The 72089-nt window shown below is 39.1% G+C and overlaps 1 pseudogene; it reads left to right on the top strand.

The window, feature by feature from the left end:
- Positions 1-7994: 7994 nt before the first annotated feature.
- LOC126018573 (heterogeneous nuclear ribonucleoprotein L-like) lies at positions 7995-28290 on the top strand (annotated as a pseudogene).
- The last annotated feature ends 43799 nt before the right edge of the window (positions 28291-72089 follow it).

Below are 72089 nucleotides of genomic sequence, written 5' to 3' on the forward strand. Positions count from 1 at the left end.
ATTTCATCATTGAGGGAATGTCTGTTCAACACTTTTCCCTATATTTTGATGGGATTAGATGATTTTTTTGTTAAAATTTGAGTATCTTGTATATTCTAGATATTAATCCCTTATCAAATGGGTGTTGGGTGAATACTTTCTCCCATTCCAGGTGTAACCTTTGTATCCTAGACACTGTTTTCTTTGAAGTACAGAAGCTTCTTTGTTTAATGTAGTCTCATGTATTTATCTTTCCTATCACTTATTTTCTCCTTGAAGATGTCTTTAGTTTCAAAGTCATGGATATTTTTGCTTACTTTTCCCTCTACCATATGGATTCAGGTTTGATATCAAGGTCTTTCCTTCATTTTATTTGACCTTTGTGCATGGAAAATATAGCTTTTAAGGCAGGGAAAATGTTGAAAGTAGAGCCTCTTTAACTTATTTGCTTAGCCTTAGGCATCTATGACAGTCTCAGATTATACATCCCAAGTTACACTCAAGAGAGAAGTGTCATAGCTGAGTGGGTTTTGACTAGAGCAGGTTCTGTATCTGGGCTACAAAAGGATGCTAATGCACCAATAAGATTCTTCACGGAAGTGTCAAGGATGTCTAGAGCTATTTAAGGTGGGGAACCATGAAATGACAAAAGTTACAAAAGAACCAGAGAAAGAGCCCAGGAGTTAAGGCACTTGTTTGGATGGAGAAAACCTGGTTCTAATCCCCTGCACCATATATGGCTGTCTGAGTTTCACTTCATTAGGCATTGCCAGGTGTGACTCCCAAACCCAAACGAAAGGAATCAGACAATAAAAGGTCCAAGAATTGTAACAAATAGAGCTCTGCAAAAGAAGGCTCCTCCACCACTACTGATAGATACATCTCTGCAACCTTCAAAATCGTTGTATACAAAGACCTTCCTGATTGTACTCCTTTCTGATAAATATTGCAAAAGCTCACAGCCCTCCCAGTTTCCTTTCCAATTTGCATCAGTCAAATTCGAGAGTAATTTATACATGGAAAAGGATATATTGGCCGAATAGCAAAGTTGTCTAAGAACCAAATCATCACCGGGTCTGGGTCACTATGGAAATCAGAATGGTATAAATTTTCATACCTTGACTGGTTCTTAATTCCAGAACAGAGATGAAAGCAAACCATCTTACTGACTTATCCCGGGACCAAAACAAACAAAATATCTAAGTCAACTAAGCCTCTAATAGAAAAAAACCAACATCAATAACAGAATGTGAGAAATTTTTGAGAAGTCAAATTCATAACTTGGATATAAGGAGTCTAATAAACTATATCTTGTATACATTATCATTAAAAATAAAAATCCATCACATGTAAAATAATTCAAAAATAAATGTTATGCAATAAAATAAAAAATGCAGAAACACAGAAATCTTGATCCAAGATATTGAGGCTATTAAAAAATTCCAAGTTTGAGAATAGTTGAATATTTCCCTTTCATATATGAATGTTTGGGCTTGATCTCCAACAACATGAGTGAAAAATTCCACCATAAATGTTAATATGACAAGCAATTAATTAAATACGAATCTCTCAAAAAAGTTAAGAAAGAGACCCAACCCTACTAAGTAAGAAAATTGGTGAACTGAAGATAAAATCCCCAAATGACTCAACTATGAGGGAATAAAATACAATTCAGGAAAAATAAAGAAATACTTCAAGAATTGTCAGATCTTGCAAGAATGGAATACATAAGCATAACTGGTAAAACTGAAAAAAAAAATAGTGGATTATAGTGGTTTGTTTAAAAATGAATGACTGAGAACTTTTCAAACCTAAGGAAACCACAACCCTAGATGTCTAAAACAAAGAGAATGCTTAAATTTTAAATGTAACAAGATACAACAATGATAACGTATCAAATCATTGATCAGTGAAGGAGATTGAAAATTAATACAGTAAGCAAAGTGCTTGTAAACTGCTGACCTGGCTTTGATCCTTGTAGCCACATATGGTCTCTCGATTCCTCCAGGAGTAATCCTGGAGTGCGAAACCAGGCATAAGCCCTGAGCACTCGATGCGACCCCCAAAGAAAACAAGAACAACAATATAACAGTCAATGACAAAATAAAATATTAAAGGCTAATGAAATGAAAAATTGCAAAATACAAAACGATTTCAATCAGGCTAGCATCAGATTTCTTAGCAGAAAAAAATAGACTGAGAATAGATGACATATTTAAAATTACATAAGATAAAACATTCTGGCTAGAAATCTACTTTGTACAAATAGTGATTAGAAATAAAATGCAAAAAGTATTTTTTTTACTTTTAGATAACAAATGAATGTAACTTACCACTGCATGGTTTGTATAAGTGTTTCAAACATTTATCTATTTAAAAAAATACCAATCTTCAGCATGGTGATAATAGTAACACAGAAACACAAACAAGAATTAAAATAAAGTAAGTGAATATAAATAAGTTTCAAGAGCAAGATTAAAATAGAATTTGTTTAAAGATGATAAGTTGAAGCATAGAAATAAGTATAGGAATGAAGAGAGTTTGAAATGGATAGATTACACGTATAGAAATGAAATATTTAATGGTATCTCTATGAACAAAAGCTCTAAACCGAATGCTTTACTAGAAAATCCTATAAAACTAAAAATATATAATACCCAACTTTATCCAGATCTTTATAAGAATGGAAAAAGGAAAACAGGAGGAATCCCAAGACATTCTACAATTCTTTATGATCCCGATACCATAGAGGGAGAACAGGCAGGCAGGAAAATATCCCTGCTGAACATAGATGTGAAAATTGACAACAAAATCTTGGTAGGTCAAACCCAGCAATATACCAAAAGAATCATGTAACATCATTTATTTCAAAAACATTCTAGCAATGCACGAAGAGTTCTGAATACACATACCAAGCCATATCATAAACTTTTTTAATTAAAGGAAAGTTATATGATCATATCTAGATACAATTTTGTCATTTGACATATTTCAATGCCAAGTTGTGGTTAATATAGAATATTCAATAAAATAGGGGATGCCTGGTTATGTAATATGCCCACCACCAGCTCAGGTCTCAAGATCACCCACCCAGGCTCTAAAATGGATTCTCCCTGTCACAAGAACATTCCTCATTGATTGGTAATTAGGCTGCTCTTTAAACTTCTTTAAATATAAAGTGAGCTAATGTGCTTTCCAGGTTTACACAACTATCCTTTTACTATGCATTTCCACAAGTCTTTTTAACCTTTCCTCTATTATCTGGCAAAGACTGGTAGTTCTATTTAAGGGGAGGGGCGTTTGAATGGACGGGCTGGGGGAGTTAGGCCACACTGGATGGCACTCAGGGATTACTCCTGAGTACTTCTTTCTGAGATCAGAAATCGCTCCTGGCAGGGTCAGGGAACCATATGGGATATCAGAGATCCAACCTGCTTCTGTCCTGGATTAGCCACGTGCAAGGCAAATGCCCTCCTGTTGTGCTTCCATTCTGACCCCAGACTGATAGTTCTAATTCCTTAGCATAGGTCAAACTTGTTCTAGGCTTCCAGTAAAGGTCCACCTTTTCCCTGAGTTTCTTGTAAAGAAGTTATTGCCTATATCTCAAATAACTGTTCTCATAGAAAAAGAAACTCCTCCATAGCCAACTTTTAACCATATTCTTCATAATTCATATCCTCAGAATTTGATTTGATAAATACTTATCTGGGCCCATCTAATATTTGCTCTCTTGTGGCACAGAACTTTTCTCTCCTGGAGAAGACAAAGGTCTGAACTGCCACTAGCAGACACTCCTGGCAGGCAGGAGAATTGCTTTTGTCCTGAAAGTTCAATTTAAAATGGCATATCACAGTATCCACTCCTTTTTTAAAACTAAGTAGAAAACTAAAGCAAAGGAGGAGTCCACACAAAATTCAAAATAAGCATTACTTCTATATGGAAGGAATAGAAATTTTATTAGAAAGGGCACAAGGGGGTCGGCAAGGTGGTGCTAGAGGTAAGTTGTCTGCCTTGCAAGCCCTAGCCAAGGAAAGACCAGGCTTCGAACCCCCTGAGTCCCATATGGTCCCCTCAAAGCCAGGGGCAATTTCTGAGCTCTTATCCAGGAGTAACCCCTGAGTATCAAAGGGTGTGGCCAGAAAAACCAAAATCAGTAAATAAAAAGGCACAAGGAATAATTCTTAGTTATCAATAAGATTTTATTTGCTTCATTTTGATTTAAGTGGAAGACCATGTTTTATTATCTTCTATTATGTAATATATTAATAATATTATAGTATATTTTATTTTACAATCATATTATGCTTTATTGTGCTATATTGTGTATTATTATATTGTATTTGCTATATTTATTATCATATATATTATGTAACCAAGAAAAATAATAAAATAATTCAAAAAATAAATTCAATAAAAATAACCACTTTGCCAAAGAAATGTTTTTCTGTTTTGGACTTTGTTTTTTTTGCTTATCTTTGGCTTTACTTTTTCGTATTATCCAGCTGTATTCAGAGCTAACTCCTGGTTCTGAGCTCAAGGATCATTTGTAGTAGTGTTGAGGAGCCAAGTAAGCTGCAGGGAATCAAATCTGGGTCAGCAGCTCCCAGGCCCCCAAGCAGTGCATAATGCTACAACTGGCAGACTAGTCTGTTTGGATATCTGAATATATTAATTTTGAACAACTCTATAAGTGTTTATTGAACATGAGGAGATGGGAATTTCACATACATATGTTGACAGGATAGCCCTATAGCTTTTTCATTTCTTCTTTGAATCAATGAGATAAGATTCACCATTTAGGGACAGTCCAACTGCTTATAGTTCCAGTTGTTAGCTCTCATCTCTTATAAGGGCAACTGTACTAACTTCCTTATAGGGCTTCCTGCTCTATAAAAGAAAAATTACATTGGAAAACGGTTGAAAATTAAAATAAGAGTATATTAAAATACATAAATTTAACAGAATAATTTTAAAATTAAGAGTACTTTAGTTAAATATAAAATTAAAAAATAAATGTATATTTGAAATAAGAGTATACCAAGACGTATGCGCCAAAGAAAGAAGTGATGATTTCAAGGCCAACTTCATAGAAACAAAATGAAAAGGTTTTTGGGCGCCCACACCCGGTGATTCTCAGGAATTACTCCTGATTATGTGCTCAGACATCGTTCCTGGGAGGCTTGGGGGGCCAGCTGGGACTCCTGGGATCTAACTGTGGTCAGTCCTGGGTCAGTAACGTGCAGACAAAGGCCCTATAGCTGCGCTATTGCTCTGGCTCCTCAAAAAAACATTTTAACTTTTAGACTGAGCTAGTGAGGGGCCAGAGTTATGAAACAGCTATAGGGCATTTGCCTTGCCCAGGCCTGATCCAATTCAGACCTAGGTTAGATTGCAGGTATCCCATATAGTTCTCCTGAGCCAGGAGTGAGTTTTTAAATAATTTACTTAAAGAAAATGCATTACATAACTGATAATACATTTTTAGGAAGACCAAAAGCAACATGTTTTTCTAAAAAAATAGAAATTTAAAGAAAAAATAAAGAGATGGAAGAGAAAGTTAAGAATATTTTTGAAAACTATTTACTCACAATGAATTCATTGAAGCAACAGCAGAAAGTTTCGTGAGCTCTAGTTTTTTTTTTTTTAAGGATAAGAATTAAAAAAGAAACACAGCAATTACAGTGTGAGAGAGACAATTGTTGTTTGCATAGGCCCAGCAAAATATGGGTAAAATGAAAAAAATAGCCTTGTCCTAAGTACAAAGAGAACTTATCCCTGATGTTATGTTTATAATTATGTTTATAATCCTAAACCATGTCAAATTAGAGATGGAGGGGAAAGCGCAAACAACAGACCATATCAAGAAAGAATCCTGAAGAGTGACTTGTAGAGGTAAATGTTTACAATTATCTCAAAGGAATAGAGCTGCATCTCATAGGATTTCATTAGAGCACTGAAATTAGTTATATTAACTCCAAAGTTAACTCTATCCCCTGATCTACTATGAACCAATTTTATTTTCCAAGGCAGCACTCTAGATCTCCTAGCTTCACTCTGAAATTAAATTCTTTAGAAGGACAAGTCTACCATTATTTCAGGTTGCTAATACCTGAGCATAAACTTGTTTTTATTATTATTATCTTCATCATCATTATCATCATCATTACATCAACTTTGTCTTTCAAATTTAGGCTTTGGAATAGCAAGGTCTTGAACTTGGATTTAATATCAATGGGATTTCATTATTCTAGAAATATATATGTGTAAGATAGAGATATTCAGACATCAATTTTAGAGCACAGATTTATGGTTTGGGAGGCATTAATATCTAATTGTCTTTTATGATTTTCAAAGTGTACTAATATACTTCCAAGTGTTTCAGATGACTGTTACATTGATTTCACAAATGTTCTAAGTCTCATTTTGAATGTGAGGCTTTAGAGATGAAAGCTAGTACGTTAATCTACTGTATATGGCAGTTCTTTTAAATTCATTTCACATTTTCTCACTTAAAGGAACTTTTTGAAATGATAAAAAGCCAAGGACTTCAAGGTGTTTCTGGGGATATGTTATTATTTTTTCAGGAGAAATGATTTTAATTACAAAGTCATAATTTTGTCATTATATATGAAGATAATTAGTATATAAAATCCTTATATAAAAGATCAATTCTAATACTTATACATTTTTCTGGATATGCAAAATGAGTTAAAATCTAGGCAACATATTTGTTTTCGTTTATATAGTCTCTCTCACAATTTTAGGTGTTGACTAAAAAGTTTAAAGTAATGACTTTTATGTATATATGCCTGCTATAGGAATATAACCATATGAATATATTTCTAAAGAAGACAGGACTGGCTCTAAAGACACTTTGAATGACATTGTATAAGAGGTGAAATAGGTTGGAGATCTGTACTTTCTTTAGAAAATTAAAGATTACAATAGCAAAGTAAATAGACATATTTTACGTATTTAAGATCCCCAAAGATTGGTGCTCATGGCATGTACATTGAGGTTGGCAGAATTGGGAGTGGTCACAAGGGTACCGCAGCATGTCTCATCTACTTTCCCTTAGAAATTACATTTCTGGGCCCAGAGAGATAGCACAGCAGTGTTTGCCTTGCAAGCAGCCGATCCAGAACCAAAGGTGGTTGGTTCAAATCCCGGTGCCCCATATGGTCCCCCGTGCCTGCCAGGAGCTATTTCTGAGCAGACAGCCAGGAGTAACCCCTGAGCATCGCCGGGTGTGGCCCAAAAACCAAAAAAAAAAAAAAATTAAAATAAAAAGAAAGAAAATACATTTCTATATTCTTTGTACTTAAAAAATGTTACAAATGCTCACTGACTTAATTTAATGAATTCAATATTAGAAACGGAATATATTGAGGAAATGTAAAGGAAATCTGCTTGCCTTTTCCAATATGATTAATATTTTATTTTTAGGAAAAGCAAATTATATGGGGCCAGAGTGGTGGCACAGCTGTAGGGCATTAGCCTTGCACCCAGATGACCTAGAAGAGACCAAGATCCAATGTCCTGGTGTTCCATATGTTCCCCCAAGCCAGGAGCAAAGCCAGTAGTGACCTCTCAGTGTCACATGGGTATGGCTCAAAACTAAACTAAAAGGAAAGGAAATAAAAAAAATTCCTCAAACCAAGGTCAACAGTGCCTGTTTAAGAGAACTATCTTATTTTATTCTCTTGAAATCACTGTCTTTTTCTGAATATTAATGAGGGAAAGAGTGACAAGAATAACTTATACATACATGTCTGGAGAAAGGGTCAGCTCTTGGCAGTAGGATGTTAAGTTACATCCCTTAATAAATTTAGCTTCCTTACTGTGCTCTAGTTCTCACTCTTTCCCATTTGTCCACACACTCCCTTTTAAATAAAAAGTTCGTTTTGAGAGAGAGAGAGAGAGAGAGAGAGAGAGAGGGAGAGAGAGAGGGAGAGAGAGAGAGAGAGAGAGAGAGAGAGAGAGAGAGAGAGAGAGAGAGAGAGATATCTAACATCATGGACTTTTCAAAAAGCTTAGAGGGGCCCCAGGGGCAGGCCAAGGTAAGAGACTGACAATCTTCAGATAACTAAGAGACTCAAAGGCTAGGTAGACATACAAAATGAATAACAATGGACCCAGAATCATGCCAAAGGTTCAATGGCTTGTGATTTGCAAATTGATAAGACAAAAAGTTTAATAATGTTGCATGATAATGGCTGCTCCCTCTCAACTGGGTAGATGGTAAAGATCTAATATTGCTGTAGGAGCAAGCAGTTCAGCTTGCTGGAGAGAGGTGTGTGCACATTCACTCATAACAAGTGACTCTGAGGATATAGAGATACTGAAAAATGAGAATGCAGTTACAATTTTAATTCGATATAAAGGTTTTAATAATTTTGCTGAAATGAAGACTTCAAAGTACATAGTTGGCAGCATTCAGGCCCATAAATCCTGCCTGACAGTTCAAATTTTCAGATCAAACTTTGCCCCTGGCTGCATGCGAAGGGTAAAGTAAAATGTCAATTTCTTTCCTCAGTGATCTCAAGTATCTTATTTAGGCAGGTGTGCTGAATTCTCTTATTTTGTAGATGTTGACTGAAAAAAAATTATTTATTAAATACATGCTTAAAAATTAGCAGCATAAACAAAATTAGTAATAAAGAGAATAAATCAGCGTGAAAAATGTACATAAATATACAAGATAAAATTTTAAAGAAGAATATGGGTAATGTTATATATTAAAGGAGATTAAATGTTAGCATATGAGTAGGCTGTCATTACTGATTATTTTCAAAAATGTTTATACTTGTTTTACATAAGAGATAGTTTGTACGATGGACCATTTTTCCTCCATACTATAATTGTTTCTTCCTGCTGAATATACGTATCGATTTGTGATTAGTATTTGTGATCCTGAATTACTTACATTAGATGTCTGAAGTGCATTCATTCTATGTCAGTCTACTGAAGAGAAATAATAGGAAATTATGTGGTCAATTAAATTAAAGGCATCATGCAGTTTCTGCTATCTCCATTTTAACTTTCCATTTCTCCCTATAGCTTGAGCAAACAGACTGACAAAACACTCCTTTAATATGTAACACCTTAAAAATCTCTTTAAAACTAGATAAATTTTAAGAAAGCAGACAGATTATATTGATCAAAGTAAATTACATGTCATTTACTATTCAATGGATTAGTAATTTTTAGAGGCCTCATAGATCATGTATCTATGTAAATTTTCTAAAACTATGTGTCACTTAGTGTTATATTGCATGGATATACTTAGTTTTAGTTTTTTATTAAAACTACATACTCTGAATTTTATTCAGAATATTTCATGTTTTTAGCAACAAGGTGTGGTGGTTGTAATGAAGAAGACTGATAAAATCTGCCAAAGCTTTCAGAAGCAGAAGTTTTATGAGCTTCCGTCTTTAAATTACGCCTTCTATAAAAAGGATGAGTATAAAAATTCAATATTCCAATTTAATCCAAATCAGGTTTACAGTGAGGAAAAATAAGATGGTGCTCAAGTGAAAAGGATGATCAAGGAAACCAAAGATAAATAAATAAGAAATCAATTTCACATTCAATCAATAGAGTATATTGTTATTCTTACCTGCTAGCTTCCTTACTAGTGTTTTCTTTTATCCCATGTAAATGAGATTCAAATTAACAACCAAAATATAAATGTGGCTATCAAGGTGCAAGAAAAGGGGATGTACCTAGCTAGGTACCTGGGAACTCTGGTGGAGAGAAGGAAACATTGATGCAGTTTCCTTCATCAACTGGCTCTCTCTACATTTCAATGGGTTTTGGAGTCCTGGGCACTGAGAAGTAAGTTCAAGCAAGGAAAGGAAAAGAGAGGGGATTACCAAAAAAGTGAGTAGAGTCAGTCATGGCCTACTGTAGTGTTTAGTATGCAAGGGTCTCAATCTGCTCCTTCCAACCATTAGTTCCATTGGGAGTTCCAACTTTCGCCCAACTCCCAACTGTCCCTCAAGTGTAATGCCCCACCCCCTCAGTCTGCAGTTACCTGATAACTGTGTGATTGTGGCAGTTGAGAGGTCAAGGGGTCCAGAGGAGGGGGGACTAATAATGATGAGGAAGAGGCCGGGTTTTAAGGTTGAACCCTGGAAAAAGGAAGAAGATCCGAGGGTGAACAATGTGTCATTTGGTAAGAGGAGAGACAGTTGTGTGGTGATGGAGGGATGGATTGCTCAGAGGACAAGAAGTTATGTGATGACCAGCCCCAACTACAGAATTAATAGAAAGGAAATGAATAGCTATTTGAGAAAAGTAAGTAGAATGGGACACAGAAAGGGGGGGGGAGATTAGCATGGTTTAGGATGATTAAGGGTTGGAGAAATAAGGGCAACATGAGAAAAACAAAAGGGAAAAGAATTTTTGCAGGAATTATCCCAAGCATTAGAGTAGACTTTCCTGACCAATGAGAGTGAGCTACTGAGGAAGCAGGTTCACTTTTCCAGGGACTATGAAACCCTTTATGGCTTCTCCTTGCATTCATTCCCTAGGACAAACCTGTGAGCAGCCAAAAAAGGAGTTTCTGCTCCAGAATGATCACAGAAATGAGAGAGAAGAAATATGGGGAGTCGGGGAGAATGGCAGTGGTGATCTTTACATAGTGGGTCTGAGAAATAGATTGCTTTGAAATATTCCTGTATGAGAGGAACACGAGTTGGGATGAGGAAAAAATTATGATATAATCCTGAGTGGATTACAGATGGAATTGTAAAACTTTGATGATGTTTATCTGTCCTTTGGAAACATGCAACTGACACAAAAATTAGTGTGCATGGAGAAAACTGAGTTTGCTTTATTGAGTGGCCATCTCTACTTCTCCAATAAGTACAAAGAAAATGACTAGCAATGTGAGGGAAGAAAGTAGAGAAGGAAACAGAATGGGATATTTGCCATGGTTTAGGAGGGTTAGATGTAGGAGAAAGAAGGTCAATTTGAGGGAAATGGACTCGGAATAGTATTTCCTGACATTATCCAAAAAGTAAGAGTGTAGGCTCTTGTGACCAATGAGTGAGAGAGTTTCAAAGGAAGCACGTTTACTTTTCCAGTGACAGCCTGCAGCTTATCATGACTATGGCTTCCCAGGAGAAGCCAGTCACCAGCCAAACAAGGAGTTGCAGGACCAGAATGGTCATAAAACATAATAGAGGAGAAATGTAGGGAAGAGTAAAATCACCATGATTTCTTTTCTTTCTCCCTTTTCACTGTGGGGTCAAAAGCTTTTTCCATTTCAACTGGTTTTTTAATTGAGAAGGTACAATTGGAAGAATTTGGTCATACCTGCAGTAACTTGGAGGGCTATATACATGCTGGCTGGTTTCAAACTGAATTCATACTCATATATTTCAAGTGCTTTACATTTATTTTTTCCTAACTCCTCCAAAATTGTCATAATTGTATTCTATTTCTTTTTCAAAGTCGACAAAGGGAAAACTCTCCATACTATTTACTATTTATGGAGATTAGCCTCAGTAATTCTCAGTAAATATATAAAGATTTATCTCCATACTATTCCCCTTAAGGTTGAACGGCCATCATTGTAACCCTAGGGCATAAACACACTTATTCAAAAAGATATTTTACACTATTTTTAATGCAGCACTTAGAACAATAGCTAAGATATGGAATCAGCATAGGAGTCTAAAGATAGATAAGTGGATCACAAAGATATAGTATATCTACCTAATGGAATAATACATAGCTATAGGAATTAATGAAGTCATGTAATAAGTGCGACATGAATGAAAGTGGAATAAACATTAAATTAAAACAGCCAGAAGAAGGAAGACAAACCACAGGATGATTTCCTTTATATGTCTTAGATAGAAACATTCAATGGGGCTACAACACTCTCACAATCTCCAATACAAGTAACTTTTTTCAAGTGTGTTTGATAGTAAAGATCAGAAATTAGAAAAGTCAACTCCAAGCTCTCAAATGGGAAATGGACTACTTTTTGTTTTGATTGCCAAGAAAAGGCCATGGAAATTTCAACATAGTATTGATTATTGGCTAAAATCATACTCTTCAGTCTATACTCTTGCTTTAAATTTGATTCTGTGTAATCATTAGAACTTTATTATGAATTATAATTGCATGCCACCAGATGATACATCCATGAACTATTTTTTATAATTTCATTAGAAAAACTCATACCCATTAGTAATGAATACTGTAGTATCCTCAGGTTTCTACTTTCCCCATAATAGTTTCTAATTTTGCAGAAACTGCTTAAAACTGCTCTTTAGCTTCAGTATACTTCATGAGTTAGCTTGTTTGCTTGTGGGAATATGGCCTTCAGATAAGAGTTGGAAACAAATGGAGATTCAGCAGTTAGGACCAGATTGCTGGGATGTAATGAGGTGGGTGTAATGATGGGAGGTAGGTTAAGGGGACACTTTGGTCAATATTTTTTACCATGAAAGCAGATTGTCTGAACTGTAACATTGAGGTACAATGGAATGGAAGATATATTCTTTGATATGTAGCAGGTGTGAATAGGAAAGTATCTATGGTAGTCTAGGATGGCATAGCCTAGTAACTATGGGAGCCTACGGCTCTGCTCATTGATAATTCTCATTTGGGATTGCAGCAGATCCACTGGACACCACAAAAAAAAAAAAAAAAAAAAGGATCCTAAAAGGTGTATGCTTGTTAAGAGGTCAAAGATGATTGTGAAGTTGGTGAAGTGTAGCATGCAGCATGTGTGCCTATCCTGAAGGCATTTGTATGATTGCAGGTTTTTCTTCAACTTTGTACTATCATTCCTGTTTTCTAGCCCTATCTGTTTTTTTTTTTTGCGTTCTAAATGAGAGCAGCACCACCACTATGAGAATGTTGAAGTCCTGTGAATTTGTTTTGTTGTTAGTGTGATGTCTGTTGTCCTTTTCAGTTTCTAGGATCAGGAAACTTCTAATACTCTTCCTCTGATGCCCCCTTCCATGGGATCCGGGAGTATGAACCACCTCTGAAGCAGGCAAAGTCAGGAGAGCTGGCTCAGGCAATTCAGAGAGTAGGGGCAGAGCTGTCTGAAGGTGAGAGTGTACTTGAACTGAAGAGCCCCCCTTCTACACTCCCTAAGTTTGGTTTGGGCAGTATAATGCAGGCAGCAGAGGGCCAACAACAAAAGAAATCAGCCGGACTCTGAGTATCTGTGAGTCCTGAAAATGGGTATGGACCCTTTCCATCTGTGGGGATCAGATTAGACCAACTTGCTGACCAGAAAAGCAGGTGCTTTGAGTGGTATACATTGGGAATAGAGGAAATTTCTAAGTTCAGATCTGTAATGGTTAAAATCTCCAAAGAGCTAAAAGAGATAAGAACAGGGAACTCCTTTTGTGCCACTAGCCTCTCACGAATTTCTGAGCAAGATCATAATTCTGTTAAGAGCCATCTGTAGCAACAAACTATTAGTATAGAAAAACTTTGGCCATGTTAAATTCCAGCAGACTACAAAAATATAAAAATTATGGCATTTGTATATCTGATGGAGAAGGAGGAAAATTTCTGATTGTAAAGATATCTAATAGAAAATTGTGTGTAAAATGTTGTGGTTAGCCTTTTTTTCAATAATATTGTTAGTTTTATGAGTGCTTAATGTTGTTAATATAATTAAATCTCATAATTGGTTTGTCACCAGGTATAAACTCACTGTTGTTCTTAAGATCTAAAATGTGAAAATGCATAAAATACTTATTTTTTGTTTCTTTTTGGGCTACACCCAGTGACTTCCAAAGGTTACTCCTACTATACTCTCAGAAATCATACCTGGCTTTAGGGTCCATATGGGATTCCGGAGGATCGAACTGCAAAAATTCTTTTTCCTTTTGTTTTCCTCATCTTGGCCTTATTTCTCCAACCCTTAATCATCCTAAACCATGCTAAACTCCCCCCCCCCCCTTTCTGTGTCCCATTCTACTTACTTTCCTCAAATAGCTATTTATTTCCTTTCTATTAATTCTGTAGTTGGGGCTGGTCATCACATAACTTCTTGTTCTGAGCAATCCATCCCTCCATCATCACACAACTGTCTCTCCTCTTACCAAATGACACATTGTTCACCCTCGGATCTCCTTCCTTTTTCCAGGGTTCAACCTTAAAACCCGGCCTCTTCCTCATCATTATTAGTTCCCCCTCCTCTGGACCCCTTGACCTCTCAACTGCCACAATCCCACAGCTATCAGGTAACTGCAGACTGCGGGGGTGGGGCATTACACTTGAGCGACAGTTGGGAGTTGGGCGAAAGTTGGAACTCCCAATGGAACTAATGGTTGGAAGGAGCAGATTGAGACCCTTGCATACTAAACACTACAGTAGGCCATGACTGACTCTACTCACTTTTTTGGTAATCCCCTCTCTTTTCCTTTCCTTGCTTGAACTTACTTCTCAGTGCCCAGGACTCCAAAACCCATTGAAATGTAGAGAGAGCCAGTTGATGAAGGAAACTGCATCAATGTTTCCTTCTCTCCACCAGAGTTCCCAGGTACCTAGCTAGGTACATCCCCTTTCTTGCACCATGATAGCCACATTTATATTTTGGTTGTTAATTTGAATCTCATTTACATGGGAAAAAAAGAAAACACTAGTAAGGAAGCTAGCAGTATCATACTGCGATGCTGAGATGCTTTTTCTGAGAAGAAATCTGAATAAAAGGTAAGGATAACAATATACTCTATTCATTGAATGTAAAATTGATTTCTTATTTATTTATCTTTGGTTTTCTTGATAATACTTTTCACTTTAGCACCATCTCCTTATTTTTCCTCACTGTAAACCTGATTTGGACTAAATTGGAATATTGAATTTTTATACTCATCATTTTTTTTAGAAGGCGTAATTCAATGATGGAAGCTCATCAAACTTCTGCTTCTGAAAGCTTTGGCAGATTTTATCAGTCTTCTTTATACAATCACCACACCTTGACGCTAAAAAACATGAAATATTCTGAATAAAATTCAGAGTATTTAGTTTTAATGAAAAACAAAAAGAAAATATACCCATGCAATAAGAATAGCAGTAGTAAGAAAAAACATTGCAAAAAATTTCATCAAACATTTGCATACCCCTAACAGAACTGCTCGGGGTATGCAAATGTTTAATGCCATGTTTTTCTAACTAATGCTATTTTTATTGCGATTATTTGGTAAGCGAATAACCGAGAACACTGCGATATTTGAAGGCTGGCCATGGGCCACAAAATGTTGTACAAAGGGCCACAAACGGCCCGTAGGTCACGAGTTTGGGACGACTGAGTTACAGCAATCAATATCTAGAAGCAGAAGTAATAAAATGATTCTTCCTTTGTTTTTTGATTTTCCACAGCTAAAAAGAATAATTCATGGAACAGGCATAAACTTTCCTTTTCATAAACTTTCTATGATGTTGTGTCAGATTAATAATTAAAAGGTTAAGATACCTTTATCACGTGACTACAACTGGATTCCAGGAACTCCGTATGATTTCTGCCTGTCTCTCTGTCTCTCTTTCTCCCTCCCTCTCTCACCTTTTTCTTTTAGACACTTTGATTTTTAATATTTTTAATGAAGCAGTTCTATGAATATTACGTTTTATATAAAATATTTATTTAAGCACCATGCTTACAAGCATGATTGTAGTTGGGTTTCAGTCATAAGCAGAACACCCTCTTCATTAGGGAAAAGGGCAACATTCCCACCACCAATGCCCCCACCCCCTCCTACCCAACCCCTGCCTGCATTCAAGAAAGGCATTCTACTTCACTGACTCATTAAGATGGTCATGATAAGTTGTTAGTGTAGTTATTTCCCTAACTACACTCACCACTCTATGTGGTTCGCTTCAGATTGTGAATGGGTTTTTCGGCCCTCATCTCTATTGTCTCTACGGATTATTATAATAATGTCCTTAATTTTCTGAAAACGTATAGATGAGTGAAACTATTCTGTGTCTATCTCTCTCCCTATGACTTATTTTACTCAGCATAATAGATTCCATGTACATCCATGTATAGGAAAATTTCATGACTTCATCCCTCCTGAAGGCTACATAATATTCCATTGTGTATATGTATCACAGTTTCTTTAGCCACTCATTTGTTGAAGGGTATCTTGGTTGTTTCCAGAGTCTGACTATAATAAATAGTGCTGCAATGAATATAGGCATGAGGGAAGACATTTTTGAATTGCATTTTTGTGTTCCTAGAGTATATTCCTAGGAGTGGAATAGCTGGATCATATGGGAGCTCAATTTTCAGAGTTGTTTTTTTGTTTTATTTTAGGAATATTCATATTGTTTTCCACAAAGTCTGGACTAGATAGCATTCCCACCAGCAGTGAATATGAGTTCCTCTCTCTCACACCTTCCCCCACCCCCCCTATTGAATCTTCTTGTTCTTTGTGATGTGTGCCAGTCTCTGATGCTTGAGAGGGTACCCAATTTTTATTTTAATTGGTATTTTCCTAATGATTAGCGATATGGAGCATTTTACTTTCATGTGCCTTGTGGCCATTTGTATTTCTTTTTTGAGAAATTGTTCATTTCTTCTCCCCATTTTTTGATGGGTTAGATGTTTATATCTTGGTAATTTGTGTCAGTATCTTGTATATTTTTATAGTAGACCCTTGTCTGATGAGTATAGGGTGAACAGTTTCTCCCATTCTGTGGCTGGCTTTTGTATACTAGGGGCTATTTTCTTTGATGTACAGAAGTTTCTCAGCTTAATATAGTCCCATGTGTTTATCTCTACTTCCACTTGTTTGGAGAGTGCTGTTTCCTCCGTGAAGATGTCCTTAGTATAAATGTCATGGAGTGTCTTACCTACATGTTTTTCTATATACCTTATGATTCAGGCCTGTTGTCAAGGTACTTAATCAATTAGGATTTGACCTTTGTGTATGGTGCTAGAAGGAGATCTGAGTTCACTTTTTTTTGCAAGTGTCTGACCAGTTGTGTCAACACCACTTGTTGAGGAGGCTTTCCTTGCTCCATTCTGCATGTCTTGCCCCTTTATCACATATATTATTGATTGTATGTCTGGGAAGCTTTCTCTGAACACTCAAGTCTATTTCACAGCTCTGAGGGTGTGTCTTTATTCCAGTACCATGCTGTGTTAATGAACATAGTGTTTAATACAGTTTAAAGTTGGGGAAAGTGATCCATCTTAACTTTCCTTGGATTTGTTATTATATATATGATATAAATCATAATTGTTAGAGTACTATTATACTAATAACATACACAAAATTGTGCCTAACTCATGAATTCTATGCTTTTCATCCTTATTTCTTCAGCCACTGTAAAACCATAGTAAGCTGGAGAAACGGCGTAGGGGGCTGGAGCAGAGGCAGCAGCAGGACAAGCAGCGGAGGCGGTCCGGTGGTGAAGATGGTGGTGGCAGGCGGTGGAGGCGGTGGCGGCCGCAGTGAGGGCAGCTGAGCCCCTATGCGGCTCAAGACTGACAAAGCTGGCGAACAGCACAGAGTCGGAGGCAACGGCTGAGGAGCCAGGGGCGGTGGAGGCAGGGAGAACTATGATGACCCGCACAAAACCCCCGCTTTCCCAGTCGTCCACTGGGGCCTGGTTGATGGTGTGGTAGAAGCTGATCTTGTAGAGGCCTTGCAGGAACTTGGACCCATCAGCTATGTGGTGGTGATGCCTAAAATAAGACAAGCATTGGTGGAGTTTGAAGATTGTTGGGGGCTTGCAACGCTGTGAACTGCAGGGTGTGCTAAAATTCACACACTTGCACCTTCTTGATAAAAGACCAGTTGAACGGGAAAATGCTTTAAAACATAACAGTGAGGCAACCAAAATTAGTTTCTCGTAACACATACTAAGTCATGGTATCAGTTGCATGCCCCCAATGGGCAGATGAATGGACAGACCACCATAAAAGGTTGAAAATTACATGGAATATCAATGATTCATCCACTCCATATTATATCATTAATTTTCTTGGAATTATCTTCTAGAGATGAGCAGAGAGGTCCATGCTTAATGTATCTAACTAGAAACATCTCTCAAACAGGAATCTATTTAGGATAATCTATTTCCCAGGCCCAATAGGAAAAGAAAGCTTGTTGCCATTACCGCTCCCCAAATTCCACCTTATTTCTTTGCATGACCATTCTGATCAGAAACTCCTAAAATAACTGGCTAGACAGGCTTGTCCTGTGAGTGCAAGGGGACGTCATAAGGGACATCATCGTCACAATATGATGTATGATGTCACTGGGTAGTAAACGCACTTCAGCCGAACCTCAGGCTCATTTTGCTAGAGATGCCGCAACCATTCCGATTACACTTCCCTCAAATCCCCACGACTACCCTTGCCCCTACCCCTCCTGATATATCCCGTACCCTTAATTTTATTACCCACTTCCCTCAAATTGCCAACCACTTCCTCACCACCACTTCCCTAATTGGCCCTCCCCAAACAACTCCTTTTGATCCCTCTCCCCTATCCTGCCGCCACCCTACCCCGTCTCCATTCTTCCCCCAGGTACCCTCCCATCTTCCCCGACCACGCCCATCCTGTCCCCCCCCCCACGGCCCAAAAAGGAACCTGAGATGCCCAGTCTGATGCCTGTGTGCAAAAAGATAACCCTGCAGGCAAGGCCCCCGAGGCAGGGCAGATTCCTGCCGCAGCCTCCTCCTGGTCCTCGTCCTCCTCCTTGACGCCAACCCAGGCAGACTCTTCGGAGAAAATAGGTATTGAGGTAAACGATTGTGTGTAATAAAGTGGTATAGAAACTGTATGAGATTCATTTCAAATTAAATTATAAAATTAATCTATGTAGGAGATCGTCGAAGTCAGTTCTGTCAGGGTGGATTTTTGCCTTCAACCTAGGGCTTTCTCGGCCCTATGGCCTCAGACGGGGTTTAGCTAGAGGGCTCTGGATGGGCAGTTTCCACAACAGCATAGACAATAATGGATGTTGGCCTTCTCGGATCTCTGGACTCCGGCAGGGGCTCAAGTTGGAGGTCCGGTGATGGGCAATGGACTCGAATGGTAGAGAACTTGAGTCCAAGATGCATGTACTCTCTGCCCCACCCCACCCCGAGAATCACCCACAAACTTCGGCTATGCATCCGTCTTTGGTCAATGTCAGCAGATAAAGCCAACCTGGACCCATTAAGGCCCTAAGGCCTGGCGACAGGTGCGATCCTATATATCCATTCACTTTTTACAATATATATTAGGAGAGCTATGGGATCAGGGTTGTGGGGAAGAGGATAGAAGGGATTTTGTAAGGTGGTGACTGGGGTGTGGTAAAGAGGCTTAATATAAAATAGGACTACTAAACACAGTATTGGTCGACGTTATGAACAAAACATTAGAAAGAGAGGAACCACCACCTAACCAGTGACCCCCACTCATAGACAGACTTTGGAGTTCTTTTGAAATGTTTTAGCATTAGGCCTGACACGATTGAGATGGGTCCTAGCACGTCAAATTAAAATGGGGCTGCACGTTCCATGTAATGTTATCTAGGCTCTTTATCAATGGTGGGGATAAAGTTTGCTATATATAAATTTCGGGATTAAATTCTGTGCGGAGCATGTTTGGGATAAACAGATTTCACATTTATAGTACTAGATAAAACTAGCGTACTAGAAAAACTGAGCCTTGGCCCTGTTTGAGAGTTACTCAGTACACGTTTCTCTTCCCTCTGTAAATTAGTGTCCACAGGTGTCTCAGGCACCAGCAGAGGCACACAAGGTTACAAGTAAGAAGCTTCATATAAATGGAGTTAGGTCTTATCACATTATTCAAGTACTGGGGGGGCACTGATTGTATCTTGCAAGATGTAACTAGAACTTGACACAAGAGAGAGACACCCAGAAATATTCCAGAGAACGGGGGACTTTCAGTGAGAGTGAATGCTACAGGTCTTTTACTGGCATTACCAGGGTATTACTTGGAATAACTTTTTAAATTTATTTAAAAATGTATTGTCTTCTTTTAAGCAAATTATTGTGGTTACAAATTATTGTTTTCTGTGGGACAATTATTTTGTGAAAATGGGTTTTATGATTGAGTGTCTATCTAGGTATATAGATCAGGTATCTCCCAAGTACACACTTTCTTAACAACAATGTCCCCAATTGCACTCATCAACCTATTTAACCTATTGAAAGGTTGTACTTTTTGGGCTGACCCTAATGGGATAGGTCATAGTGCTTATAATCAATATCAATAATCAATAATCACATCCACAGGTTAAATTATTCCAATTTCTAGGCTCCTCATCAATGACGGAGATAAACTTTGCTAAATAAAGCTTTGGGGGTTAGATTGTGCATGGAGCTTTTAGGATAAACATAATTTTCTTTTTATTATATTAAAGAGCTGTTAGCTTTTATTATTAATCAAAACCCAGCTACAATCATGTATGTAATTATGGTGCTTAAATGAAGAAAAAAATTTAAAAAAAAATTGAAATAGAAACGGAGTGCCGCCCTCTGCGGGAAGTATATGGTACTGCAACGTCACCTAACTACCTTCCCTGTTGGGAGACAGAGATTGATGCGATCTCCTGGTGAAGGCAGAGGGAAAGAATCAAGCACAGCCATGAACAAGATGCTTTCAGGAGTGGTTCTTGGGCACAGAACCAGGTATAGCCCCTAAGTACCACTTTGTGTGCCCCGAATAGAACGACTAAAGTTTTCCTAAAAAGAGAACCATAATTCCTACCCTCAGAATATTCTTTTCTTTCCTTATTTTTAAAATAATATCTTCATTTAAGCATATGGTTATAAACAATGCATAGTTGGGTTTCATTTATAAAATGTATACCACACTTCACCAGTGAAACTTTCCGCCACCAGTGTTCCCCCATTTTCCTCCTCTCCCACCCCCTTTTTGTCTTTGAGACAGACATTCTATTTCTAGCTCATTTATAACACTTATATCTCACAATTAATAACCTTAGTGTAGATATTTCTCTAATTGTGCTCACCACTCTTTGTGCTAAGCCTTACTTCATGGGCTTGTCTTTACAACCCTCATCTCTATTATGTCTGGGTATTAATATCATACTGTCTTTCATTTTTCTTAAATCACACAGATGGGTAAGACTAATCTCTCTCTCTCTCTCCCTCTGACTCATTTCACTCAACACAATAGTTTCCATGTTAATCCATCTATAGGCACATGTCATGACTTCATTTTTACTAACAGCTGAGTAGTATTCCATTTTATATGTGTACCACAGTTTCCTTAGCCACTCAACTGTTGTGGGGTATCTGGATTATTTTAGATTTTGTTATTTTAAACAAAGCTGCAATGAACAGAGATGTGTAGAGGGCATTTTTGTATTATGTTTTTGTGTTCCTAGGGTATATCCCCAATAGTGGTATTGCTGGATCATATGGGAGCTCATTTACCAGATTTTACAGGAATATCCATTTTGTTTCGCAGGAAGGCTTGACTAGATGGCATTTCAAAATCAGCAGTGAATGAGAGTTATTTTCTCCCTGCATTCATGCCAGCACTAACCATTCTTGTTCTTTTTGATGTTTGTCAGTCTCTATGGCATGGGATAACATCTCATTGTTGTTTTGATTTGCATCTCCCTGATGATTAATAATGTGGTACATTTTTATGTGCATTTTGTTCCTCTGCATTTCATCTCTGAGGAAATATTTGTTCATTTCTTCTTCCCATTTTATGATGTGGTTAGATTTTTTTCTTGTGACATTCTGTTAGTCCCTTGTATCTTGTAGATCGTCTTTATCTGACAGGTATTGGGTGAATAGTTTCTCCCATTTCGTGGGTGGAATTTGAGTCCTAGTCAGTTTCCTTTGAGATCAAATATTTCTTAATTTAATGTAGTCCCATTTGTTTATCTCTGCTTCCACTTGTATGGAGTATGGTGTTTCCTCCTTGAAGATGCCTTTAGTCTCATATCATAGAGTGTTTTGCTTATGTTTTATTCTATATACCTTATAATTTGGGTTCTGATATCAAGGTCTATAACCTATGTTTAGTTGACTTTTGTGCATGGTGTTAGATGGGTATTTGATGTTTTTCAACATGTGGCTGACCAGATGTCCCAACACCATTTGTTGAAGAGGCTTTCCTTGATCCATTTTGCAATTTTTGCCTTTTATCAAAGATTAATTGATTGAATGTCTGCATAACATTACTTGGAAACTCGTCTATTTGAATGATCTGAGAGTCTGTCTCTATTACAATAACATGCTATTTTAATGACTATTGCTTTGTAATACAATTTTTTGGTCTTTGAACCACACCCACTAATGCTCAGTGGTTACACCTGGCTAAGCACTCAGAAATCGATCCTGGCTGGGGGGACCATATGGAATGCCAGGTGGATCCATGGTCCGTCCTAGGCTAGTGCAGACAAGGCAGATGACTTACTGCTTGCAACATCACTCTAATAGAATTTAAAGTTGGGGGAAGAGGTTTTCAACTTGAAGACATGCTCCTCCATATCAACATACTGTTATATTACTTTCTATTTGGTTTTTGTATTTCTGGGTCATGCATGGTGGTACCCAGGAGCTACTACTGGGTGTTTAAGACATCACTCCTGGCACTGGTGGGGATTTCAGTGAGGGTCTTGGCCAGCACAGCTCTGCAAATGCATTCACCTTGTACTATCTCGTCAGAATCTCCATATCAATTTAGAGTTGAGTGAGTCATAACGGTAGAGAATAAATAACTACTGGTTTCCCCCAAAGTCGTCAAGTCTGGGGGACTGGGACATAGTCTCAAAGGGGGAATTGACTAGAATGGAAAGATAAAAGGGGATACCAGAAAGCCTAGGAAAAGAAAAGCACAGCATGGGAGGCCTTCATATTCAAGGCTTGGTTGTATGAGCAGCTTGGTATTTCAAAGGCCCATAAACTAGATAATCTACAGGACTCTTATTCTGGAATTTGAACTGCTTTAATCAAATCTTGGCCTCTGTTCTCCCATACTGTAGAGGTATTTGCAATGTGGGCATAAGTCCGGTTCCCCACAATGTTCGTAGGCTTCTGTTCCTCTAAGGTGGTTCCTGATGCTCACATTCTCTATCACTAATCCTGGCTGCCAGCACCCCTGGATACTCCTTGCCCTGTCCTGCCCTGGCCAAACACGGACAGAAAACCTGCCTGGCCAGCTTCCCTAGAGTCCACCAAAACTTAAAAAAAATGGGAATAAGAGGGTGACACAGAGGTCACTGGTGCTTTCTGAAAGTAAAGAGATTAAAAGAAGAGCTGCTCTATTCATTCTTCTCAAAAATGGCCCTGTGGAGTCAAGGGAGCTGTGCCAGAAGTAGGGATCTTCACATTATTATGTAATATTTGCAGTTAACAAAGGATCTTCAGAAAAAGGGTGGAATCTGGGTCACCCTCCCTCATAGTGCAGCGACTGGAAGAGCTAGATTTCTCCTGGGATGTGTCCAAAGACTCACTGTCATGTGCTGGGACTTTCAGCCCTAGTTGAGTGAAAAGGTTAAGTTTCAGGATTAAGCTTCAGAGGAAAGTAAAGGACAAATCAAAAGTAGGAGGAGGAAGAGGAGGGAGGAAGAGAGAAGGATGAAGATGAGGATGATCATGTTCTGTTCTTGACAGTGATTGTTATGCCATGTACCATACATCTCTGAGAATTTAGCAGTAGCTCTCACGCAGACACCCCTTTGAAACTGGGCTAGAGAGGTGAAGCAATCAGTAAGGGTCAGTACGAATCAGTGAAAAATTCACGACATCGAGGACTCCAGGACAGGACTGTCCCAAAGACTTGATTCACTGGACTGTTCCCTGCTGTGGTAGAGTAACTCTTCACAGCCACCTGCTGATAACCCTTCCCAAATATCTCAGGCTTCCAGTACTCTGAAAACTGCCTCTTCCCAAAACTTATGGATCGCGCCTCCTGCTGGCCAGTCGGGGTTTACAGAATCATACAAACATCTTTGTCACCTAGCTGCACTTTAGGAAATTACTTTCTTTCAGAACTCTGATGAGTTACAACGGGGGACTCAAACTCAATTTACGTGTGGGCTGCAGGGAGCAAAGTCGGGATGAGGGAAAGCCTCAAAAGGGATTTGGCTTACCGAAGATTTGCAGTAAGAATAGCAGTAGTAAGAAAAAACATTGCAAAAAATCTCATCAAACATTTGCATACCCCTAATTCGGGGTATGCGAATGTTTAATGCCATATTTTTCTAACTAATGCTATTTTTATTGCGATTATTTGGTAAGCGAATAACCGAGAATACTGCGATATTTGAAGGCTAGCCACAGGACACAAAATGTTGAACGGAGGGCCACAAATGGCCCGTGGGCCACGAGTTTGAGACCACTGAGTTACAGCAATCAATATCTAGAAGCAGAAGTAATAAAATGCTTCTTCCTTTGTTTCTTGATTTTCCACAGCTAAAAGGAATAATTCATGGAACAGGCATAAACTTTCCTTTTCATAAACTTTCTATGATGTTTGGTCAGGTTAATAATTAAAAGGTTAAGATACCGTTAGCACGTGACTACAACTGGATTCCAGGCACTCCTTATGATTTCTGTCTCTCTGTCTCTCTTTCGTCCTCTCTCTCACCTTTTTCTTTTAGACACTTTGATTTTTAATATTTTTAATGAAGCAGTTCTATGAATATTACATTTTATATAAAATATTTATTTAAGCACCATGCTTACAAGCATGATTGTAGTTGGGTTTCAGTCATAAGCAGAACACCCTCTTCATTAGGGAAAAGGGCAACATTCCCACCACCAATGCCCCCACCCCCTCCTACCGAACCCCTGCCTGTATTCAAGAAAGGCATTCTACTTCACTGACTCATTAAGATGGTCATGATAGTTGTTAGTGTAGTTATTTCCCTAACTACACTCACCACTCTATGTGGTTAACTTCAGATTGTGAACGGGTCTTTTGGCGCTCATCTCTATTGTCTCTACGGATTATTATAATAATGTCCTTAATTTTCTGAAAACGCATAGATGAGTGAGACTATTCTGTGTCTATCTCTCTCCCTCTGACTTATTTCCCTCAGCATAATAGATTCCATGTACATCCATGTATAGGAAAATTTCATGACTTCATCCCTCCTGAAGGCTACATAATATTCCATTGTGTATATGTACCACAGTTTCTTTAGCCGCTCATTTGTTGAAGGGTATCTTGGTTGTTTCCAGAGTCTGACTAAAATAAATAGTGCTGCAATGAATATAGGCATGAGAAGACATTTTTGAATTGCATTTTTGTGTTCCTAGGCTATATTCCTAGGAATGGAAGAGCTGGATCATATGGGAGCTCAATTTTCAGGGTTTTTTTTTTTTTTTTTAGGATTCTTCATATTGTTTTCCATAAAGTCTGGACTAGATGGCATTCCCACCAGCAGTGAATACGAGTTCCTCTCTCTCACAACTTCCCCCATCCCCCGCATTGAATATTCTTGTTCTTTGTGATGTGTGCCAGTCTCTGAAGCTTGAGAGGCTACCCATTTTTTGTTTTAATTGGTATTTTCCTAATGATTAGTGATATGGAGCATTTTACCTTCATGTGCCTTGTGGCCAATTGTATTTCTTTTTTGAGAAATTGTTCATTTCTTCTCCCCATTTTTTGATGGGTTAGATGTTTATTTCTTGGTAAGTTGTGTCAGTATCTTGTATATTTTTATAGTAGACCCTTGTCTGATGAGTATAGGGTGAACAGTTTCTCCCATTCTGTGGCTGGCTTTTGTATACTAGGGGCTATTTTCTTTGATGTACAGAAGTTTCTCAGCTTAATATAGTCCCATGTATTTATCTCTGCTTCCACTTGTTTGGAGAGTGCTGTTTCCTCCGTGAAGATGCCCTTAGTATAAATGTCATGGAATGTCTTACCTACATGTTTTTCTATATATCTTATGGTTCAGGCCTGTTGTCAAGGTACTTAATCAATTAGGATTTGACCTTTGTGCATGGTGCTAGAAGGAGATCTGAGTTTACGTTTTTTCCAAGTGTCTGACCAGTTGTGTCAACACCACTTGTTGAAGAGGCTTTCTTTGTTCCATTCTGCATGTCTTGCCCCTTTATCAAATATTAATTGATTGTATGTCTGGGAAGCTTTTGCTGAACACTCAAGTCTATTTCACTGCTCTGAGGGTCTGTCTTTATTCCAGTACCATGCTGTGTTAGTGAAAATAGGGTTATAATACAGTTTAAAGTTGGGGAAAGTGATCCATCTTAACTTTCCTTGGATTTGTTATTATATATGTATATGATATAAATCATAATTGTTAGAGTACTATTATAGTAATAGTGCCTAGTCATGAATTCTATGCTTCTCATCCTTATTTCTTCAGCCACTGTAAAACCATAATAAGCTGGAGAAACAGCATTGGCAGCTGGAGCAGAGGCAGCAGCCAGACGAGCAGCGGAGGAATCCTGGAGCGATGGTGAAGATGGTGGTGGCGGACGGTAGAGGCAGTGGCGGCTGCAGTGAGGGCGGCCAAGCCAAGCCCCTATGTGGCTCAAGACTGACAACACCGGTGACCAGCACTGAGGCAGCTGCAGCGGCTGAGGAGCGAGGGGCGGTGGAGGCAGAGAGAACTACGATGACCCAAACAAAACCCCCGCTTCCCCAGTCATCCACATCAGGGGCCTGGGTGATGGTATGGTAGAAGCTGATCTTGCAGAGGCCTTGCAGGAATTTGGACCCATCAGCTATGTGGTGGTGATGCCTAGAATAAGACAAGCTTTGGTGGAGTTTGAAGATTTTTGGGGGCTTGCAACGCCATGAATGACAACCAAATCTACATCGCTGGTCACCCTGCTTTTGTGAATTACTCGACCAGCCAGATCTCCCGCCCTGGAGGCTCGGATGATTCCAGGAGTGTCAACAGTGTGCTTCTCTGCACCATCTTGAACCCCATCTACTCCATCACTACGGATATTCTGTACACTATCTGTAACCCTTGTGGCCCTGTCCAGAGAATCGTCATTTTCCACAAGAATGGAGTCCAGGCCATGGTGGAATTTGACTCGTGCAGAATGCCCAACGGGCCAAGGCCTCCCACACCGGGGCTGACATCTACTCGGGCTGCTGCGCTCTGAAGATTGAATATGCAAAGCCTACACACTTCAATGTGTTCAAGAATGATCAGGATACTTGGGACTACACTAACCTCAATCTCAGTGGACAAGGTGACCCAAGCAGCAACCCCAACAAACGCCAGAGACAGCCCCCTCTCCTGGGAGGTCATCCTGCGGAATATGGAGGGCCCCACGGTGGGTACCACAGCCATTACCATGATGAGGTCTACCGAAGGATGGGCCCACCTGTGGGGGGTCACTACGGCCCCCAGTACGTGCACCCCCACCCCCTTCCCCACCACCCGAGTATGGCCCTCACACCGACAGCCCGTGCTCATGATCTATGGCTTGGACCAGTCTAAGATGAACTGTGACCGAGTCTGCAATGTCTTCTGCCTGTATGGCACTGTGGAGAAAGTCAAATTCATGAAAAGCAGCCTGGGGCTGCCATGGTGGAGATGGCTGATGGCTACGCTGTGGACCGTGCCATCACTCACCTCAACAACAACTTCATGTTCGGGCAGAAGCTGAACATGTGTGTCTCCAAGCAACCTGCCATCATGCCCGGCCAGTCCTATGGGCTGGAAGACGGTTCCTGCAGTTACGAAGACTTTAGTGAGTCGAGAAACAACCGCTTTTCCACTCCAGAGCAGGCGGCCAAAAATCGTATCCAGCACCCGAGCAACGTGCTGCACTTCTTCAATGCCCCCCTGGAAGTGACTGAGGAGAATTCTTTGAGGTCTGTGATGAGCTGGGAGTAAAGCGGCCATCGTCTGTAAAAGTCTTCTCCTGCAAAAGTGAACGCAGCTCCTCAGGGCTGCTGGAGTGGGAATCCAAGAGCGATGCCCTGGAGACTTTGGGCTTCCTGAACCATTACCAGATGAAAAGCCCAAATGGCCCATACCAGTACACCCTGAAGTTGTGTTTCTCCACTGCTCAGCACGCCTCCTAACTGGGTACCTAGAAAGTAGTTCCCATTCGAGCAGGAAAACATTGCTTTTCCTTTATGCTGGTTATTCTTTTCCCTTTCTGCAAAAGTTCCTGTATTCCTTTTTTTTTTAAATGCTAGGTTAGAGGCTTTTAATCTAATGGAAATGCTAAAAGTCAAGAGGGGGAGGGGAAGGGGAACTGAGAACTCCCAGATTAACCTTCACTTTTGGAAATTATTGTACATGTGATTTTTTCCCCCTTGTTCATACATTTGTGCTGCCCGCGTACTCTTGGCACATTTCAATAAAACAGTTTGAAAATAAACACTTGTCTGTGATTCCCCCCCCCAAAAAAAACCATAATAAGCTGAAAAAATCGAACCAAACAGTTATTGCAGAACAACTTTAATATAAGGCAGCCAAGTATTTATTTTAGAATATTTTAATAGGGAGATATATGCAAAACTTTGATGTAATGTTTTATAATACAGTTGTATACTTTATATTTTTAGCAATGGAAAACACCCATGCAATAAAATATAAAATTATCTGTATATTTCATATACATTTCATTAGCTATATATACACACTTTTACAGTTACCAGGTATCTTTTTTTCATTTTATTTTAACTTTTTCTCAAAACATGCAATCAAGCACAAAGTATAATTATTTTCACACATATACATTCTTAGTCTTTCCCTTTAGTCTCATAAAAGCCTCTATGTAGAGAACTGAAAACACTTTTATATTTAACTTAAAATCATCTGAATAAAATAGTGCCTCTGTTTTAAGACAAGTCTCAGCAAAAACAAATGCACTATTCTATTGTGAGAAGTATTCAACCATTTCAGAGTATAATATGTAAACAAAACACATCATTTACTATATTATAACTGTACAGTAAACAATAAAAGGTAATCCTAAAAGTCCTGGGTTTTGAGAAGCAAATGAAATTGTACTCAAATCATTTCAAATTGTAACTAAATGATAGTCTTCAACAAGCAGGAACTCATTACATCATAATGAAATCTAAGAAAAGGAGATGGAGGACCGGAGTAGTAGCACAGTAGTAGGCCTCTTGTCTTGCAAGCAGCTCACCCAGGAAGGTCCTTGGTTGGATTCCCAGCATCCCATATGGTTCCCCAAGCCAGGAGCGATTTCTGAGCACATAGTCAGGAGTAACCCATGAGCGACACCAGATGTGCCCCACCAAATAAAAGATGGAAACACAGCTATTTCTCATGTCCTCTATTACATAATATGCATGCATATATCTAGAATGTGTAGAATGTAAAGATATATGGAAGTTATTGCTACTAAGTATGATCAATTATTTTTTAATTTTTTTATTTAAAAAACTTTATTACATACATGATTGTGTTTGGGTTTCAGTCATGTAAAGAACACCACCCATCACCAGCACAACGTTCCCATCACCAATATCCCAAATCTCCCTCCTCCCCAAAAAACCCCGCCTGTATCTAGACAGGTTTTTATTTCCCTCGTACATTCTCATTATTAGGATTAATACAAAATGTTCATCTTTATCCCTTACAACTTTCTTAAGTATAAAGTTTGCATCATATGATATTAGTATGGACACTCCAGCTTTTTCATAGACTTTGTTTGCTTGGATGTTTTTCCTCCAGCCCTTTATTTTGAGTCTATGTTTGTTCTGACTATTCAGGTGCGTTTCTTGTAGGCAGCAGAAGGTTGGATTAAGTTTTTTGATCCATTTTGCCACTCTGTGTCTCTTAACTGGTGCACTTAGTCCATTGACATTGAGAGAAAGAATTGCTCTGGGACTTAGTGCCATCTTTATCTCGAAGTTTGGTGTGTCTGTTGGTCAGTCTTGTCTTAAAGTAGGCTGTTCAGTTTTTCTTTTAAGAATGGTTTTGAGCCTGTAAAGTTTCTGAGCTGTTGTTTGTCTGTGAAACCATATATTGTGCCTTCAAACCTGAAAGTGAGTTTTGCTGGATGCAGTATTCTAGGTGAAGCATTTATTTCATTGAATATTTTCACTATGTCCCACCACTGCCTTCAGGCCGAAAATGGATCACAGCACAGAAGACAGGCAGATAGGGGTGCTGGCATTTGAGTTCCAGCAGTGATCAGAGGCTTCCCCTTTCTGGGCATGTAAGATCACCTCCAGGAAAGGCTCCAGGGAAGTCGAGCTGTCCACAGATGAGCCACACACAGGATGAAATCAGGCCAAAAATGGAGCACAGCACAGAAGACAGGCAGATAGGGGTGCTGGCAACTGAGTTCCAGCAGCATTCCTCAATTCTCTCTCTCACTCTGAATCAGGCAGGATCACCAGCAGGAAAGCTGATGAAATCCAGTCTCAGGCAGCTGGAAACCGCATGGCCCAAGATTACTTCTGCGCCCTTCTGACTCCCAGCAGAAACCAGCAGGAATCAGTGTGTGTACATCCCGATCCACCTGTGAAGCAGGCAGGATCATCAGCAGGAACGCTGATGAAATCCAGTCTCAGGCACCTAAAAACTGCATGACCCAAGATGGCTTCTGCCCCTTTCGACCTCCGGCAGACACCAGCAGGAATCAGTGTGTGTACGTCCTGAACCCATAGCCACCATGTTTATTTTGAAAATAAATGCGGGCTTTCAAAAAAAAAAAAAGACATTATAGAGGAACAACAGAACCCATTTTATAAGTGTGTTTTTTTTAATCTAATTTTATGGCACATGCTATTCTATAAGATCCACAAAATGCTATCTATTCTGGTTTTCTAAGTAGATGTATAAATAGAATCACCTGAGAGTGCTATGAATGAAAAAATGAAAGGGAAAAAAAACTAATGGATTGCACTAACAAGTTGCTTCTAGTGCAAAAGATCCTTATGATATATGTCCATACTTATAAAGAAGGAAGCTGGTAATAGAGGCTAATAAATTATACACCAAGTTGAGACTCTAGAGAAAAAAAAACTTTGGAAAATACCACAATGCTTCATGATGTTTAGCACAGTTGTCACTTCTTTTTTTTTTTTTTTTTTTTTAATTTTTTTTTTATTTAAACACCTTGATTACATACATGATTGTGTTTGGGTTTCAGTCATAAAAGGAACACCACCCATCACCAGTGCAACATTCCCATCACCCAAGTCCCAAATCACCCTCCTCCCCACCCAACCCCCGCCTGTACCCTAAACAGGCTCTACATTTCCCTCATACATTCTCAATATTAGGACAGTTCAAAATGTAGTTATTTCTCTAACTAAACTCATCACTCTTTGTGGTGAGCTTCCTGAGGTGAGCTGGAACTTCCAGCTCTTTTCTCTTTTGTGTCTGAAAATTATTATTACAAGGGTGTCTTTCATTTTTCTTAAAACCCATAGATGAGTGAGACCATTCTGCGTTTTTCTCTCTCTCTCTGACTTATTTCACTCAGCATAATAGATTCCATGTACATCCATGTATAGGAAAATTTCATGACTTCATCTCTCCTGACAGCTGCATAATATTCCATTGTGTATATGTACCACAGTTTCTTTAGCCATTCATCTGTTGAAGGGCATCTTGGTTGTTTCCAGAGTCTTGCTATGGTAAATAGAGCTGCAATGAATATAGGTGTAAGGAAGGGGTTTTTGTATTGTATTTTTGTGTTCCTAGGGTATATTCCTAGGAGTGGTATAGCTGGATCGTATGGGAGCTCGATTTCCAGTTTTTGGAGGAATCTCCATATCGCTTTCCATAAAGGTTGAACTAGACAGCATTCCCACCAGCAGTGGATAAGAGTTCCTTTCTCTCCACATCCCCGCCAACACTGTTTATTCTCATTCTTTGTGATGTGTGCCATTCTCTGGGGTGTGAGGTGGTATCTCATCGTTGTTTTGATTTGCATCTCCCTGATGATTAGTGATGTGGAACATTTTTTCATGTGTCTTTTGGCCATGCGTATTTCTTCTTTGTCAAAGTGTCTGTTCATTTCTTCTCCCCATTTTTTGATGGGGTTAGATGTTTTTTTCTTGTAAAGTTCTGTCAGTGCCTTGTATATTTTGGAGATTAGCCCCTTATCTGATGGGTATTGGGTGAATAGTTTCTCCCACTCAGTGGGTGGCTCTTGTATCCTGGGCACTATTTCCTTTGAGGTGCAGAAGCTTCTCAGCTTAATATATTCCCATCTGTTAATCTCTGCTTTCACTTGCTTGGAGAGTGCAGTTTCCTCCTTGAAGATGCCTGTAATGTCCTGTAGTGTTTTGCCTATGTGCTGTTCTATATATCTTATGGTTTTGGGGCTGATATCGAGGTCTTTAATCCATTTGGATTTTACCTTTGTACATGATGTTAGCTGGGGGTCTAAGTTTAACTTTTTGCAAGTGGCTATCCAATTGTGCCAACACCACTTGTTGAAGAGGCTTTCCCTGCTCCATTTAGGATTTCCTGCTCCTTTATCAAAAATTAGATGGTTGTATCTCTGGGGAACATTTTCTGAGTATTCAAGCCTATTCCACTGATCTGAGGACCTATCCTTATTCCAATACCATGCTGTTTTGATAACTGTTGCTTTGTAGTACAGTTTAAAGTTGGGAAAAGTAATTCCTCCCATATTCTTTTTCCCAATGATTGCTTTAGCTATTCGAGGGTGTTTATTGTTCCAAATGAATTTCAAAAGTGTCTGATCCACTTCTTTGAAGAATGTCATGGGTATCTTTAGAGGGATGGCATTAAATCTGTATAATGCCTTGGGGAGTATTGACATTTTGATGATGTTAATCCTGCCAATCCATGAGCAGGGTATGTGTTTCCATTTCCGTGTGTCCTCTCTTATTTCTTGGAGCAGAGTTTTATAGTTTTCTTTGTATAGGTCCTTCACATATTTAGTCAAGTTGATTCCAAGATATTTGAGTTTGTGTGGTACTATTGTGAATGGGGTTGTTTTCTTAATGTCCATTTCTTCTTTATTACTGTTGGTGTATAGAAAGGCCATTGATTTTTGTGCGTTAATTTTGTAGCCTGCCACCTTGCTATATGAGTCTATTGTTTCTAGAAGCTTTTTGATAGAGTCTTTAGGGTTTTCTAAGTAGAGTATCATGTCATCTGCAAACAGTGAGAGCTTGACTTCTTCCTTTCCTATCTGGATTCCCTTGATATCCTTTTCTTGCCTAATCGCTATAGCAAGTACTTCCAGTGCTATGTTGAATAGGAGTGGTGAGAGAGGACAGCCTTGTCTTGTGCCAGAATTTAGAGGGAAGGCTTTCAGTTTTTCTCCATTGAGGATAATATTTGCCACTGGCTTGTGGTAGATGGCCTTCACTATATTGAGAAAGGTTCCCTCCATTCCCATCTTGCTGAGAGTTTTGATCAAGAATGGGTGTTGGACCTTATCAAATGCTTTCTCTGCATCTATTGATATGATCATGTGGTTTTTATTTTTCTTGTTATTGATGTTGTGTATTATGTTGATAGATTTACGGATGTTAAACCAGCCTTGCATTCCTGGGATGAAACCTACTTGATCGTAGTGGATGATCTTCTTAATGAGGCATTGAATCCTATTTGCCAGGATTTTGTTGAGGATCTTTGCATCTGCATTCATCAGTGATATTGGTCTGTAATTTTCTTTTTTGGTAGCGTCTCTGTCTGGTTTAGGTATCAAGGTGATGTTGGCTTCATAAAAGCTATTTGGAAGTGTTTCTGTTTGTTCAATTTCATGAAAGAGTCTTGCCAAGATTGGCAGTAGTTCCTCTTGGAAAGTTTGATAGAATTCATTAGTGAATCCATCTGGACCTGGGCTTTTGTTTTTCGGCAGACATTTGATTACTGTTTTAATTTCATCAATGGTGATGGGGGTGTTTAGATATGCTACATCCTCTTCCTTCAACCGTGGAAGATTATAAGAGTCCAAGAATTTATCCATTTCTTCCAGGTTCTCATTTTTAGTGGCGTAGAGTTTTTCAAAGTAGTTTCTGATTACCCTTTGAATCTCTGTCATATCAGTAGTGATCTCTCCTTTTTCATTCCTGATACGAGTTATCAAGTTTCTCTCTCTCTCTTTCTTTGTTAGGTTTGCCAGTGGTCTATCAATCTTGTTTATTTTTTCAAAGAACCAACTTCTGCTTTCGTTGATCTTTCGGATTGTTTTTTGAGTTTCCACTTCGTTGATTTCTGCTCTCAGCTTTGTTATTTCCTTCTGTCTTCCTGTTCTTGGGTCCTTTTGTTGAGCATTTTCTAGTTCTATTAGCTGTGTCATTAAGCTACTCAGGTAAGCTCCTTCTTCCTTCCTGATGTGTGCTTGCAAAGCTATAAATTTTCCTCTCAGTACTGCTTTTGCTGTGTCCCATAAGTTCTGAGAGTTTGTGTCTTTATTGTCATTTGTTTCCAGGAACCTTTTTATTTCCTCCTTGATTTCATCTCGGACCCACTGGTTATTGAGCATGAGGCTGTTTAACTTCCAGGTGTTAAAGTGTTTCTTCTGGGTCCCTTTGGAGTTCACAAATAATTTCAGAGCCTTGTGGTCAGCGAAGGTAGTCTGCAAAATTTCTATCCTCTTGATCTTATGGAGGTATGTTTTATGTGCCAGCATGTAGTCTATCCTGGAGAATGTCCCATGTACATTGGAGAAGAATGTGTATCCAGGTTTCTGGGGATGGAGTGTCCTATATATATCCACTAGGCCTCTTTCTTCCATTTCTCTCCTCAGGTCTAGTATATTCTTGTTGGGTTTCAGTCTGGTTGACCTGTCCAGTGTTGACAAAGCCGTGTTTAGGTCCCCCACAATTATTGTGTTGTTGTTGATATTATTTTTCAGATTTGTCAGCAGTTGTATTAAATATTTTGCTGGCCCCTCATTCGGTGCATATATGTTTAGGAGAGTGAATTCTTCCTGCTCTACGTACCCCTTGATTAATATAAAATGTCCGTCTTTGTCCCTTATAACCTTCCTGAGTATAAAGTTTGCATTATCTGATATTAGTATGGCCACTCCAGCTTTTTTATGGGTGTTGTTTGCTTGGATAACTTTTCTCCAGCCTTTTATTTTGAGTCTATGTTTGTTCTGACTATTCAGGTGCGTTTCTTGTAGGCAGCAGAAGGTTGGATTGAGTTTTTTGATCCATTTAGCCACTCTGTGTCTCTTAACTGGTGCATTTAGTCCATTGACGTTGAGAGAAAGAATTGTCCTGGGATTTAACGCCATCTTTATTTCAAAATTTGGTGTGTCTTTTGGGTAGTCTTGTCTTAGATTAGGTCTTTCAGTTTTTCTCTTAAGACTGGTTTTGTGTCTGTGAAGTTTCTGAGCTGTTTTTTGTCTGTGAAACCATGTATTCTTCCATCAAACCGGAAAGTGAGTTTTGCTGGGTATAGTATTCTGGGTGAAGCATTCATTTCATTCAGTCTTGTCACAATATCCCACCACTGCTTTCTGGCATTGAGCGTTTCTGGTGACAGGTCTGCTGTAAATCTCAGGGAAGCTTGCTTGAACATGATTTCCCCTTTTGATCTTGCTGTTTTCAGAATTCTGTCTCTATCTGTGGGATTTGTCATTGTGACTAGGATGTGTCTTGGGGTGGTTTTTCTGGGGTCTCTTTTGGTTGGTACTCTTCGGGCATGCAGGATTTGATCACATATATTCTTTAGCTCTGGAAGTTTCTCTTTAATGATGTTCTTGACCATTGATTCTTCCTGGAAATTTTCTTCCTGGGTCTCTGGGACTCCAATGATTCTTAAGTTGTTTCTGTTGATCTTATCATAGACTTCTATTTTCGTCTGTTCCCATTCTTTGACTAATTTTTCCATTGTCTGCTCATTTGCTTTAAGTTTTTTGTCCAATCTCTCCTGCTGTATGGAATTGTTATGTATCTCATCTTCCACAGCACCAAGTCTATTCTCAGCTTCTGATACCCTGTCCCAGAGCTTATCCATTTTGTCATTCACTTCGTTTACTGAGTTTTTCAGGCCTGTTAGTTGACATGTTATTTCAGTTTGGAGTTTTGTCATTTCTGCCTTCATATTTTCTTGCTTCTTATTAGTGTTCTGTTCAACTCGATCCATGGTTTCTTGGAGTCTGTTGAGCACCTTCCATATTGCTAGTCTAAAGTCCTTATCTGAGAGGTTGATTAGTTGTTCAGTCATTATCTGGTCCTCAGAATTGTCATCTTCATTCTGTATGTCTGATGCTGGCCTGCGCTGTTTCCCCATTGTCACATTTGTATTGTGGGTTTTTCTACGTGTTGTAGTGGTATTCATTGTCTATATGATGTAGGCAGCACACTCCTCTGGCTCCTCCCTTTCTGGATGGGCTGACTTGCCTCTAAGGGAGGGGAGTCCTCCGTGGATGAAGCCTCACACTGGGTCAAATCTTAGGCCCGAGCATGTAACAGAGAAGACAGTCCAGAGAGAAATGTTTGCTTCTGTGATATAGCGCCGTTCTTAGTGTGATTTTTCCTTCTTGTTGCAATGGAGTTCTTTCCTTAGAAAGAGTGCACGGCCACGTAGCGAAGCGGAGCGGCCGTGCTCCTCTGAGCCTCTTTTTGCCCCACTCGCAAGAGTTTCACGCAAGAGGACAGTAGACAGACATAGACAGGTCACACTCACAGTCTTTCACAGCTGAGCCCCACTGGGCCGGTGTACTTTCGCGGATTTTTCCCGCCTGGTGTCACACACAGGGAGCCAGCTTTTGCAAAGGATAGCCGGTTTTTATGCTCTGAAGTCCCTCCCTGAAAATGGCGTCTGGGCGAGCAAGGTTTCTGGAGGCTCTTTTTGCCCCACTCGCAAGAGTTTCACGCAAGAGGACAGTAGACAGACATAGACAGGTCACACTCACAGTCTTTCACAGCTGAGCCCCACTGGGCCGGTGTACTTTCGCAGATTTTCCCCGCCTGGTGTCACACACAGGGAGCCAGCTTTTGCAAAGGATAGCCGGCTTTTATGCTCTGAAGTCCCTCCCTGAAAATGGCGTCTGGGCAAGCGAGGTTTCTGGAGGCTCTTTTTGCCCCACTCGCAAGAGTTTCACGCAAGAGGACAGTAGACAGACATAGACAGGTCACACTCACAGTCTTTCACAGCTGAGCCCCACTGGGCCGGTGTACTTTCGCGGATTTTCCCCGCCTGGTGTCACACACAGGGAGCCAGCTTTTGCAAAGGATAGCCGGTTTTTATGCTCTGAAGTCCCTCCCTGAAAATGGCGTCTGGGCGAGCGAGGTTTCTGGAGGCTCTTTTTGCCCCACTCGCAAGAGTTTCACGCAAGAGGACAGTAGACAGACATAGACAGGTCACACTCACAGTCTTTCACAGCTGAGCCCCACTGGGCCGGTGTACTTTCGCGGATTTTCCCCGCCTGGTGTCACACACAGGGAGCCAGCTTTTGCAAAGGATAGCCGGCTTTTATGCTCTGAAGTCCCTCCCTGAAAATGGCGTCTGGGCGAGCGAGGTTTCTGGAGGCTCTTTTTGCCCCACTCGCAAGAGTTTCACGCAAGAGGACAGTAGACAGACATAGACAGGTCACACTCACAGTCTTTCACAGCTGAGCCCCACTGGGCCGGTGTACTTTCGCGGATTTTCCCCGCCTGGTGTCACACACAGGGAGCCAGCTTTTGCAAAGGATAGCCGGTTTTTATGCTCTGAAGTCCCTCCCTGAAAATGGCGTCTGGGCGAGCGAGGTTTCTGGAGGCTCTTTTTGCCCCACTCGCAAGAGTTTCACGCAAGAGGACAGTAGACAGACATAGACAGGTCACACTCACAGTCTTTCACAGCTGAGCCCCACTGGGCCGGTGTACTTTCGCGGATTTTCCCCGCCTGGTGTCACACACAGGGAGCCAGCTTTTGCAAAGGATAGCCGGCTTTTATGCTCTGAAGTCCCTCCCTGAAAATGGCGTCTGGGCAAGCGAGGTTTCTGGAGGCTCTTTTTGCCCCACTCGCAAGAGTTTCACGCAAGAGGACAGTAGACAGACATAGACAGGTCACACTCACAGTCTTTCACAGCTGAGCCCCACTGGGCCGGTGTACTTTCGCGGATTTTCCCCGCCTGGTGTCACACACAGGGAGCCAGCTTTTGCAAAGGATAGCCGGTTTTTATGCTCTGAAGTCCCTCCCTGAAAATGGCGTCTGGGCGAGCGAGGTTTCTGGAGGCTCTTTTTGCCCCACTCGCAAGAGTTTCACGCAAGAGGACAGTAGACAGACATAGACAGGTCACACTCACAGTCTTTCACAGCTGAGCCCCACTGGGCCGGTGTACTTTCGCGGATTTTCCCCGCCTGGTGTCACACACAGGGAGCCAGCTTTTGCAAAGGATAGCCGGCTTTTATGCTCTGAAGTCCCTCCCTGAAAATGGCGTCTGGGCGAGCGAGGTTTCTGGAGGCTCTTTTTGCCCCACTCGCAAGAGTTTCACGCAAGAGGACAGTAGACAGACATAGACAGGTCACACTCACAGTCTTTCACAGCTGAGCCCCACTGGGCCGGTGTACTTTCGCGGATTTTCCCCGCCTGGTGTCACACACAGGGAGCCAGCTTTTGCAAAGGATAGCCGGTTTTTATGCTCTGAAGTCCCTCCCTGAAAATGGCGTCTGGGCGAGCGAGGTTTCTGGAGGCTCTTTTTGCCCCACTCGCAAGAGTTTCACGCAAGAGGACAGTAGACAGACATAGACAGGTCACACTCACAGTCTTTCACAGCTGAGCCCCACTGGGCCGGTGTACTTTCGCGGATTTTCCCCGCCTGGTGTCACACACAGGGAGCCAGCTTTTGCAAAGGATAGCCGGCTTTTATGCTCTGAAGTCCCTCCCTGAAAATGGCGTCTGGGCAAGCGAGGTTTCTGGAGGCTCTTTTTGCCCCACTCGCAAGAGTTTCACGCAAGAGGACAGTAGACAGACATAGACAGGTCACACTCACAGTCTTTCACAGCTGAGCCCCACTGGGCCGGTGTACTTTCGCGGATTTTCCCCGCCTGGTGTCCGTCACTTCTATATCCTTGGCCACAGTGACTTACATAGTATGCACAAAAGATTTTGGTCTAGAGCTACAGAATAGTAAAAGGTTTAGCCATGTTCTTTTCATGCAGTCAGTCAACCCAAGTTGGGTTACATGCATTGCATACGGTCCCCCACATATTATGAAGAGTGATGATCCCTATGTACAGAACCAGGAATGAAACCTATGCATGGCTGAGTGAAATTCCCAAACAAACAAACACTAAATTTGTTCTTGACTCAAAAGAGGATTGATTTGTTATTTTCCACTGAGCTTTCAAGAACTTTCTGTGCTTGGGTGAGAGCTGACTGAATGTACCAATCTTGGGGTGCAGGATGGGTCATACTAGAAATATGAATAGTGTACATAAAGTTTTAAATCAGATCAAATCAATAATAAATAAATAATAAATTATTGACCATATTCAGGTATTTAAGAGGAAGTGAGAGAGTTAGAAAAGAGTCAGAGTCTGTGAGAAAGCAGTTTTTCTAAAAGATGCACCACATAGTCAGACTTTTTTAAAGTTCCTAACCACTTCATCAAATGTGACCTTGTAGTCATAAGGGTTTAAGTCAATGTGTCCAAACAAATCATTCTCTTTTCACACAGATCTTCTATTTAGAGACTAGGTTTTGTTCCTTTCTTCAAGAGATTTCAAGCTGTATCAGATGTCTGGCTCACTGGCTGTATGGATTTTGAAGAGTTGCCTGAAAACCAAGTCACCGAATCCTTATTTTTATGACCTTACTTATTCTTGAGTACAAACAAATATACAACTTTTGCATATTACTTTTTGTTTGTTTGTGTTTCTGGTCACACCCGCAGCGCTCAGGGGTTACTTCTGGCTCTATGCTCAGAAATCGCTCCTGGCAGCTCAGGGGGCCATACCGGGTTTTGAACCACTGTCCTTCTGCGTGCAAGGCAAATGCCCTGCCTCCATGTTCTCTCTTCAGCCCCTGCATATTACTTTTTTCTTCTTTATTTGAACATCTTGATTACATAAATGATTGTGATTAGGTTTCAGTCATATAAAGAAAACCCCCTTCTCCAGTGCAACATTCCCACCACCAATGTCCCCAATCTCCCTCTATCCCACCCCACCCCACAGACAGGCTTTTCAGTTCCCTCATTCATTCACATGATGATGGTAGTTCTCTGTGTAGTTATTTCTATAGCTGTACTCACTACTCTTTGTGGTGAGCTTCATGGAGTGAGCTGGTGTCCCATCCCTCCTCTCATTGTCTCTGAGGATTGTTACAAAAATGACTTATTTTTCTTAAAACCCATAGATGAGCGAGACTATTCTGTGTCTCTCTCTCTTTCTGACTTATTTCACTCAGCATGGTAGATTCCATGTACATCCATGTATAGGAAAATTTCATGACTTCATCTCTCCTGAAGGCTGCATAATATTCCATTGTGTATATGTACCACAGTTTCTTTAGACATTCGTCTGTTGAAGGGCATCTTAGTTGTTTCCAGAGCCTGGCTATTGAGAATAGTGCTGCAATAAATATAGGTGTGAGGAAGGGGTTTTTGTATTGTATTCTTGTGTGCTTAGGGTATATCTTTAGGAGTGGAATAGCTGTGTCAAATGGGAGCTCAATTTCCAGATTTTGAAGGAATCTCCATATTGCTTTCCATAGAGGCTGTACTATGCGGCATTCCCACCAGCAGTGGATAAGAGTTCCTTTCTCTCTACATCCCAGCACTGATTGTTCTCATTCTTTGTGATGTGCGCCAATCTCTGCAGTCTGAGGTGGTATCACATCGTTGTTTTGATTTGCATTTCCCTGATGATTAGTGACGAGGAAAATAGCATGGAACTATCTCAAGAAGCTATGAACAGAGCTAAACAACGTAACATGTGACAATTTCGCTATAGAGTGTCTATACAAGTAAGTTGAATACATAAAAAGCAAAACAATTTCAGCACAATGTTTTTGCAACATTGTTTACAATAGCAAACATGTGGGAATACCAATTTGAACAGACTAGAGATACATATGAATACATAACAAAATATAGCTCATCTATAGTAAAAGACAAAATTTTAACATTTCCATAAAGGAAGTCGATTTATTTGTGAATGAAAAGGAATCAATTTATTTTATTATTTCACCCAGTATGTAACACAGGACACAAAAGTGGAATAATTCAACTTACTTGTATAGACACTCTATAGCGAAATTGTCACATGTTACGTTGGTTAGCTCTGTTCATAGCTTCTTGAGATAGTTCCATGCTATTTTCAAATGAATGTGCCAGCGAACATCACCATCAAGTGAAAAGAGTTTAGAGTATCCATTATCCATATTTAACCAATATTTATTGTTTCATAATGTAAATTATTATGATAAGTATTAGACATTCACTGCAGGTTTTATTTTAAATTCTCTAAAAATCAGTGATGGCTAACATTTTTCTGATCCATTTTTGGTATCAGTATGTGCACATACGTGAAGAGGAGTCTATTTTAAATTTTTGACATTTTTATATTATTTCCATTTTTCTTATCATTGCACTTTTTATTTCTCTACATATAAGAATAGTAACTGATTAATGTATTTATAATGTGCTAATTTCTTTTCCCTTCAGTACTTTTCTACGACTGTTTATATATTTTTCAGTACAAAGGCTTTTCAGTGTAATGTAGTTAAATGCATCTCCTTCTTTCCATTTCCTTTGTGTTTAATGCCCAAAGAAATAAGGAATTTTACAACAATTTATTTAACTTACATTTTTAGATCTTTCTTTCATCCTTTGAACCATTCTGACTCAGATAGTGGATCTTGGAAGAGTTCTGTTTGACACTTTTGTATGTGACTGTGTGACTTTTCTAACATTATTCTATTGAAGAAATTGTTTTCTATTCCAATGGTTAGAATTGTTTTCCAATGGTTTTCTTTCCCTTGGCTTCATTTTAAAGATAAAATTTCAAAAAGTGTGTGTGTGTGTGTGTGTGTGTGTGTGTGTTTTCTCGTCATTGAGTTCTAGTCCAATGATTTATATATCTATTTTATTTCCTAACCATGCAGTTTTTATTGCTATCCACTTATAATGTACCTAAAATGATCTAACATGGCACATGTCTTTTTCACAATGGATTTCATAAACTATGGAGTTCACCGTTGGTGGAAGTGTTGCACTGGTGAAGTTCTTTTTGTGAGTGAAACCCAACTACAGTCCTGTTTGTAATCATGGTGTCTACCTAAAGATATAAAATATTTATGTTATTTATTTTCTCTCCTTTAATATTGTAAATTGATTTGGGATCTATTTAAATCTGTATTTTGATTTATATATTAGATATATTTTTGCTAATTTGGGGGGTCATTTTGGCTTCACTTAGGGGTTTCCCCTGACTCTGTGCTCAGAAATAGCTCCTGGCAGGTTCTGGGGACATTCTAGGATGCAGGGTTTGAACGTGGGTACATCCCAGGAAAGGAGCTGGCAAGTCCAACGCCCTACAGCTATGCTATCGCTCAGGCCCCTAACAAAGACCTTTTGACTAAATTAATACAACCTGTCCATATGAAATAGAATTCCTGACATTCACTTACTGTTTTAATCTATGTCTTTCACAATGCTGTTTTCACCAAATATATTTTAAATCTTTAGTTGTCCTTAAACCAATTTTATCTCCTAGACAGTTATTTTTGAACTAAAAAATCAGAAATTTCTACCCTCTCCAATGAGGGTTTTTTTTTTTTTTTGATGGGGGTCACACCCGGCAGAGCTCAGGGGTTACTCCTGACTTTATTCTCAGAAATCGCTCCTGACAGGCTCAGGGGACCACAGAGGATGCCAGGATTCGAACCACGGCCCTTCTGCATGCTAGGTAAATGCCTTACCTCTATGCTATCTCTCTGGCACCTCCTATGAGCTTTTCTTGCCTCTTTTCTGTAAATTTTCTGGCAATTCAAAGGAAAAGTTTTATTAAAGGAAAAAACCATTTTAAATAATTGAATTACTTTTTAATCCCTTTTTAATATTTATTGTTGTTTTAGGTAACATATTTATGATAGAATTAAATTTTCTAATTTTGGTGTATTGAGTTCATCTCACCATTTACAAAAGTCTAATACCTTCTGGTGATATTAATTCTAGTCTACTTATTCATCCTCTTACAAATTCTCTCATCTATTAAAAGGCTGATTAAGATAAAAAATTGCAAGCTATGTTACTATTATATTAGAATGCCCATGCTGTCAGTTTCCTTTGAGGAAAGGACACTCAATGCACAAGTCACATCGATTATACTACCTGGGGTAGACTATACTTATAGTGCTCACAACCTATTTTAGTGCTCTAGAAGTGAAAATTTATCCTAAATGCTCCATGAACAATCTAACCCTGAAAGGTCTATTTAGCAAAGTTTACAACCCCCCCCCAGTATTGAGATGTGCCTAGAAATTGGAATAACGTTACACCCTGATGTGCAGACCCTCTTTTTTAAGCACTATGACTCATCCCATGAAAGTCAGGCCCAAAACTACAATCTTTAAGTAGACCTCCAATGTTTGCCTATGAGTGGGTGTCAGTGGGTAGGTGATGAACTCCTCTATATTTGTCTAACCTATTGTTAATATTCCTACCTATAATGATATAGTCCTATTATATGTTAGCCCTTCTCCCCGACCCTGTTCACCACCTAAGAAATCCCTTCTATCTTCTCACCCCCTCATCCCTCATTTGTTTGCTCTGCTGATCTATATTTTAAACAATCCATGCTTATATTGTCTAGAGCCCCTGTTATATATAATCTTCCATCCTTCAGAACTCCTTCTATTCTCTCAGCCCCCTAATCCTGATCCTTTATCTCTTCCTAATGAATTCTTTACCCTCAGTTCTTAACTCCCTAGGAACCCGACCTTCCCCCTGCACCAACAAGCTGCATCTAGGCTCCCAAACTAAAGGACATTCTCCCATCCCCCATCTCTAGCACCTGCAAGAAACTGCAGCTATGGCTCCTGCTGACTAATTCTATGTGGCCCTTTTTCTCCCAGTTCCCCTCAATGTGCACTGTTGCTTGCTACATGATCCTGGGGTACTCCCATTTAGAGGACACTTCCTCATCCTCCCAGACTTCCCAAGACTTCTGTTTGATTAAAATATACCCTGAATCTTAGTTCCCCTCAGACAATCACAAAAGACTTAATGGACATCTTTATTTTCTTTATATTTTTCTGTAGATCCATTTCCTTTATAGTTATACCTCAGTGATATTTTCCATATGTAGAAGTAATCTCTCCATTGATTTTTTAGCTTCTTCTGTTTGTACATAGTAGCAAATTCTAGTAGAAAAATTTTTTGCCCAGAGACTATACAGCATGTTGTTTTTACCCACAAATGCACCAATAATACAATATGGCAGCATTTCTCTTTGCATAATCACACTACAATAGGAAAAACTTATGTTTTTATAAGAAATAAGTTTTTATATAATAGGGATAGAATTCATAAATTTTATTGTGCAGGGGGGCATTCCAAATTGAACATTTGTCATGGGAATTTAGAACTCAATCAATCAGACATTGATCGTCCAATCCCAGACTTCCGATCCCAACCTTAGAACTTGCACAGTTCCTTGCTACAGCACCAGGAATCAAACTCTTCCTGCTGGAGGTCCTAATACTGCTCTGGCACCAAATTGCTCCAGAATAGGTTCAGAAGACACCCTAATCACAAGGAAATAGCTGCAATTTGATCTAAAGGCAAAATGAAATTACAAGACTCTCCATCTTAGGATCTGAGGAAAACCAAGATCTTTCATTACAGAAGACTGACTCTGAAGATCTTTATCAGGTGCCCTTGATTTGGGGGTTTTCAGCTTTCTGAACTGTGAGAAATAAAGTTGCCTAGACTATGTTATTTTTTTCTTTAAATAATCTTTGTTTTGACCAAGGTGGACCACAAATCCCTCAGAGCAACATTCCAGGCACTTAGTGACATTGAATCAGGGGCACTCCCCCACCAATGCCATCCTCCTTCCACCCCTGCTCCCAGTCTACACCCAAAATCCCCTTGCTTGCCCCTTGGCTGCCAGCACAAGTGGTCCCCTCTGCATCCAGCTTGCTGCACACCGGGTGCCAACTCTGCTGTCACTGTCCTTGGACTTGGTGTTAAATCTGAACATTTTTTATTTTCACTGAACGTTCGTTCATACGACTGTCTGTTCTTGGTACCATTCACTATCTCGCCCTCAATCCGTGAGGAAGAACAAGATGGTTCAAGTTATGTAATTTTGTTTGAAGGAAAGAAAAGGGGGGGGGCAAAATCAAACAAGCATAAAACTGGAGGAGTCCGTCTAGAGGCTATAAATATCAACGTAAGAGAAGAATGCGAAAAAAGGAGAAAAACATAATAACAATACAAAAAAATCAAACAAAGAGACAATCAAAAATAGAATGAAAAGCACCACAGCAACAAAGACAATAACCAAACAATAACCACGGTCCTGAAATAAAAACAAAACAAAAGGCATAAAAAGAAAGAAAAAACAAGCAACAACAATAACAAAATATTACTTTATGCTTCTTTTATTTTTTTCTGCATAAGTACAGTACATATTGAGGAGATTAGAAAGGGAATCCCCCTGGCCTAAGAGACACAGGCACTCTCCTCCCTTGAAGCATACTGTTATGGAAATAACCTCAGGCTCAGTCCATGCTCCATCACTCTCCTCTAGGTCCTTTTGTGATAGACTATGTTATTTTTTTAATTAAGAACCTGGACAGATTAAGACAAGTACCATTCTTTCATGAGAGACAGTTCTGTAGACATACACTTTATTTATTCAGTTCAAAAAGTAATATGCAGGGGCTACAGAGAGAGCATGGAGGCAGGGCATTTGCCTTGCATGCAGAAGGATAGTGGTTCGAATCCCGGTATCCCAGATGACCCCGAGCTGCCAGGAGTGATTTCTGAGCATAGAGCCAGAGTAACCCCTGAGTGCTGTGGGGTGTGACCAGAAACACAAACAAACAAACAAAAAGTAATATGCAAAAGTTGTATATTTGGTTGTACTCAAGAATAAGTAAGATCATAAAAATAAGGCTTCTGTGACTTGGATTTCAGGCAACTCTTCAAAATCTATACAGACAGTGAGCCAGACATCTGATACAGCTTGAAATCTCTTGAAGAAAGGAACGAAACCTAGTCTCTAACTAGAAGATCTGCCAGAAAAGAGAATGATTTGTTTGGACACATTGACTTAAACCCTTATGACTACAAGGTCACATTTGATGAAGTGGTTAGGAATTTTAAAGAAGTCTGACTTTGTGGTGCATCTCTTAGAAAAACTGCTTTCTCACAGACTCTGACTCTTCTCTAGCTCTCTCACTTACTCTTAAATACCTGAATATGGTTAATAATTTATTATTCATTTATTATTGATTTGATCTGATCTTTTAAACTCTATGTACATTATTCATATTTTTAGTATGACCCATCCTGCACCCCAAGATTGCTACATTCAGTCAGCTCTCACCCAAGCACAGAAAGTTCTTGAAAGCTCAGTGGAAAATAACAAATCAATCCTCTTTTGAGTCAAGAACAAATTTGGTGTTTGCTTGTTTGTTTGTTTGTTTGAGGATTCCACTCAGCCATGCATAGGTTTCATTCCTGGTTCTGTACATAGGGATCATCACTCTTCACAATATGTGTGGGGCCATATGCAATGCACATAACCCAACTTGGGTTGACTGACTGCATGAAAAGAACATGGCTAAATCTTTTACTATTCTGTAGCTCTAGACCAAAATCTTTTGTGCATACTGTGTAAGTCACTGTGGTCAAGGATATAGAAGTGACAACTGTGCTAACCATCTGATGAAGCATTGTTGTATTTTCTAAAGTTCTTTTTTTTCTCTAGAGTCTCAACTTGGGTGTATAATTTATTAGCCTCTATTACAGGCTTCCTTGTTTTTAAGTAAGGACATATATCATAAGGATCTTTTGCTCTAGAAGCAACTTGGTAGTCCAATCCATTAGTTTTTTTTTCCTTTTATTTTTTCAATCACAGCATTCTCAGGTAATCCTATTTATACATCTACTTAGAATAACCAGAATAGATACATTTTGTGCATCTATTCTGGTTATTCTAAGTAGATGTATAAATGTGCCAGTTCTAATATGATATCCTGACAACGAGGAAATTAGGAACAAATCAACATAACAACAGGTTATCCTACCTTACCAACTAATGATGAAACAAAATCGGAAGACTTACCACACTATGGGCTGTGCAAAAGCCAAGAACGTGATCTACAGATGACGGGCTGATAGAACCATGACCGAGCAGTATGTATTCTGGGACCAACAAGAAAGCCCTAGTCTAGGGTTTGGTCTACGTCCTGCATAACAATCATGACCTCCAATTCCAGAGTCCTGACTGAGGCAATTGCAACTGAACGGGTCTTCTGGAAACATAACGAAAGACGATATCCCAGGCTCCATCCGAGTTTCAGCGCAAGGGCCAAGACCACTAACCACAGAAGACAGATTAAAATGACATTGAGAAAACAGAACTTCTAAAATCACAAAGAAAGTCTTCATCATAAATTCCACTCCTTGACCTGTGCACAGACTGAGACCTCTAGATTAGAAGTCTGTCTTTATCATCCAGATCGGAGCAGAAGTCTTACATATGGCACAAAAACACCAAGGGGAGAGTAAATGAACGTGAAAGGAGTCTATAGATAATCCCGTGACAATATATTCCAAGGGTAGAAAAACCCTGTATCTCTTAGGCCAAGGGGATTCCCGTTACGGATGACCCCAATATTTACTGTGCCTATGCTGGGGAGGGGGGAAGAGACAAAAAGCACTAAATAATCCTTTTTATTTATTATTATTTTTTTATCTATTTTTTGTCGATTTCTTTGTTTTGGGGTAGATATTGAAGTAGTTTTATATTTTTTAATTATATATTTAGTTTTTCTTTCTTCTTTTTTCTTCTTCCTCTTTGCACCTTGTCATATTTCCTGTCTCAAGACCATGGCAACTATGTGGTGCATATTTTTAGTGCTGCAGTGCTCACTGAATATTTTATTTGATTCCTCTTTTTGAACTGTTGTGGGGTCTCACCTTCTTCTTTTCCCCATTGTCCCTCAAACCAAGGATGAGAGCCTCAAGAATGACTCTGTCATAGTCTGCCTAGTAGATTTTTACCCCATTATATTACCTTTCTCTTCCTCAAACAAAACCACATAACTTGAACTTTCTAGTCCCGCCTCCCAATTGGGGGGGGGGGGCAGTAATGGAGGCACCAAGACCAAACAGTTATAAGACCACTAAGTAATAAACTAGACACAGAAGGGACCACGCATTCTAGCTGCCCCTGGGAGGGGGGGAGAGAGTGGAGGATATGGGAGGCAGGATGGGAGCAGTTGTGGGAGGACAATTTGGTGGTGGGAACTCCCCTGATTCAATGTAAATATGTGCCTGGAATATTACTGTGAACGATATGTAAGCCACTATAATTAAAATAAAAATTATATTAAAAAAAAGAACTAGCATGTGCCATAGAACTAGATCTAATACATACTCATAAAATGGGTTCTGCTGCGCCTCTATAATGTCTTTTTTTTTTTTTTTTTGCCAGCCCACATTTATTTTCAATTTAAACATGGTGGCTACATGGTTGTTTAGTTTTTTTCCAGAGATAAAGTTGTTCATGAATGTGTAACAGACATACAATGTACAACAATCCTCACCAGTGTAAATTTCCTCTCACCAATTTCCCAGTTGCCCTCTCACTCTCCCTGCTTTCCTCTTTCCTTCCAATCCTGTCTATCCCATGTCTGCCTTTGAGGCAGACATTTTACTTCTCTTTCTCCTTCCCTCCACCCTCTCCTTTTTGACACTGTGATTTGCACTATTGTTAATGACAGGGGTTATTTCCTTTAACATCCATTTTTGTCCAGAGTGATAAATTCCAACTATCACTTTCAAAGTAGATCCTTTCCTACTCTCAATGCACTCTCTGTTTTGTGGCAAGTTTCCTACCTGTTACAAGTTTTTATTAGTTAACCACTTTTTTTTAAATTTTTATAAAATCTTTATTTAAGCACCATGATTGCAAGCATGATTGTAGTTGGGTATCAGTCATAAACAGAACACCCTTCTTCTCCATTGCAACATTCCCACCACCAACACCTTCCCCCCTCTCCTCAACTTTTGCCTGTTTTTGAGACAGGCATTCTACTTCTCTCACTCATTAAGATTGTCATGATATTTGAGTGTTCATTTGAAAAATCCCTATTTCCAGATTTTAATAAAAAGAAAGTTAGGAGATGTCATAAGTGACCAACCAGCAAAGTAACCATTGGCTAAGCTAAGTCAACCCACTCTCTTCCACTATAGATGTAGTTCCAGAAGGACACAGTCTGCAACCAGGTTTGGTTAACTCCAACCATATTGGTCCTATAGTCTCCTTAAATTTGTTCACTGTTATGAGCAAAGTAATAGTAGGTTAAAAGAAAATCAGTAGGCAATTTAGTTTATATTAATCATATTTATGTCTCAAGGATAACATTTTATATAGAACATAAAAACATGTAATTCACTTGGGACTTGATGACATTTAATTGCTGTCCTCCTATGAACAAAAGAACTACTGAAAATTTTTAACTCAAATATTTAAATTTTTTTTCCCTTAGCATTTTCTTTGCAAAATTATTTCTACATTTTGGTGATTTTTATATTCTGTTACATTTTTTTTACTGAAATTTTCTAAAATTTGAGTCATAGGTTCGTTTAATTAACAATTAAATAATTTTAATTATTTTTTGTTTAGCAGCTACTATTTATTAGCTATTATTCATCTCACTATAAATTGATTATTCTAGATAAGTGCATGCTTCCTAATCTTTGATTTGGCATCAGGCTTTGGTTAGTAAGAAAATAAGTATTTATTTTTTTTTTTTTTTTTTTTTTTTTTTTTTTTTTTTTGGTTTTTGGGCCACACCCGGTAACGCTCAGGGGTTACTCCTGGCTATGCGCTCAGAAGTCGCTCCTGGCTTGGGGGGACCATATGGGACGCCGGGGGATCGAACCGCGGTCCGTCTCCTAGGCTAGCGCAGATAAGGCAGGCACCTTACCTCCAGCGCCACCGCCCGGCCCCCGAAAATAAGTATTTTTAATATTTATATAGTGAATCATAAGTGAAAATTTTAATTAAATATTGTATACTTCAATTACTCTGATGTATATGGGACTGGCACTTTAAATGGCATTTACTGTCTGTGGGACTCTGCACCTAAACTCAGTCATCATCACAGTATACTTTATTCAGAGCATTGGATGCTTGCAAATATGTCATTTAAAATAATTGATCATTTACTTAGTAGCAATAACTTTCATATATCTTTACATTCTACACACTTTAGATATATTCATGCATGTTATGTAAAAGAGGACAAGAGAAGTAGCTGTGTTTCCATCTTTTTTTTTTTTTTTTTGGTTTTTGGGCCACATCTGGTGATGCTCACGGGTTACTCCTGACTATGCGCTCAGAAATCCCTCCTGGCTTGGGGAACCATATGGGATCCTGGGGATCAAACCAAGGTCCTTCCTGGGTCAGCTGTGTGCAAGACAAGAGGCCTACCACTGTGCTACTACTCCGGTCCTCCATCTCCTTTTCTTAGATTTCATTATGATGTACTGAGTTCATGCTTGTTGAAGACTATCATTTAGTTACAATTTGAAATGATTTGAGGACAATTTCATTTGTTTCTCAAAACCCAGGACTTCTAGGATTACCTTTTATTGTTTACAGTTATAATATAGTAATGATGTGTTTTGTTTACATATTATTCTTTGAAATGGTTGAATACTTCTCATTAATAGAATAGTGCATTTGTTTTTGCTGAGACGTCTTAAAACAGAGGCACTATTCTATTCAGATGATTTTAAGTTAAATATAAAAGTGTTTTCAGTTCTCTACATAGAGGCTTTTATGAGACTAAAGGGAAAGACTAAAAATGTATATGTGTGAAAATAATTATACTTTGTGCTTGATTGCATGTTTTGAGAAACAGTTAAAATAAAATGATAAAAGATACCTGGTAACTAAAATGTATGTATATATAGATAATAAAATGTATATGAAATATACAGATAATTTTATATTTTATTGCATGGATGTTTTCCATTGCTAAAAATATAAAGTATACAATTGTTCTATAAAACATTACATAAAAAGTTTTGCATATAACACCCTATTAAAAATATTCTAAAATATATACTTGGCTGCCATATATTAAAGTTATTCTGCAATATCTGTTTGGTTTTATTTTTTCAGCTTATTATGATTTTTCACTGGCTGAAGAAATAAGGGTGAGGAGCATAGAATTCATGAGTTAGGCACAATTTTGTGTATGTTATTATTATAACAGTACTCTAATGATTATGATTTATATCATATATAAAATAACAAATCCAAGGAAAGTTAAAATAGATCACTTTCCACAACTTTAAATTGTATTACAAAGCTATAGTTATTAAAAAAGAATGGTAATGAAATGAAGAGAGAATCTCAGAAAGGTGAAATATACTTGAGTGTTCAGAGAAAGCTTCCCAGACATACAATCAATTAATATTTGATAAAGGGGCAAGACATGCAAAATGGGGCCCGGAGAGATAGCACAGCGGTGTTTGCCTTGCAAGCAGCTGATCCAGGACCAAAGGTGGTTGGTTCGAATCCCGGTGTCCCATATGGTCCCCTGTGCCTGCCAGGAGCTATTTCTGAGCAGAGAGCCAGGAGTAACCCCTGAGCATCGCCAGGTGTGACCCAAAAACCAAAAAAAAAAAAAAAAAGACATGCAAAATGGAGCAAGGAAAGCCTCTTCAACAAGTGGTGTTGACACAACTGGTCAGACACTTGCCAAAAAGTGAACTCATTCTCCACCTAAAACCATTCACAAAGGTCAAATCCAAATTGATTAATTACCTTGATAACAGGCCTGAAGCCATAAGGTATATAGAAAAACATGTAGGTAAGACACTCCATGACATTTATACTAAGGGCATCTTCAAGGAGGAAACAGCACTCTCCAAACATGTGGAAGCAGAGATAAACATGTGGGACTATGTTAAGCTGAGAAACTTCTGTACATCAAAGAAAATAGCCCCTAGAATACAAAAGCCAGTCACAGAATGGGAGAAACTGTTCACACTATACTCATCAGATAAGGGTCTACTATAAAAAATATACAAGATACTGACACAACTTAACCAGAAACAAACATCTACCCATCAAAAAAATGGGAAGAAGAAATGAACAGACAATTTCTCAAAAAAAAAATACAAATGGCCACAAGGCACATGAATATAAAATGCTCCACATCACTAATCATTAGGAAAATACCAATTAAAACAACAATTGGGTAGCCTCCCAAGCATCAGAGACTGGCACACATCACAAAGAACAATATTCAATGCGGGGGGTGGGGGGAGTTGTGGAGAGAAAGGAACTCTATTCACTACTGGTGGGAATGCCATCTAGTCCAGACTTTATGGAAAACAATATGAAGATTCATAAAAAAAAACTAAAAATTGAGCTCCCATATTATCCAGCTATTCCACTCCTAGGAATATACCCTAGTAACACAAAAATGGAATTCAAAAAATGTCTTCCTTATGCCTATATTCATTGCAATGCTATTTACTATAGCCAGCCTCTTGAAACAACCAAGATGCTCTTCAACAGATGAATGGCTAAATAAACTGTGGTACATATACACAATGGAATACTATGCAACCATCAGGAGAGATGAAAACATGAAATTTACCTATACATGGATATACATAGAATCTATTATGCTGAGTGAAATTAATCAGAGGATAAAGATGGAAACAGAATAATCTCACTCATCTATGCATTTTAAGAAAATTAAGGACATTATTGTAATAATCTGTAGAGACAATAGAGATGAGGACCAAAGGACCAGTTCACAATCTGAAGCGAACCACATAGAGTGGTGAGTGTAGTTAGGGAAATAACTACACTAACAACTATCATGACAATCTTAATGAGTCAAAGAAGTAGAATGCCTTTCTTGAATACAGGCAGGGGTTGAGTAGGAGGGGGTGGGGGCACTGGTGGTGGGAATGTTGCCCTTTTCCCTAATGAAGAGGGTGTTCTGCTTATGACTGAAACCCAACTACAATCATGCTTGTAATCATGGTGCTTAAATAAATATTTTATATAAAAAGTAACATTCATAGAAGCACTTCATTAAAAATATTAAAAATCAAAGTGTCTAAAAGAAAAAGGGGGGAGAGAGAGACAGAGAGACAGAAAGAAATCATATGGAGTGCTTGGATTCCAGTTGTAGTCAAGTGCTAAAGGTATCTTAATCTTCTTACTATTAATCTGACCCAACATCATAGAAAGTTTATGAAAAGGAAAGTTTATGCCTGTTTGATGAATTTTTTTTTAGCTGTGGAAAATCAAGAAACAAAGGAAGAAGCGTTTTAATACTTCTGCTTCTATATATTGATTGCTGTAGCTCCTCTAAGAGTTCTGAAAAGAAAAGTAATTTCCTAAAGTGTCGCTAGGTGACAGTCAAAGATTGTTGTATGATTCTGTAAACCCCGACTGGCCAGCAGGGGGCGCGGCCCATAAGGTTTGGGAAGAGGCAGGTTTCAGAGTACTGGAAGCCTGAGATATTTGGGAAGGGTTATCAGCAGGTGGCTGTGAAGAGTTACTCTACCAGAGCAGGGAACAGTCCAGTGAATCAAGTCTTTGGGACAGTCCTGGCCTGGCGTCCTGGATGTCGTGAATATTTCACTGATTCCTACTGACCCTTACTGATTGCTTCACCTCCTTAGCCCAGTTTCAAAGGGGTGTCTGCATGAGAGCTATTGCTAAATTCTCAGAGACATATGGTACATGGCATAACGATCACTGTCAAGAACAGAACATGATCGTTCTCATCTTCATCCTTCTCCCTCTTCCTCCCTCCTCTTCCTTCTCCTACTTTTGATTTGTCCTTTACTTTCTTGTTTGCAATAAGACCTCTGAAGCTTAATCCTGAAACTTAACCTTTCCAATCAACTAGGGCTGAAAGTCCCAGCACATGACAGTGAGTCTTTGGACACATCCCAGGAGAAATCTAGCTCTTCCAGTCGCTGTTCTATGAAGGAGGGTGACCCAGATTCCACCCTTTTCCTGATGATCCTTTTGTAACTGGAAAAATCCCATAATAATGTAAAGATCCCTACATCTAGCACAGCTCCCTCGACTCCACAGGGTCGTTTTCGGGAAGAATGAATAGGGCAGCTCCTCTTTTTCTCTCTTTACTCTCAGAAAGCACCAGTCACCTCTGTGTCACCCTCCTATTCCCAATTTTCTTAAGTTCTGGCTGACACTGGGGAGGCCGGCCAGGCAGGTTTTCTGTCAGTGTTTGGCCAGGGCAGGACAGGGCAGGAAGTATCCAGCAGTGCTGGAAGCCAGGATTAGTGATAGAGAAAGTGAGCATCAGGAACCACTGTAGAGGAACAGAAGCCTACGAACATTGTGGGGAACCGGACTTGTGCCCACATTGCAAATACCTCTACAGTATGGGAGAACAGAGGGCAAGATTTGACTAAAGCAGTTTAAATTCCAGAATAAGAGTCCTGTGGAGTATCTACTTTATGGGCCTTTCAAATACCAAGCTGCCTCTACAGCCAAGCCTTTAATATGAAAGTCTCCCATCCTGTGCTTTTCTGTTTCTATGCTTTCTGGAGTCTCCTCGTATCTTTCAGTTCTAGTCAATTTCCTCTTTGTGACTTATGTCCCAGGCCCCCATATTTGACTTCTTTGGGGGACCCCAGTAGCCCTGTGTTCTCTGCCCTTAGGACTCACTCAATTCTAAATTGATATGGCAGTTCTGATGAGATAGTACAAGGTAAAAGCATTTGCATAGCATACAACTGTGTTGGCCAAGGCCCTCACTGAAATCCCCATCAGTGCTAGGAGTGATGTCTAAACCAGCCAGTAATAGTTCCTAGGTATCACCATGCATGGCCCCAAAATACAAAAACCAATCAAAAAGTAATATAACAATATACTGATATGGAGGAGCATGTCCTCAAGATTAAAACCACTTCCCCAACTTTAATTTCTATTACAGGGGCTGGAGCGGTGTTGCAAGTGTTAAGGTGTCTGCCTTGTCTACTCTAGCCTAGGATGGACCATGGATTCATCCCCCAGCAGGCCATATGGTCTCCCCAGCCAGGATCAATTTCTGAGTGCATATTCAGGAGTAACCCCTGAGCGTCACCAGGTGTGGCCCAAAGACAAAAAAAAATTTGTATTGCAAAGCAATAGTCATTAATATAGCATGTTATTGTAATAAAGACAAACTCTCAGATCAATTGAAGAGATGAGTATCCAGATAATGTTACTAACACATTCAATAAATTACTCTTTGATAAAGAGGGAAAAACTGCAAAATGGAGCAAGAAAAGCCTTGTCAACAAATGGTGTTGGGACTTCTGGTCAGCCACATACAAAAACACTCAAATATCCATCTAACACCATGCACAAAAGTCAACTAAACATAGGTTAAAGACCTTGATATCAGACCCCAAACCATAAGGTATGTAGAAGAAAACACAGCCAAAACATTCTATGACATGAGACTAAAGGCATCTTCACGGAGGAAACATCACAGTTCAAACAAGTAGAAGCAGAAATAAACAAATGGGACTACATTAAATTGAGAAATTTCTGACCACAAAGGAAACTGACTAAGACACAAAGTCCACCCACGAATGGGAGAAACTATTCACCCAATACCCTTATCAGATAAAGATAATCAAAGATATAAAACATACTAACAGAATTTAAGAAGGAAAAAACTCTAATCACATCTTTAAATGGAAAGAAGAAATGAACAAATATATCCTCAGAGAAGAAATACATATGACCAAAATGCACATAAAAAATGTACCACATCATGAATCATCAGAGAGATGCAAATCAAAACAACAATGAGATATTATCCCATGCCATAGAGACTGACAAACAAACAAACAAAAAAATAACAAGAACAGCTAGTGCTGGCATGAGTGCAGGGAGAAAGGAACTCTCATTCACTGCTGATTTTGAAATGCCATCTAGTCAAGCCTTCCTGGGAAACAATATGGATATTCCTGTAAAAACTGGAAAGTGAGCTCCCATATGATCCAGCAATACCACTATTGGGGATATACCCTAGGAACACAAAAACATAATACAAAAATGCCCTCCTCACACCTCTGTTCATTGCAGCTCTATTTACAATAACCAAACTCTGAAACAATTCAGATACCCGACAACAGATGAGTGGCTAAGGAAACTGTGGTACATCTATACAATGAAATTCTACTCAGCTGTTAGTAAAAATGAAGTCATAAAATTTGCCTATACATGGAGTAACATGGAAACTATTGTGTTGAGTGAAATGAGTCAGAGGGAGAGAGAGTGATTAGTCTTACCCATCTGTGGGATTTAAGAAAAATGAAAGACAGTATGATAATAATACCCAGAGATAATAGAGATGAGGGTTGTAAAGACAAGCCCATGAAGTAAGACTTAGCACAAAGAGTGTGAGCACAATTATAGAAATATCTACACTAAGGTTCTTATTTATGAGGTATAAGTGTTATATGTGAGCTAGAAATAGAATGTCTGTCTTGAACACAAAAGGGGGTGGGAGAGGAGGGAAATGAGGGACATTGGTAGCAGAAAGTTTCACTGGTGAAGTGTGGTGTACACTTTATAAATGAAACCCAACTATGCACTTGTTTATAAACATAGTGCTTAAATGAAGATATTATTTTAAAAATAAGAAAAGAAAAAATATTCTGAGGGTAGGAATTATGGTTCTCTTTTTAGGAAAATTTTAGTCGTTTTATTGGGGGCACACAAAGTGGTACTTAGGGGCTATACCTGGTTCTGTGCCCAAGAACCACTTCTGAAAGCGTCTTGTTCATGGCTGTGCTTGGTTCTTGCCCTCTGCCTTCACCACAAGATCGCATCAATCTGTCTCCCGACAGCAAAGGTAGTTAGGTGGCGTTGCAGTACTATATTCTTCCCGCAGAGGGCGGCACTCCAATTCTTTTTTTAATTTTTTAAATTTTTCTTTACTTAAGCACCACGATTACAAACATGATTGTACCTGGGTTTCAGTCATAAAAAGAACACCCCCTTCACCAGTGCAACATTCCCACCACCAATGCCCCTTATCTCCCTCCTTCCCTATATTCAGGGTAGGCATTCTACTTCTCTCTCTCTCCTTAACATTGTCCTGATATTTAATAAAGTCATCTCTCTAACTACACTCACCAATCTTTGTGGTGAGCTTCACATCGAGATTGAAAACAAACTGTCAGGGGCTGGCGAGGTGGCGCTAGAGGTAAGGTGTCTGCCTTGCAAGTGCTAGCCAAGGAAGGACCGCGGTTCGATCCCCCGGCATCCCATATGGTCTCCCCAAGTCAGGGGCAATTTCTGAGAGCTTAGCCAGGGGTAACCCCTGAGCATCAAATGGGTGTAGCCCGAAAAACCAAAAAAAAGAAAGAAGAAAGAGAAAGAAAGAAAGAAAGAAAGAAAGAAAGAAAGAAAGAAAGAAAGAAAGAAAGAAAGAAAGAAAGAAAGAAAGAAAGATAAGAAAGAAAGAAAGAAAGAAAGAAAGAAAGAAAGAAAGAAAGAAAGAAAGAAAGAAAGAAAGAAAGAAAGAAAGAAAGAAAGAAAGAAAGAAAGAAAGAAGAAAGAAAGAAAGAGAAAAGAAAATAAACTGTCACCCTAAACTAAAAAATACCACAATTTGCTATTTTGCCCAGCATACTACCATGTTTCTTATAGTTACCAATGATTGTGGACTTCCAGACAATGCCTTGGAAGGGAATAGGTTAATGCAGTTTATTTCCTAACCTCTTCATCTGCTGTGCTTGTGCTGACCATAGCGCAAAAGAATCTTTATTTGTGTCCTTTCCTTACTCTTGCCAGTCATGTTCAGATGTATGACATAAAATCACATGTATTCAACCATAGGCTTTCACTGGACCATGACCCAAACAATTCTCAACCAAATGGGTGAAACTAGAAGTGAATACAGAGTGAAAAAGGCTGGCAAGGAAAGATAAAATGCTGGTTGGTTCTCTTTGCTCTGGCAGAAGGCAGCTGTGTGATAGGAGTGCGGGGCCACAATGGCACAGAAGTATCCTTTTGCTTTCAGTTATGGCTCTTAGATGTCTAGCTGTCCAGACTCCCCACTTGTGAAAATGGCAAAGTGGTATCAGGTGTTTCATAAATAAACATGCAGGTAGTGGTGGCACAATGGGGGCATGTTTATAATGCTGAAAATACTGATATGTTTCAGACTTTTTCACACTTGGACTAAGACTGACACCAAGAAAAAAAGAGTGTCAATAAGGAAGAAAAGGAGTATCAAATGTGTCACTGAGACATTGAGTAGGGCCAGAAGTAGAACCTGGGGTGAGGGAGGCAGCAAGAGTCCAAGAAGAGGAGACTGGTAGAGGGTATGGTTGTGAGGAATATTTTCTGTGACATTTCTCGCTGTTGACACAAGGCTGCTATGGTAGGTGCATTTAGTGATCCAGGAATGGCATGCATTTTCTTTCCTAATAGAGGAGATACCAGAATACTTATGCTCAGGAATAGTTCTTACTGAGTGCTGGATTGATGGAGAGTCTCCAACGTTATTTTCCCACCCTACATGGTAAAACTAGTGCAGAGTGATTTTCTTCTGGGGCACTTAGGGTACAGTTCCATGCACACTCCTATGTTCTGGGATGGGTAAAATTTCTTCCAGGCACTGTGAACTTTATTCTCAGATTCCCACTTGATCTGCGACTACATCTATCCTGGCTTTTCTTGAAACATCTGCCATTTACAGAAGCACATGATTCTTAAAGCCTTTACCTAACATTGTAGACATTTTACAGTGCTAGAGTTTAGGATAGCTTATCCATTACCTGGGAACTCACTGGAGATGGAGAATATGGGCTCCATCCAGATCCACAGAATCAGAATGTGATAAGACATCAGAGAACCTGGTTCTGTAGGTTGGGAAGCATGACTTCTCTTCACCATCATACTCAAAGTAGAAGGATAGTCTACTATCCTAGAAGGATAGTCTAGGACAGGCAAAAAACCCAAACACTTCTTTTTCTCTCATGCTTTTTCACACTGAGCCCACACTGAGTCACACAGTGACTCAAATGAAAAACAAAACTATGATTTTAAAGTGACATTTCTTCTTATTGCTTCCCTTTCCAGACCTACAGATCTAAGTAGCCATCACAGTCCTAGCAATTTCATAAGTGAAGCCTCTTTCTACATAGTTACTAGGAAGTCTTCTCAGAGCCAGGCAGCCCCTCATGCTACTGAGTTTTCTACCATGCACCCACCTTCCTCTACTATCCCCTATAGGACTGAAGTGCCTTAGTGTTCCTACTCCTGAACAGACGCTATAGCAGAGCCTAAGCCCCAGTCCTGGCACCTTCTATTCTTTTTTTGTGTTTTTTTTATATACAATCTCTTTTTTCTTTATTTAAACATCTTGATTACAAATGATTATAATTAGGTTTCAGTCATGTAAATAACACCCCCCTTCACCAGTGCAACATTCCCACCACCAATGTCCCAAATATCCCTCCATCCCACCCTAACCCCACCTGTTCTCTAGACAGGCTTTCCAGTTCCCTCATTCATTCACATGATTATGGTACTTATCAGTGTAGTTATTTCTATAACTGCACTCACCACTCTTTGTGGTTTACATACACAACAGCACCCAAGTGAATTACATTTGGTCTTATTCTCAAAATTTTTGCTCTTTCAACTACACCATCTGAGCTCAGAGCTATGAGAACTCTGAACTGTCCTTCTAAAACATGCATTGTTTCCTCAAGTCAAGTATGCTGAGTGTGTTCCTTGAAATCTTTCTGTCTGGGATTTCCAGCCATTGCCTTTTTCTTCAAAATCTTCGAATCTTTGGGGAAGAATAGCAGAGCTTACATTTGTGCAGAAAGTTGCGATTGGCAAAGTACTCCATATTCATTGGCAAGTGAGCCTCCAAAGAGCTCCTATGAGCTGTAAAGCAGAAAATGCCATCACAGAACAGCAATAAAAGATGCCAAAGATGAAAATGTCAGGATGCTTGTCAGGATAAAAATGTCAGGGGCTAAATTGAACCTGAACCTAGATTTTTAATTCCAAACTCAGCTATTAGGCGGGAGAGATAGTATAGTAGGTACTTGCTTTGCACATATCTGATCTGAGTTTGATGCCTGACATCCCATATGAACCCCTATTACTATCCTATTCCCTATCCTCTATCCCATATTACTCCCACCAGGAGCAATTTCTGAGTACAGAAATCTGTGTACAGTAATCCCTGTGAATTGTGGGTTGTAGCCTAAAGCAAACAACAACAATAATGACAACAAAAAGTAAAAAAACCAACTACAGATACTGACAACCCAGACTGCTTACATGAGTGCAGCCCCTCAGAATAAATAAATCCTGTTAAGGAGAGGAGTCAAATTTTCATCACCTTAATAACAAAAAAAAAAAAAAAAAAGAAAGTTTAATCTGAAGCTTCAGTGCTTCCTGCTTTCTCAATCTCTCCTATGTAACCTAGCAAAATGTCCTTGAGGGCCCCATGATGGTTATGACCATGTTCACATCCCTTTCACCAGAGAAGGCAGTCATGCACAGTGGCTGAGAGCCCAGTTCAACTCCTGCCTCCTTCTCAGCTGTACCCTTGGACAAGTTAGCTAACACCCTCATCCTCAGTTTTATACACATAGAAATATTTAATGGTTAAATCAGATAAAGTACTGGAGAAGTTAGCAAAGTTTTTTGTCCTATACTGAAGACACAGACTAAACTGAGTAAATAAAACAAGTACTGGTGTCACCCTTTTGCATTCCAGAAGCATGGTTGAACATGGGCTTCTCTGGGCAGTCCTCACTGGCTCCTCCTAACAACCTTGTAAAGCAGAGGTCAAGATTCTAATTTTGGGTCCAAAAACATCAAATACCTAGGAATCAATTTAACAAAAGAAGTAAGAAATATGTACCATGAAAACTACAAATCCCTAATGAGATAGAAGAAAACATTAGAAAGTAGATTAAAAAAAACATTCTGTGTAATTTATCAAAATAAATAATATTGCAAAAATTACCAACCTACCTAAATTATTGTCTGAATTCAGTGCAATCCCCATTTGAATCCTGATGACATTCTTCAAAGATTTAGAATAGTCAAAGTAAGTTTGTATGGAATCATAAACACGCATAAATAGCCAAATACATACTGATAAACAAAGACTTTGGGGGTACCTCATAACTTAATTTGAAATAATACTATAAAATTTTAGAACTGAGGATGGCAAAGCCTCTATGGGGGGAGCTAGGCGACAGACCCCCAGAACTAAGCCCTCCAAGGGGATCACAGGCAGCCTCCCCACTTCAGCCGAGCTTAGGCAGAATGGTGAGTCCAGGGATGGGATTAGGAATGGGGCAAGGGACCACTAGCCAGTCTCTCGTCCACCTGGCAGGAGCTGGGCTGCCCAGGGGACCTTTCACAGCAGGCCCCCATCCTCAGAGCCAGCACTGAATCTTCTCTCAACTGAGGATGGGGAAGCCTCCATGAGGGGAGTAAGGCGACAGACTCCCAGAACTAAGCCATCCAAAAGGACTATAGGCAATTTCCCCCACTGCAGCCCAGCTAAGATAGAATGACTTGAAAACTGATTTTTTTTTTTTAAGAATCCTTTATACAGGGGCTGGAGCGGTGACTCAGGGTGTAAGACGTCTGCCTTGCGCTGGCTGTCCGGTGTTCTATCCCCCCGGTGTCCCATATGGTCCCCCAAGCCAGGAGCGATTTCTGAGCACAGCGGGTGTGGCCAAAAAAAAAAAAATCCTTTATACACAACTTAATCTATGAAGCCTTTCTCCAGTCGAGTTCACCTTCACCAACCACGATAGGCCTAACGGTGGTGGTGGAGGAAAACCTTTATATCAGACTTGCCAGATCTACTCTTTTTTTTTTCTTCTCTTTTCTTTTTTATTTCCGTTAAGAGTTCTGTCCCATATCACCTGAGTCAACTTTTCAAATGTACTCCAAGGATCAAGCCTCTGCAGCTGCCGATGTATGCATATGAGTGCATGTGTTCGCCATACCAATGGCAATGTCTGTCTATAATAGATACAGTGTCTATATTGTATAGTGTTCTCCCCCTCAATAATAGATAACCCTTTCCCCCCACTTTGCTCACCCCCTTACAAACCTTTTTCTAGCCCTCCATGGTATTTCTCCACATTTAACCTTTTTCACCTTCAGTCCTTAACTCCTCACGAAGCAGAACATTCTCCCCACCCCAACCAGATGCCAATCAGCTCCCAAAGTGAAAAGATAAGATTCTCAACATGAAAATAAACCGACACTCAGCTGCTATTGATTTGTTCTTGGCGGCCCCTCTTCCTTCACCTCCCTTCACCGTGAACTTTTGCTTGCTCCCAGATTCAGAGGCTGAGAAGTCCCCCGCTTGAGGATGCTTCCTGATATGTAACTGCTGGGTGCCATCTTCCCTAGACTCCACAAAACCAAACCACAGGCTGAAATTGCACTCTGGATCTTTCCCCATCCCCGCCTATTTCAAAAGACTTAAAGAGGACATACAAATCTCCTTTGAATATCTCTTTAGATACATTCCTTTAATAAGCATAACCATTATTGATTATCTTCTTTTGTAGTGGCAATTTCCCCCATCCTCGGAATCTGTTTAGTATGAAATTTTAGTGGATAAGTCTTTGTTAAAAAGTCATGTAAGAACAAAGCTATGGGGATTGTTGGTCTTGATACCACAGCCCCACATGCACAAGTAATTCCTTGTGACATTGTTCCTCTTGCATAGGCACATTAAAATGGGGAAAGTTTACATATACAAACAAGTTCTTATCTAATAGAGATAGGAACAAAACACTTTATACTGCAGTGAGATCTTACATCCTTGGCATAGTGGCTCAGCTTAGACTTCTGTTTATCAGACATTGACTATTCACCCCTGAACCATGGATACCATCTATAGGAACAAATAGGGTCTCCTACACCATCACCAGGAATCAAAATTCTACCAAGGAAGACCCCACCATTGTCATGGTACTGATTTACTCCAAAGATGGTTCTTATGACACCCTGACAACCTAGGAATAGCAATAGCCTGCTTTCAGGGCAGAATTCTCTGCAACGCTACCTAATGATGAAATGAAACCAGGAAGATGCTACACACCACCTGGATTTTGACATAGGACCTGTACAGAAACCAGGATCTAGAATTACAGAAACCTGACAGCAACAACTGTGATGGTGAAGAGTTGTTTCTTGGACCATAGGAAATGACTAAGGGGTTGAACAATATAGTATACCTGGAGCCTGGAGCTAGTCTTATGCCAAAATACTTTAGGGGTAAGGTATCCCTGTTTTTAGGCCAAAGATTTTTCCTTCCAATTTCTTCCATATTTTGCTGTGCCTATGCAAACAATAACTGCCACGAACACACATCATTATTTTTTTTGGTTTATCTCTATCTTTAACAAAAAAAAAGAGTGTTCTAAACCTTCTGCTATTGTATTAATGACTTTTTTGGTGATACAACAATTTTCACTAATATAACTGCTAATAAACTCTTCATTTTCCAATCCTTTTTTTTTAGATTTTTTTAAATTTCTTTCTATTTTTTAATTACTGCACTTTCTGTCATCCTAAAACAAATGTATTATCATCAGTTATGTCAACTATGTGATACGTTTTCTTTAAATAAATAAATTTATAAAAAAACTATAGTAATCAAAACACCATGGTTTTGGAATAAGGCTATTCTTTGGGATTAATGAGTTATAACTGAGTACTCAAAAACAAAGCTCTAGTTCTATGGACAACTAATTTTTGACAAAGGATATAGGCATGTGAAGTGGGGGAGTGATCATCTCTTCAAAAAATAGTGCTGAAAAAACTGGATAAGCACATGTCAAAAAATAAACCTGATGCATTATCTCATCCCTTACATAGAAGACAATAAAAAGTGAATCAAAGACCTTGATACCAGGCCATAACCTACAACATACACCAAGAAAAAATGGCACAATGCTTCAAGAAACCCAAAGGTGTTTTCAATGATAAGGCAAAAGAAACATAAATAAAAATAAATCAATGCACTACATCAAATTGAATAGTTTCTTTGGAGCCAAAGAAACATGAACTCAAACTAAAAAATATCTAACTGAATGAGAGAAAAATTCTTACTCTCATCAGGTTAATATCTAAAGTACTCAGAAATATGACAAAAATTCAAAAGCCCTATCAAAAATGGGGAGACTTAAATTAAATTACACTTCTCTGAAGAAGACAGATGGATGGCAAATACATGCATAAAAAAGTGCTCACCATCACTTATTGTGAAGGAACTCCAAATCAATACAATGAGATATCATCTCATCACAGAGGGAATGCCACACTGGAAAACAGGATGGAGATTTCTCATAAAAGTAATAATGGAACTACTTATAACCCAGCTACTTTCCTTCTCAGTATCTATTCCCTTAACATAAAAATTCATACCAAAAAACATGTGTATACCATTATTTATTGTATCACTTAGTAAAATAGGTAGGATAGTAAAATAGCTAGAATTTACCCACAATTCAACAACAGATATGTGGATAATGGAAGAATGTTATGTGGCTGTAAGGAAAAATAAATTTATGTAATTTTCTGCAATATGGAAGGAACTAGAGGATATCATGGTGAATGAAGCCATAAAAAGGACACATATGGTATGCTCTGTTATCTCTGGTATATAGAATAAGAGAACAAAGGAATGAAAGGTATAAAGGAGAAGACACAAAGATTACTTTTATTCTTAGATTACAAAAATTAAATGGACAGAGGATAAAATAAATTAAGAAAGTAACAAGAGACATGTGGAAATACCAGGGGCAGGGGCCAGGGCCAGGGACATTGGCATATCACTGGTGTAGGATGTGGCATATCTGGATATCTAAACACAGACACGACAATACTGACATCATGAGATTCAAACTACAGTGATGGAACTTAAAATTATCAAGAAGACCGGCTAACAGTATTGAAAGAAACTTGAGGGCATTGGTGGAGAGAAGTTAACATTTATGGCGTGACTGGTATTGGAATATTGTATGCCAAAACTACAACTATAAACAATTGTAAATCAAGGTGACTTAATAAAAAAATTGATTAAAATATTTTATAGGGGCCAGAGAGATAGCATAGTGGTAGGGTGTTTGACTAGCAAGCAGCCAACTCAGGACTGATGGTGGTTCGAATCCTAGGATCCCATATGTCTCTGCATGCCTATCAGGAGCAATCCAGTCTGCAGGTGTAAAAATATTAAAAATAGAAAACACCATTATACAGTGAAATGTAAGGTCACCAAATGCAAAAATTGGATGGCGCAGATTATTGATTAGACATATGGCAGGAGAACTTGAGCTAAAAAGTTGAAATATTGGGCCTTCAGAACTGAAGGTGCTGGACTTTGCTGTGTCTGAAGCATGGCAGACATCTTGAGCCTTTCCTGCTTGCTTTGGCCTGGGAATGTAGATCCTCTCTAGCATCCTTCCATGAGGGCTCATCTTCTCCTAGGTGAGTCATCCCATCCAAAAAGGTGAAGCCAAAGAAGTGCGGCCACAAAGCGAATTTCACCTAGACGATGAATACCACCACAACACATAGAAAAATTCATAATACAAGCATGGCAATGGGGAAACAACACAGGCCAACACCAGGCATAGAGAATGAAGATGGCAACTTTGATGTCCAAAAAATGACCAGCCACCTACTTAGTCTCTCAGATATGAAGTTTAGAGAAAAAATATGGATGATGTTCGCAGAACTCAGAGAAAATATAGTTTGAGTTAAACAGAACACTAATAAGAATCAAGAGGATATGAAGATAGAAATCAGAAAACTCCAAACTGAAATATCAGGTCAAATAACAGGTCTGAAAATCTCAGTAGACAAATTAAAAAACTCAATGGAAATCCTCTCCAACAGGGTAACAGCAACTGAGGATAGAACTAGTGAGCTGGAAGATCAAATGCAGAACAGCTCCATATAGCAGAAGAGATTGGAAAAAAGCCTTAAAGCAAATGTTCAGACAATGGAAAAATTACTCAAAGAATGTGAACAAATGAAAATAGAAGTCTTAGATAAGCTCAACAGAAACAACTTAAGAATCATTAAAATCTCAGAGACCCAAGAAGAAAACCTCCAGGAAGAATCAACAGTCAAGGATATCATTACAGAGAAACTACTGGAGCTAAAGACTGCATGCAACCAAATCCTGCATGCCTGAAGAGTACCAGCTAAAAGAGACCCAATGAAAAGCACCCCAAGACACATCCTAGTCACAATGACAAATCCCACAAATAGGGATAGAATACTAAAAGCAGCAAGATCAAAAAGGAAAATTACATTCAAGGGAGCATCCTTGAGATTTACAGCAAATTTACATGTCACAAGAAACCCTCAAGGTCGGAAGGCAGTGGTGAGACATAGAGACAAAACTCAACGAAATAATGCTTCACTTAGAACAGTGCACCCAGCCAGACTGACTTTCAAGTTTGAAGGAAGTATACATAGCTTCTCGGATAGAAAAACTGAAAGGTCTATTTCAAAACAAGACTGACCAACAGATACACCAAACTTCTACACAGAGATAGCATTAAATCTCAATGACAATTATCTCTCTCAATGTCAATGGACTAAATGCACCAGTTAAGAGACACAGAGTAACGAAATGGATCAAAATAATAAACCCAAGCTTCTGCTGCCTACAAGATACACACCTGAATACTCAAAACTAACATAGGCTCAAAATCAAAGGCTAGAGGAAAATCATCCAAGCAAACAACACCCTTAAAAATGCTGGAGTGGTCATATTTATATCAGATGACACAGACTTTAGACTCGGAAAAGTTGTAGGGGACAAAAATGGACATTTTATACTAATCAAGAGATAGATACAATAGGAAGAAATCACACTCCTAAACATATAAGCACCCAATGAGGAACCAGCAAAGTATTTATTATAATTGTTGACTAATCTGAAAAAAGATATCAATAACAACACAATATATGTGGGAGACATCAACACTGCTGTGTCACCCCTTGATAGGTCAACCAGACTGAAACCCAACAAAAATATACTAGGTCTGAAAAGAGAAATGGAAGAAAGTGAACTAGTAGATGTATATATAGGACACTCCATCCTCAGAAACCTGCATACACATTCTTCTCCAATGCATATGGGTCATTCTTTAGGATAGACTACATGCTAGCCCATAAAACATATTTCCGGGGCTGGCAAGGTGGCGCTAGAGGTAAGGTGTCTGCCTTGCAAGTGCTAGCCAAGGAAAGATCGCGACCATGGTTCAATCCCCCGGCATCCCATATGGTCCCCCCAAGCTAGGGGCAATTTCTGAGTGCTTAGCCAGTAGTAACCCCTGAGTATCAAATGGGTGTGGCCTGAAAAACCAAAAAAAAAAAAGAAAGGAAAAAGAAAACAAAAAACATATTTTCATAAAATCAAGAGGATAGAAATAGTGCAGACTACCCTCACTGATCACAAGGCACTGAAATTAAACATAAACAGCCAAGGGACACAGAAGAAAATATTTATCACATGGAAATTAAAACAGCTTACTACTGAACAACCAGTGGGTCTGAGAGGAAATCAAAAAAGAAATAAAAAATTCTTGGAAACAAATGACAATAAAGACACAAATTATCAGAATTTATGGGACACAGCAAGGGCAGTACTGAGAGGAAACTTTATAGCTTTGCAAGCACACATCAGTAAAGAAGAAGGGGCCTACATGAATAGCTTAATTATGCAGCTTATAAAATTAGAAAATGATCAACAAATGGAACCAAAAATAGGTAAGTAGAAAAAAATAACAAAGCTTAGAGTAGAAATCAATGAAATGGAAATCAAAAAAACAATTCAAAAGATTGACGAAAGCAAAAGTTTTTTCTTTGAAAAAAATAAACAAGATTGATAAACCTCTGGCAAAACTCACAAAGAAAGAGAAAAACTTGATAAACCAGAAAAGAAATGAAAAGGGGGAAATCACTACAGATATTTCAGAGATTCAAAGGGTATTCAGAGACTACTTTGAGAAACTCTATGCCACTAAACATGAAAACCTGGCAGAAATGGACAAATTCTTGGACTCCTATAATCTCCCATGGTTAAATAAGGATAAGGTCGTATATATGAACAGCCCCATCACTATTGAGGGAATTAAATTGGTGATCAAAAATCTTTCCAAAAACAAAAGCCCAGGCCCAGATGGATTCACTAATAAATTTTTTTCAAACCTTTCAAGAAGAATTTCTACCAATTCTTTTCAGGCTCTTTAATAAAATTGAAGTAACAGGAACACTTCCAAATAGTTTCTATGAAGCTAACATCACCTTGATACCAAAATCAGACAGAGATGCTGCCAAAAACAGAAAATTACAGACCAATATCCTTGAACACAGATACAAAGATCCTCAACAAAATTCTGACAAATAGAATTCAATGCATCATCAAGAAGGTCATTCACCACGACTAAGTAGGTTGCATCCCAGGAATGCAAGGATGGTTTAACATTCATATATCAATCAACATAATACACCATATCAATGAAAAGAAAAACAAAAATCATATAATCATATCAATAGATGTTGAAAAAAGCATTTTATAAGGTCCAACACCCATTCTTTTTTTTTTTTTTGGTTTTGGGGGTCACACCAGGCAGTGCTCAGTGCTCTTGGCTATGTGCTCAGAAATTGCCCCTGGCAGGCATGGGGGACCTTATAGGATGCTATCTCTTCAGCCCCCCAACACCCATTCTTGATTTAAAAAAAAACTCATCAAAATGGGAATGAAAGGAACTTTTCTCAATATAGTCAAGACCATCTACCACAAGGCAATGGCAAATATTATTATTAATGGAGATAAACTAAAAGCCTTTCCCCTAAAATCTGGTACAAGACAAGGCTGCCCTCTCTTGCAGCTCCTATTTAACATATTACTGGAATTACTTGTCATAGTGATTAGGCAAGAAAAATATCCAGGGAGGTACTGACAGAACTTAATAAGAAAAAAAAAACACATAACCCCATCAAAAAATGGGAGAAATGAACAGACACTTAATCAAAGGGCATCCAGGTAGGTAAGGAAAAAGTCAAGCTCTCATTGTTTGCAAATTACATGACAATCTATTTAGAAAACCCTAAAGACTCTGCCACAAAACTTCTAGAAACCATAGATTCATATAGCAACGTGGAAGGTTACAAAATTAATATGCAAAAGTCAATGGCCTTCTTATACACTAATGATGATAGAGAAGAAATGGACATTAAGAAAAAAATTTCATTCACATTAGTGCTTCACAAACTAAAATATCTTGGAGTCAACTTAACTAAAGAGGTGAAGGACCTATACAAAGAAAACTACAAAACCCTACTTCAAGAAATAAGAAAGGTCACAAGGAAATGGAGACACATACCCTGCTCATGTATTAGCAGGATTAATATCATTAAAATGGCAATACTCCCCAAGGCATTGTACAGATTTAATGAAATTCCTCTAAAGATACTCATGACTTTCAAGAAGTGGATCAAATACTCCTGAAATTCATGGAACAATAAACACCCATGAATAGCTAAAGCAATCCTTGTGAAAAGGAATATGGGAGGCATTACTTTCCCCAATTTTAAACTGTATTACAAAACAATAATTATCAAAAACAGCATGGTATTGGAATAAAGATAGATTCTCAGATCAGTGGAGTAGACTTGAGTTTTCGGAGAATATGCCCCAGACATACAATCACCTAATCTTTGATAAAGGGTCAAGATATAAAAAAATGTAGCAAGGAAAGACTCTTCAACAAATGGTGTTGGCACAACTGGTTAGCCACTTGCAAAAAGGCTAATTCAGACCCCCAGCTCACACCATGCACAAAGATCAAATACAAATGAATTAAAGACTTTGATATCAGGGGCCAGTGTGGTGGCGCTAGAGGTAAGGTGTCTGCTTTGCCAGTGCTAGCCTAGGACAGACCTCGGTTCTATCCCCCAAGCCAGGAGCGACTTCTGAGCGCATAGCCAGGAGTAACCCCTGAGCATCACCGGGTGTGGCCCAAAAACCAAAAAAAAAAAAAAAAAAAAAAAGACCTTGATATCAGGCCTGAAACCATAAGGTATATAGAACAACACATAGGTGTAACACTATATGACATTGAGACTAAAGGCATTTTCAAGGAGGAAACAGCACTCTCCAAACAAGTGGAAACAGAGATAAACACATGGGACAGAAGCTTTTGCACCTCAAAGGAAATAGTGCCTAAGATACAAAAGCCACCTACAGAATGGGAGAAACTATTCATCCAGTACCCATCAGACAAGGGCTAATATCTAAGATATACAAGGTACTGACAGAACTTAATAAGAAAAGAACACATAACCCCATCAAAAAATGGAAGAAATGAACAGACAATCAAAGAAGAAATACAGATGGCCAAAAGACACATGAAAAATGCTCCACGTCATTAATCAATCATCAAGGAAATGCAAATCAAAACTACATTGAGGTACCATCTCACACCACAGAGACTGGCACACATTAAAAATAACAAGAACAATCAGTGCTGGCGGGGATGTGGGGAGAAAGGAACTCTTATTCACTGCTAGTGGGAATGATATCTAGTCCAGCCTTTATGGAAAAGAATATAAAGATTCATCAAAAAAACTGGAAATTGAACTCCCATATGATCCAGCTATTCCACTCCTAGGGATATATATATATACACCATATATATATACCATATATATACACCATATATATATACCATATATATATATACCCTAGGACACAAGAATACAATTCAAAAATCCCTTCCTCACACCTATATTCATTGCAGCACTATTTACAATAGCCAGACTCTGGAAACAACCAAGATGTTCTTCAATAGATGAATGGCTAAAGTCCAACCTATAGAGGTTGGACAGATTGTTCTCACTAGCCCTAGAGTCAAGCATTGTAGGAGGTTTCAGAAAAGACTCCAGTGCATGTTTTTAGAATGAAGGAAGCATAACAGTAACCGATGAAATCTCTAATCAGTTTGCCTTTTGAACCCCTGAGTTTCTGCCTGAATTCAGAATCTTGCAGAGGAAAACTCTAATTATCCTTCAGGGACTAACCCAGTTAGTAATTACCCCTATTATTTTTAATTGTATTTTATAAGGTGCCTTTCATCCAAGATCTCAAAGAGCTTCTCAAACATTCATTAAGATTTCCCCACCCCCTTCTGTATGAATATGAAAGGCAGAAACTGATTTTAATGTCTGAAAGAAGAGGTGGGGGGAGAGAAGGGACTTAGATCCCAGGAATAATTTTACCTCTAAGTTCAAAGACAGATGTATGGGACAGAGATATACCAAGGAACATTCTGCTTTCAGAAGGCATTCAGGGGCTAGCCAGTAAAGGGCTGATGGGTCAGAAAATGATATTCTGCCTTTAAGAATCAATTTCTTAGGCTGGAGTAATAGGATAGTGGGTAGAGTGCATGACCTGCATACAACCAACCTGGATTTGATCTCCAATACCGTATATCCCCTAAGCACCACCAGAAATGCCTGAGTGCAGAGCCAAGAATTGGCCCTGAGCACCGCAGGTGTGAACCCTCCAAAAAATCAGTTTCTGGGGTCGGAGAGATAGCACAGTGGTAGGGTATTTGCCTTGCAAGACCCAGGACCGACGTTGGTTTGAATCCCTGCATCCCATATGATCCCCGTGCTTGCCAAGAGCTATTTCTAAGCACAGAACCAGGAGTAACCCCTGAGTGCCACTGGGTGTGGCCCAAATACCAAAAACTAAAATACAAAAACCGAAAAAAAAAACCCCAACAACAAAAAAATTAAAAATAATCCATTTCTATCTCTAAGGGTCAGCTTGGTTCCATCCAAAGAGCTTTGCTTCATTTTAATGTAGCCTTTAACTTTTGAGTTGATCTATCCTAGGTGATATGAAGGATCATGGAGTTTTCAGAACTTGCCCACTGCAAGATTTGTAGAGTGGTGGGACTAACAGGGGTACAAAAGC

This window comes from Suncus etruscus, chromosome 9, assembly GCF_024139225.1.
Source record: "Suncus etruscus isolate mSunEtr1 chromosome 9, mSunEtr1.pri.cur, whole genome shotgun sequence".
NCBI lineage: Eukaryota > Metazoa > Chordata > Mammalia > Eulipotyphla > Soricidae > Suncus > Suncus etruscus.